The 72,089-nt window shown below is 43.2% G+C and overlaps 1 protein-coding gene across 1 annotated transcript; it reads left to right on the top strand.

Moving 5' to 3' along the window:
• The first annotated feature begins 17,668 nt into the window (after positions 1–17,668).
• LOC149390075 (UPF0481 protein At3g47200-like) lies at positions 17,669–46,293 on the top strand. The gene is made up of 3 exons (XM_089621421.1): positions 17,669–17,846; positions 19,271–19,782; positions 45,260–46,293. Exons 2-3 carry the CDS (start codon positions 19,291–19,293, stop codon positions 46,100–46,102), a joined length of 1,335 nt encoding a protein of 444 aa, XP_089477547.1. The 5' UTR covers positions 17,669–17,846; positions 19,271–19,290; the 3' UTR covers positions 46,103–46,293.
• Positions 46,294–72,089: the final 25,796 nt, after the last annotated feature.

Raw genomic sequence — 72,089 nt, 5'->3', positions numbered from 1 at the left:
GAGCCTCGACTCGGAAACGAGCCGCGGCCGCAGCATCGACGGTAGGTTCCACCCTCGGTACTCGCGTGCGCGACCGATGTCGAACCATGGTATCTGCAAAGGAGAAAAGGTGTCAGTCATTTAGAACATAGAAATAAGCATAAGACAACAAAACATGCGATAACACAGAAGCATATGTATGACTAGTACCCCCCACGTCGGGGGAAGGGGCGGACGAACCCCCCGCCTCTGATTCGGGATCCTCCGCAACCTCCGCGCCGAGACCAGGGCATTGAGGAGCTTCGTCGCCAGGCATGAACCACCTAGTTCTCGCCTTTAGGTCTGGGGACTCGAAGAGCGATCCTTGCCGCGGGTCACTGCTACAAGTTCAGAGTCCTCGGCATCCCCGACGGATGGGAACTCAGCTGCGAGTCCAAACGTTAGGGGCGCTGCCCCGAAGGCCGACTAGGACACCCACACCCAAGGGTACCGATGCTTCGAGGTAACCTTGGTAATGATGGAGATGCGTTTCCAAGGGGTCGCCAGGTAGAAGCCCGGTTTCCTCGGAACCCCGCGAACGACCACGAGATCTTGAATGTCATCTGCATTGACCGCCCTCCTCTTTGCTCGATAGAGCATCATATGGCACGCCGCGACCACCCGGTAGAAGGATGGGGACATCTGTGACGCGTGCACTCCCAATCGGATCAACAGCTCTCGGATCACTGGCTGAAAGGGTAACCGTAGGCCTCCGCGGAGACCTGCCTCGTGAATGGCGGCGTACCCCTTTCGTGGGTGAGTCGGGAGATCGTCGAGCAACGGTCGCAGGATCGATATGGATGACGAGATGTCGAAACGCTTCCTCAAGCTTAGAAAACTGGCGAGCGAAAGCGAGCTGGAGATATCGACGCCCGAGCAGTCCAGGTCGCCTCGGATTGCAGATCCCTCGATCGAGAAGGCGAAGGTTCGCGACTCCTCTTGCACGGTTAGGGTGATGGTGGCAGTCGATGTGGCGCGGCGACCCGATGATTCGCTCGAGCAGTCGGGGGCGATTCTCGGTTCGGCAAGTCCCTCGCGGTGGTCGCCCGAGCCGACCGGCCGGTCCTTTGCGCGCGTGCCCGGCCCGGCGGGCCCTGTCTCCCCTGTGGCCGGCCCAACACTGGGCCCGTCGTCGGGGCTTGGCCCTAAGCCCGGTGGGCAATCCTCACCAGGGGCCATCCTGTCCAGGCCCCCACGCTGGGCGCCCAAGGCCATTGGGCCGGCCTCACTAGCGCCCGGCCCAGGTGGGAAGCCCCTTCGTGCGCCCAGGCCGCGTAGGCCTCTTGGGCTCTCGCCCGGCCCAGTGACGCGTGCGTCTAAGGCTAGGGAAATCAGCGCCTCGGCCGTCGCCCCCCCGCCGGCGTTGCCCGACCGGCGCTCTTCGCCTCCGACCCCAGCGCTCCCACCAGCGGCACCGCCCGCCTCCGGCGACCCCTCACCCGCGCGCGCGCCCTCAGGCACGGCCAGACCCAGGCCTCCAACGCCGCCAGCCACCTGCAAACCAGCCCCACCCGAGGGGGTGGGGTCCTTCTCGGCGCTGGTATCGACCCCGGCGACGCCGCCCCAGGCCGACGCACCGTCTCCGGCGCTCTCCCCGCCAGGCGCGGCGCTCCCTGGCTCGCGCGCCTCTCCAGCGCCCCCCTCGGTCGGCCGGACTTCCCCTGGCAGAGGAGGATCTCCTCCGGGGCTGGGGTCGACCCAGATGGCGCCGACCCGGCCGAGCGCAGCTCCCCCCATGCCGGCGTCGGTCCTCTCGGCCCCTCCGGCGTGCGCCCCGACCGGGCTGGTCGCGCGCGGCCCAGCAGATGCTCCCCCGGGGCCGGGATCGGCCCAGACGGCATCGACCCAGCCAGGCACAGCGCCTCCGATGACGGTGACGGCCTGTGCGATGCCACCCACTGCCGGCTCGTCCCCCCGGCTCCAGACTCACAGAAGATGGCTCCCCCGCTGCTGGATGGCCCGCCAACGGCCTCCTGGGTGGCTGACCCTACCCGCGTGACGGCCCATGCGCTTCCCTCGACCAGGCCGACCCCGCACTAGTCGGCCCAGCTCTCCCCAGCGCCCGGCGCTCCTGGGCCGGCGTCCCCTTGACGGCAGGGGCTGTCCCCGGTGCGCGCGTCCTCCTCCTCGTCGGCCAGCCATGCTTCGATCAAGTGAAAGTCGCTCCTAGTCATTTCTGCCACGTTGTTGCTCGAAGAAACTGAGAGTGGTACGTTGTGAGTGATCGAGGGGGATGAGAATTGAGCCCAAAAATTATCCAGGTCCACGTTTTGATTTCCGACCAAAGGGAAGACGTCATCTTCGATGGACCCACACCCCGATAGGTGGTTGGTAGGGTCCATTGACACGTGCAACGAGATGAAATTTGCGGAAAGTGATGCGACCTGAAGAAAAATAATAATTAAAGGGATTCGAGTCAATCCTTTTCACGACGGGTTGCTCCGGTGGGCCGACGACAGCAAGGATCTTGAGTTTACTGCACGAGTTTCACTCGGCGATAAACTCGGGGGGCTAATTTTATCGGCCCGACCCCGATCGCGGCCGAACGAAGGCGAAACGACGTCAAACGACCCCCGGCGGCTTGCCCTGGCCAGCCTCGACCAATGGCCGGCCCAAATATCCTCGGCCATTGGCCGGCCCAAGGGCCAGCCTCAGCCAATGGCCGGGCCAGATTATACCCGGCCATCGGCCGGCCCAAGGGCCAGTCTCGGCCGATGACCGGGCCAAGTTATTCTCGGCCATTGGCCGAGCAAAATTATCCTCGGCCATTGGTCGGCCCAAGGGCTAGCCTCGGCCAATGGCCGAGCCAAAGCTATACCCGGCCATTGGCCGGCCCAGGGCTTGCCTCGGCCAATGGCCAGGCCAAATGTGTCCACTCGGCCAAGGGGTTGCTCAAAACATCCCTTGGTCGCCTATAAATACAATGGTCTCTCCCCTGGTCAAGGTAATCCGATTTTGAGTACCGAAACGCTGTCGAACTCGTAACTCGCTCAATTCCCTCAAGTCTCGGCCTCTAAACACCTAAACCCTCTATATCCACCTCAATCCTACTAATGTTCAGTGTCAGAGAGGTAAACAGAGGCAACCCCTCTGTTTCCCTTTTGTAGTTCACACCTCTCTTCTTATCTTTTCAGGTGTTCGGACGAGATAGACATCACCAATAGCTAAGGGACGACTTGGAATACCAAGTCCGACACGCTCGAACCGAAGCGAGGCCACTTGGTCCGGCCTTGGGCCTAACCACTTCCGGTTCCTAAATCGTTGTTCGAAAACGAGCGACAACACGTTTGATTGGTCCTTTCATTAGTGTTGGCGATCATGGGTTACAAACAACAATTATAACCCTCCTACTTAATTTTTGGAGTTGGCACATCGTCTCTTATAAGTTCGGAAACAAATTTCCTAGTTATAGAGCGATAGAGTAGACTTCTAGAAAGGAATCCTAGATCTTCGTGTTCAAGGAAGAACAATGTTAGTGCATAAAGGCACAAGGTACATACTCGGACATTTTCCTATTTTCTATTCGGGAAAGTGCATGAGGGAAGTGTGAACTTCAACTCACTCGAACACTTGAAAGTTTGAGATTACACATCTTTTATTTTTCGGCTCGTCTACGAGAAGACCTCCCACTCAAATTTTCAAGAGCATATAGATTTTAAACCTATGTGATATAGATATAGTTTTGAAAACATTTTGAAAACTTATTTGATTTAGATGAAAAAACATTTTAAAGTTTGAAAGTGAAAACGGTTTTTCAAAATTCAAACTAGTTTTGTAAAAATTCAATTTCAATTAAACTTTCAAAAATCAAAACATTTTAATCTTTCACATTATGTTTATATCTTATAAAAAAAACAATTTTGCTCAAGGAAATTTTTGTTGTCAATGGTACCCACAAGAATAGTTGTAATCTTTATTTTGTACATTTGATGTAATAAAGTCTCACGAAGACTCTTGCTTGTAATTGCTTATTCATTAATAAAAAGTTGAAATGTTCATTCATTCTTCCTTGTCTGTTTGAAGCTTTATGATAAAACATTAGTCTTTAGTCCATAAACAAACTAAACAACTTACGAAGAGACAAATGTAGATTTGCATGAACAAACTCTTCATAGTTTGCTTAAAACGATATATTCGCAATCTAAGGGTCAATGGACTATTGACCTCTGTATGATTATTAGGAGAATCTATGATGTCTGGTTATGGGGCATTGAGAGTTAGAGACTCTATAGTTCTTCTAGGTATCTTCCGAAGGTACTGAATTGACCAGTGCACTTCTAGAGACAAGATAAGAGCAAACCAGTTAACCTCTTATGTCTCAAAGTCACTACGTATGAATTGCATCGTGCTTACCTTAATCCTGAAATGAGACATGCCATTTCACAGCTTACGTATTCTGATTTGAGAAAGTCAGAGTTCGGACTCACTATGTGATTCCGAACAAGGCCTATTGGTGAAATACTAAGTTGTGAGAATGTCATGAGTAACTTCGTGAAGTTCTCTTAGATATGGAATTCATGTACAAGATTGCTGAAATGCAATTTATATCAGCTCATCATGCTTATTTCCTTGGAATGTGAATACATGAACTGGCCAGCGTCCAAATTGAGTCCTGACTCTTTTGGATGAAACAATGTGACTTGTTAGCTCCTCGTCAATACATTGTTTCTAACTTATTCACAAGCGACAAAGGAGTTTAGGAAATAACAGCTAGAAGGGTAAAATGGTAATTTTGTAAATCCCGACTAGCTGATAATATTCATGAAGGGTAAACACAGATAATATTCAGTGGATCCGCTCATCAAAATTTGGTTGAATTCTTGGGTAGAAAATAAATTCCGAGAGATTTTCAGTGTCAACTCTCTAGTGGAGTCAGTTGACATTAAGCTAAACTTGGAAAAGGTTTGTGAACTTTTGAGTCCAAGTGTTTAGCTCAAGCTTTGTTCATTTGGATCCATGAGGTCACTGTCACGAATCACATGGAGTAGGAATAGTTAAACTAGAAGCTAAGTCAAAACAAAAACGAGACAAGTGTTACGAAAATTGTCAAAAGGGTATTTTTGTCTTTTGAAACATAGGATGAAATGAATGTCAATAAATTTTTTGACAAGGTCATTTAATGACATGTTTCACTCGGCCAATATTAGTCTTATTGGGCCTTGTGGATTAATTTTATTTCATAAGAATTTTATTGAAAATTCTTAATGGGCCTTTTTCATGTTGTCATGAACAAGTGAAGGAGCTTCTAGAAGCCCCTTTTAGAATTGAAATAGGCACCCAACATACCCAAAGAAAGAGAGAATATTTGGTGCATGAATGTATGAAGATACTTGCCAAAAGAAAAAGAGGAAACAAATTTCCCCTAAGAGAAAATCAATGTGGGCGCGCAAGAGAAGTCAAGGGAGAAGCAAATAAAAGAGGAAACAAATCCAAGGACTTGCATGGCAAGTCTTGGCCGTGTACCTCGTGAAAGAAAAGGGGAAATTGGCTGATGAATATGTGATATTCTATAGAAGAGGAAACTACCTTATTGAAGGTGAGACCTCTCCTATAAATAGGAGCCTCATTCCACACATTTCATTCATCCAAGTTTTAGAGATTTGAGAGACTCTCTCTCTAGAACCTTGGCCGCCCATCTCCTCTCTCTCTCTCTATTCAATTTCGGTTTTTGTTTTGGCACCTAGGTCCTCATTTGACCTAGTGTTTAGCTCTTCGACTTTAAGACTCATTCTTAAGTCGTAGTGTTTAAAAGTGCCCACACACTAATTCCTTTTTATCTTGAGTGATTTAGTGATAGAAACGTTCGTGGTTGCTCGAGTTAACGAGGAAAGGAAGAGAGACGTGCTGCGAGAGAGACGAACGTTGCAACTTTCCAAAAGCTTCTAAACGTTCAAGCTTCAAGAAAGTTTAGTAATCTTTAATGCTCATATTAGTTTTTATTTACATGTGCTTGTTCTTTGTCTAGGTTAGTAAAAACGTTTTACTAGTTAAAAGAAAATTTTTAAATTTCCGCCGCTTACCCGAAGCGTTAAACTTTTTCTTAAACCCTAGATCAATTCCAACAAATGGTATCAGAGCTATGGTCAAAGATATGCATGTACATGCATTTGTGACAAGTTAGAATTGTTTTCTTAGATTTTTTTTAATTTATTGCTCTTGCCTTTAAATTAAATATCATGTAGCTTTTCTATGAGTACGGGATGATATTAAAACACATTAGAATCAGTTCTAAAAGCTTTTAATTTTTTATTTTGAAAAACGTGTTTTTAAGTTAGAGAAATTTTCGACCAAAATTTTGTGACTAGTTTTCTTGTCTACTAGTTTCTTTTATTTACTTGAATCATTTTATGCTTGTTTTTTATTTTATTTTATATCATGTTATTACCTTGCTAATAAAACACAAATAAAAGCTTTCACAACTTCCTAAAACGTTCTGTTACACTCTATTCTTTTTACGCACTAAAAGACCGAACTTTAATTATTTCTATTTTCTTCGAACTGGAGTAAAACCCGCAGTAGAAGTGGCGTAACTCTCTGCTCATAAATCTAAATTTATTAATTCTTGAATCAAATTAAAGGTCTGTCTGTCCTCTTTCCAATGCCACCCGTTTTGGGTCAAAAGGACATTGGAGCCGCTAGTTATGGCGATTTTACTCTGAGGTGCGCGGCTTTTCCGAAAGTCCAGTTTTTTAAAAATCCGGATTTTCAGCCCCACTACCATGAGTTATAGAACTCTAATGAGAAAATTTTCTTGAGCAAAAATGTTTTTTATAAGATTATAAACATGACGTGAAAGATTAAAATGTTTTGATTTTTGAAAGTTTAATTGAAATTGAATTTTTTCAAAACTAGTTTGATTTTTGAAAAACCGTTTTCATTTTCAAACTTGAAAATATTTTGTCATCCAAATCAAATAAGTTTTCAAAATGTTTTCAAAACTATATCTATATCACATATGTTCAAAATCTATATGCTCTTGAAAATTTGAGTGCGAGGTCTCTTCGTAGACAAGCCGAAAATAAAAAGATGTGTAATCTCAAACTTTCAAGTGTTCGAGTGAGTTGAAGTTCACACTTCCCTCATGCGCTTTCCCGAAATAGAAAATAGGAAAAGATCCGAGTATGTCCCTTGTGCCTTTATGCACTAACACTGCTCTGAAAAACTAAGTGGGAGGGTTATACTTGTTGTTTGTAACCCATGATCCCCAACACTAATGAAAAGTGCAATTGTCGCCAGACTAAGAGTCACCTTCGTGGCCCTCTCTTAAATGAGAGTACTCAAGGACGCTTTGCTCTGATCATTGCTCAATGAGCTACGTCCGAGAGTTAGACAATGAAACAAAGCCTCCCCTCGGTGGATTGTTTTTCAAAGTCGATCTCTTGGACTAAGTGGTTGGTTACACACTTAGACTCAATCCCTAGTAATTCTCCCTCGAGGCTCTACGAAAGGATGTGAGTGATCAAACCAATTTAAAAGGTGGCTGGTCAAAAATTGGTGTATTGACATCTTGGCTAAGCATTAATGATGTGTCATTTACTTATAAATGGAGATTTTTTGCAGCCTTCTCTTGAGGGAGTAAATTATCGTTTCGTTTATAACACCTTTGGATTTTATCAAGTCTTAAACAAACTTAAATCCTAAACCAAAGACTAATCATAAACTTGTTTCAACTTATTAGGCAATATGTCTCTCAACCTTCTTTCGATCATCCTTTCTTCGAACAAACTCGAAAACAAAAACTACGTAGATTCGAAACATAACCTCGATATCATCCTTACCGTTAACAAGAACAAATGGGTACTCACCACCCCATGTCTTCCTCAAACGAATGATGATTCGACTCAAGAGGACAAAGACGCCTTGGCGGCCTGGCTCTGCTCCGATGAGATTGTGAGGTGCTATATCTTAGCATCAATGAACAATGTGTTGCAACAACAACATCGTTACATAAAGACTACCGCCGACATGCTCAACAATCTCCATGAGATGTTTGGAGGGCAAAGGCGTCAAGCAAGGCAACAAGTACTCCGACAGTTTATGAACTGTCACATGAAGGCTAGGACTCCTATTGGAGACTTTATGATATTGATCATTAGTTATCTGAATAAAATGGAAATCCTAGGATCTGAGATTGATGGGAAGAATGTCATAGATATGATCTTAGAAACTCTCCCCACATCTCTTGATACATCCAAGATGAACTACTACATAAACAAGCTAGAGTACACTGTTACCAAGCTTATGAAGGAGCTTCACACTGCTGTAGGTCTCACTAAGAGAAAGAGGAATCGAGGAGAGGCATATGCTACTGAGCAAAAAGCCTCCGCCTCTGGAACTGAGAAGAGACCTCACAAGGTCGATAAAAAGAACTGTCCTGCCTATCTCAAAGCAAAGGAACATAGTATTGTACTAGTTACCGAAGCATACTTAGTACCTGATAATGTATCAACGTGAATTCTTGACTCCGCTGCTACTACCCATATTTGTTGTTCCTTGACTGGTTTCAAGAAAACCAAAAGCTTAGAGGAAGGCGAGTTATGTTTCAAATGGGGTGATGGGAGCCTGGTGTCTGCGAAGGCTGTGGGATCCGTGACGTTGTCTTCTGAAGACCGCACTTTAAACTTGAATAATGTTTATTCTGTTCCTACCTTTGGGAAGAACTTAATATCCGTTGCTCCTCTTCTTGAGCAAGATTATTGTTTAAAGTTCATTAAGAATGGAACTCGTATTTCGTTTCCTGATAATTCTTTTGTCACTGATGCATGTATGAAGAATGCTCTTTTTTACATTTATCCCACTCAACCTTCCCTTTTACACACCGAAATAGATAATGATCTTATTAGGGAGCCAAAGAGGATCAAACTTTCTAAATCCTCCGATCTAACAAAATCAACATACCTCTGGCACTTAAGACTTGGTCATATCAGTCTAGATAGGATTAAGAGACTTGTGAGGGACGGTCCACTCCAAGCCTCTGCAATAGGTTCACTACCTACTTGTGAATCCTGCATAGAAGGAAAAATGACTAAGCGACCTTTCTCCGATAAAGGTCGAAGAGCCACTGAGCTGCTAGAAGTAGTACATTCTAATGTATGTGGTCCGTTCAGTCAACAGGCACGTGGTGGATACGAATACTTCGTCACATTCACCGACGATTACTCAAGATACGGTTTTGTCTATTTGCTCAAACACAAATCCGAGACCTTTAACGTATTTAAGGTCTTTAGGGCTTTAGTGGAAAAGCAAACTGGCAAACAGATCAAAACCCTTCGATCCGATTGAGGTGGTGAGTATATGTCTGGAGAGTTCGATGACTTTCTTAAAGAATAAGGTATCGCTTCTCAGCTTACCGCACCTGGCACACCTCAACAAAACGGAGTGTCAGAGAGAAGGAACCGAACTCTTATGGAGATGGTTAGATCAATGATGAGTTACTCATCACTCCCTCTTTCCTTTTGGGGATATGCCCTCGAAACAGCCGCTTACATTCTGAACCAAGTTCCGTCCAAAACGGTTCCTGGTACTCCTTATGAACGATGGACTGGCCGTAAAGTTAATCTTGGCCGCATCAAAATTTGGGGTTGCCCTCCACACGTGCTGAGGCAAAAGACTAGCAAGTTGGCTAGTAGGTCAGAATTGTGTCTGTTCGTTGGATATCCAAAGGAAACCAAAGGTTTTACATTCTATAGTCCCGAGGACGATAAGACTTTCGTTAGCACGAATGCTCGTTTCCTCGAGGAGGATTTTATGAAGGATGCAAAACCTAGAACCAAAATTGTGCTTGAAGAAAAGTTGGGTGAGGAAGCTTCTACCTCATCTGTAAGAACTGCTCTTACCCCAACTGAAACACAACCTAACTCTTCAAAATCTCATCAAGTAGTACTTCGACGTAGTGGGAGGGCTACTCAAAAGCGTGATAGGTACATGTCCTATGGAGACTCTCTCGTAGCCGTCTCCGACATGGATGACCCTGTTTCCTATAGCCAAGCGATGGCTTGTTCTGAATTAAACCTTTGGCTTGACGCCATGAAAGTTGAAATGCACTCGATGTATGTCAACAAAGTCTGTAAACTTGTAGACCTTCCTGAAGGGATTGAACCCGTAGGGTGTAAGTGGATATACAAGAAGAAAAGGGGTCCGGATGAGAACGTCGAGACGTTCAAAGCACGACTTGTGGCTAAGGGTTATACCAAAAAAGAAGGGACTGACTATGAAGAAACCTTCTTGCCAGTCATGATGCTTAAATCCATCCGCATACTCCTATCCATAGCTGCAACTCTCGACTATGAGATCTGGCAAATGGATGTCAAGACAACCTTCCTGAATGGCAATCTTGACGACCGCATTTACATGGCTCAACCAGACGGTTTCGTGGAAAAAGGTCAAGAGACCAAGGTTTGTGAGTTACTTAAGTCCATTTATGGACTAAAGCAAGCATCTAGGTCATGGAATATTAGATTCGATGAAACTGTGAAAATCTTCGGCTTTGAACAGTCAATAGATGAGCCTTGTGTTTACAAGTTAATACACGAAGGCAAAGTTGTGTTTCTGGTACTGTATGTCGGTGATATATTACTCATAAGTAACGATGCGGGTAAATTATCTGAGGTTAAAGTATGGCTAGCAAAGCAATTCGACATGAAGGATCTAGGAGAAGCCTCGTACATTCTGGGGATCCAAATCTTTCGACATCGGAAAAACCGGACCATGTCGCTCTCTCAAGCATCTTATATTGATAACGTGATGGATCGCTTCTCGATGCAAGACTCCAAGAAGGGCCAAACACCCTTTAGTCATGGAGTCTCACTCTCTAAGGACCAGTCTCCCAAGACTGCACAAGAGATTGAAGACATGAGAAAAATTCCTTACGCCTCTGCCGTAGGAAGCCTCATGTATGCTATGCTTTGCACTAGACCTGATATATGTTTCGCCGATGGCGTAGTTAGCCGTTTCCAATCCAACCCTGGACCCGAGCACGGGATTGCTGTTAAGCATGTTCTTAAGTATCTTCGAAGAACTAGGAACTTGATGCTTACATACTCAGGTACTGACCTAACAGTTACAGGATATACCGACTCCGATTTTCAAGCGGATGAGGATTCCAGGAAATTCACTTCGGGATCTGTGTTCATCCTTAATGGTGGAGCTGTTGTGTGGAGGAATATTAAGCAATCTTGCATTGCTGACTCCACAATGGAAGCAAAATATGTGGCTGCTTGTGAAGCATCCAAAGAGGCTGTATTGGTTAGAAAATTCCTTAAGTATTTGGATGTTGTTCAAAATGTCGACGAGCCCATGACCCTTTATTGTGATAATAGTGGGGTTGTCGCTAACTCAAAGGAACCTCGAAGCCATAAGCGCCTAAAACATATTGAGAGGAAATACCATTTGATTCGAGAGATCGTGCAGCGCGGAGATGTGGAAGTGAAAAAGATCTCAACGGTGGACAACCTAGCAGATCCATTCACCAAGGCCCTAGCGAACAAGGTCTTCGACCAACATCGAGAGGGATTAGGCATGAAGGACTACACACATCTTATTTGAGTCAAGTCGGAGTTGTAGTCTTTATTTTGTACATTTGATGTAATAAAGTCTCACGAAGACTCTTGCTTGTAATTGCTTATTCATTAATAAAAAGTTGAAACGTTCATTCATTCTTCCTTGTCTGTTTGAAGCTTTATGATAAAACATTAGTCTTTAGTCCATAAACAAACTTAACAACATACGAAGAGACAAATGTAGATTTGCATGAACAAACTCTTCGTAGTTTGCTTAAAACGATATATTCGCAATCTAAGGGTCAAAAGACTATTGACCTCAGTACGATTGTTAGGAGAATCTATGATGTCTGGTTATGGGGCATTGAGAGTTGGAGACTCTATAGTTCTTCTAGGTATCTTCCGAAGGTACTGAATTGGCCAGTGCACTTCTAGAGACAAAATAAGAACAAACCATTTAACCTCTTATGTCTCGAAGTCACTACGTATGAATTCCATCGTGCTTACCTTAATCCTGAAATGAGACATGCCATTTCACAGCTTACGTATTCTGATTTGAGAAAGTCAGAGTTCGGACTCACTATGTAATTCTGAACAGGGTCTATTGGTGAAGTACTAAGTTGTGAGAATGTCATGAGTAACTTCGTGAAGTTCTCTTAGATATGGAATTCATGTACAAGATTGCTGCAATGCAATTTATATCAGCTCATCATGCTTTGTTCCTTGCAGTGTGAATAAATGAACTGGCCAGTGTCCAAATTGAGTCCTGACTCTTTTGGATGAAACAATGTGACTTGTTAGCTCCTCGTCAATACATTGTTTCTAACTTATTCACAAGCGACAAAGGAGTTGAGGAAATAACAGCTAGAAGGGTAAAATGGTAATTTAGTAAATCCCGACTAGCTGATGACATTCATGAAGGGTAAGCATAGATAATATTCAGTGGATCCGCTCATCATAATTAGGTCGAATTCTTGAGTAGAAAATAAATTCATTTGAACCGAGAGATTTTCAGTGTCAACTCTTTAGTGGAGTCAGTTGGCATTAAGCTAAACTTGGAAAAGGTTTGTGAACTTTTGAGTCCAAGTGTTTAGCTCAAGCTTTGTTCATTTGGGTCCATGAGGTCACTGTCACGAATCACATCGATAGGAATAGTTAAACTGGAAGCTAAGTCAAAACAAGAACGAAAATAGTCAAAAGGGTATTTTTGTCTTTTGAGACAAAGGATGAAATGAATGTCAATAAATTTTTTGACAAGTTCATTTGATGACTTAATGTCACTCGGCCATGACTTGATCATTGGGCCTCGTGAATTAATTTCATTTCATAAGAGTTTTATTGAAAATTCTTAATGGGCTTTTCTTATGTTGTCATGTACAAGTGAAGAAAATTCTAGAGGCCTTTCTAGAAGGTCATAGGCGCCCAAATACCCAAGAGAAAGAGAGTTCCTTTTGTGCATTAATGTATGAAGATACTTGCCAAAAGAAAAAGAGGAAACAAATTTCCTCTAAGAGGCATAAGGGATTTCGGCCAAACAAGCTTAGAGAGAGCAAGGAATAAAAGAGGAAACAAATCCAAGGTGTCATTAAGGCACATGTTGGCCGTGTGACTTGGATGGGAATGGGCAATAAAGATTGCTCATAAAGGCTTGGAAAATAAGAGGAAACTACTTCTTTCCAAGGCCAACCCTTCTCCTATAAATAGGACCCTCATTCCACTCATTCTATTCATTCCACATAAGTTAGAGATTGAGAGCTTCTCTCTCTAGAACTTGTGGTTGCCGCCCCTCTTCTCTCTCTCTCTAAGTTTATTTTCAATTTTTCTTGTGGCACCTAGGTCCTCACTCGACCTAGTGTTTAGCTCTGCGACTTCGAGACTCGTTCTTAAGTCGTAGTGTTTAAAAGTGCCCACTCACTGATTCCTTCTTTTCGAGTGATTTAGTGATAGAAACTTTCGTGGTTGCTCGAGGTGCCGAGGAAAGAAAGAGAGACGTGCTGCGAGGGGAGACGAGCGTTGCAAACTTTCCACAAGCTTCTTCAAAGTTCAAGCTTCAAGAAAGGTTAGTAAACTTCTAGCTCATATTGGTTTTTAATTACATGTACTTGCACTTGTCTAGGTTAGTAAAAACTGTTTTACTTGTAAAAGAAAATTTTTAAAATTCCGCCGCTTACCGAAGCGTTAATTATTTTCTCAAACCCTAGATCGATTCCAACATCGCGTTGTTGTGCGGGTGTAGCACTCGCACCGCCTCTTGGTTGGTAAAGAACATGGACTCATAGGGGTCAGAGATGGAACCTCGTACGTGTGGTTGATGTGATGGGCTATCTTCCCCTTAGAGACTTCCCGCACGTACTTCTTCCTCTGTGTACTTGAGTCTCCGAGCTCGGGTCCTCCAATAATCGAACCCACAACGTGCATTTGTGAGCTTTCTATTCCATTGTTTATTGTTCGATCAGTAACAGTTATCATTTTTTGACCCTTCTTTTCTTGCCGCGGGCATTCTCCGCCTGCCGCGGCGGTCCCGATCGTTCCAAGGATGTATTCCTTCAGTTTCCCGTCTTGGATGAGGGCTTCAATCTGACGCTTGAGCTCGTAGCACTCAGACATCAGGTGCCCATGGTCTTGGTGGTATTCGCAAAACTTGCTTCGATACCGCTTCACAGGATCCTTCATGAGAGGAGCGGGACTTCCTAGCTTGTCCCGATGCAAAGCCAGGATCCGCTCTTGCAGGGTGTTGAGAAGGGTGAATGCTGAGAACTTTTGAAAGCTGTCAACATGCGATGGCCTTGGCCCTGGGAGGGAGTGATCGTTATGGGTCTGGCCTCCCTTATTCGTCCTCTTTCGAGGGTCGGGACGATCCCCGGCGTGGTCGTCACGACGGCGACCACTTTGCCCACCAGCTTTTCGGCCGTCTCGGCCATCGAGGTAGTCCTCGATCCCCATGTAAGTGCGAGCTCTTGACATGAGCTCTGTCATGTCTCTTGGGACTTTTCCGATGATGGACTTGAGGAAATCGCTCATGCGAGCTCCCTTAGTGATTGCTGTGATGGGGTCCTTATCGTCGAATCCCTCCACCTTATGGGATTCCTCGGTGAAGCGAGCTAGATACTGCCTCAAAGTCTCGTCCTTCTCTTGCCGGATGGATAAGAGGTACGTCTTTGACTTCTTTTGCTCCACTAGAGTGGCGAATCGAGCGAGGAACACCTCTCGCAAGGCTCGGAATGACTGGATGCTTCCCGGCTTCAGACTTCGAAACCACTCGAACCCCGATCCGGTGAGAGTCAGGCTGAATGCTTAGCACAAGGTGGCAGCCGACTGCCCTTGCCTGGACATCCACGTCTCATAGTGTTGGATGTGGAAGTTCGGGTCCGTCCGCCCGTCGTAAGGAGGAATGGACGGTAGCTTTAAGTTCCCGACGCATGGCTGCGCCAGGATTTGAGCGACAAAGGGAGAGTAAGATTCCTCGATCCCGCCGTACAGTCTTTGTCCTCCCAGTTCCCTCATCTCTATGATCTAGTTTTGGAGGCTCTGGATCATTGTCACCATGTCAAGCCCATTGGCGGGGCTGACCGCCGGGGCCACGAGAGTCGCCTGTCGGCGCTCGTTGGACACTTGGTCCGCGACGTTGCCTGAGGTCGGCTAAGAGTGGAAATAGGGAGTGTGTCCCTTCGGATGTTAAGCCTTTTGACGGAGGTCCTCTCCTCGAGAGTTCCACTGTACCGTCAAGTGCCCTCTTAGATCCCCGCTTCGCTTGGCGGGGCGTGGTGACCCTTGGTCGGGCCGTCCGGCAAGCGTCCCGGCTATCGGCCCCATCATCGTCGGGGGCGGCTCTCTCCCCGGCGAGGGGCCGTGTTCGGCTGCCTCTTGAAATAGAGGGGGCAAGCCCCCGAGAATGGGAGCGCGAGCACTGGCGCGTTGGCCGGGCTAGCCTGGCCATGGCATCCCTCATCCTTTCGGACCGGGAGCGTACGAGGCTAGGGGTTGCCTCGTCGGTCCTCGACTCGCCCTCCTAGTCGGGATCGGAGTCACTGTGGCTGGGACCACCCTCGACATCGTAGCCGATAAGGTTAGCAATAAGCCTGGACGGTCTAGGAGCTCGGTGAGCCTCCGAGCCGTGTCCTCTCGGAGGACGGCTTAGGGATCGGCCGTCGACTCTTGGGGTTGGCTCTCGTTATCACGAGGCTGCCCTCCTAGACGGTGTGCTAGGTTTCTGAGGCCGTACCTCGAGCCAGTCGCTCGAGTGCCCGCAGAGGTGGTTGGAACTTGACTCATCTTTCGAGAGTCGTAGGGGTTGTAGAAAAGGAGGTTGGAAGGGAGAGCGTTGCCAAGGTTGGGAGGTCCCCTCCTTCTAGCACCAAAATATTGTCACTCATTTTTGGACAACTATTTAGGAGCCCCAAACGGTTCGACCCAAGATCGGACCAAGTGGTCGCGTTTGGGCTTAAGCGTCTTGAACTCGGTATCCCGAGTTCTCCCTAACTGTGAATGATGTTTGCCTCGTTTGTCGTTGGTCCTGCAAGAGAAGGAAATGATGAACTAAAAAGGGGAAACAGAGGGGGTTGCCTTTGTTTACATCTCCGACGCTCAACATTAGGAGGATTGAGGTGAGATATAGAGGGTTTAGTGTTTAGAGGGCCGAAGCTTGAGAGAAACGAGTGAAGTACGAGTTCAACAGCGTTTCAGTACTCAATTTCAGATTACCTAACTCGAGGGGTCGAGCCCGTATTTATAAGCGACCAAGGAGTTTTTGGAGGCTCCTTGCCCGTGTGAAAACCATGGTCGGCCATGGCTTGAGCCGGCCGATGGCTGGGTATAAGTCATGGTCGGCCATCGGCCGGAGGAAGGCCTAGGATTGGCCATGCGTCGAGGGAAGGCCCAGGGTCGGCCATGTACCGAGGGAAGGCCCAGGGCCGGCCATGCGCCGAGGGAAGGCCAAGGGTCGGCCATGCGCCGAGGGGAGGTCCAGGGTCGGCCATGCGCCGAGGGGAGGCCCAGGGTCGGCCAATGTCCAGGTCAGGCCCTTGGGCCGGCCATTGGCCGAGCGTGCCCTAGGGCCGGCCAATGGCCGAGGCAAGCCCTTGGGCCGGCCAACGGCCGAGGCAAGCCCTCGGACTGGTCGTTGCCGCTCTCATCTTCACTTCCCCGAGTCGGGTCGGGCCGGTAACAATGTGAAACCTTTATTACAACACAATTCCGAGGTCATTATCCGCCTCTAATTATTCATGCACTATAGTAGCAGGAGGATGCAAAGGGTTCGTTCTTCAATTCATAACCGCGTCCAATTCTAATATAACACAAAGAAGTTTATGTTTTGACGAGAGAGGACATGTAACCATGGCCGGCCCAATATATAATGGGACCTCGAGCGAAATACAAAAATTAGACTTTTGAAAAGAAAAAAAAATGATGACATATCAATAATCATTTCTAATAAAAATTAAAATATACATTGTAATCATAAGATCAAAGACAATGTCTATCATTATATATATATATATATATATATATATGTATGAATGATTATGAAAAATAGCATATAATAAATAGAACTCCATTAATCAAATTTTAACTCTCAATTTAAGTCTCTAACTCTTTTTAACCTCTCTTAATGCATCTTTTATTTTAAATGACTATTATCTTCTTCATGCTGGTTGGTACCTGAAAAGCTAGTTTTCAAAGCTTCAAAATCATAAAAGACTACTACAGATTTATCCATTTTTCAGACGCAATCCCATACAAAATTAATGAAAAGTCGCTGAACAAATTCATTTAAAAATCTTTGTGGGTGGACATAATCGGAAGTGAAATTAGACCTTATTTGTAAGTTAATGATCACTTAATAATCAAATGGGCCAACAACAACGTTTAGCCAACAAAAAAATACATACACCCGTAACAATTGGGCGATACTTGAGCATAAATGTCCAACAAGCAATCAACAACAGCAAAATTACGTGAGGGAGTAGCTGCAATTCCAGGTCCATTTACCACTCAATAACATCAAAATTTGGGCCTATTTTTTTATTGAAGCAAAAGCAGGTGCTTCAAATTTGCATCTCTTGCTTGATCCAAATTATGGGCCCATTAATTTATTGAAGCGAAAGCAGATTCGTGTCTTTTCTTCCGAAGAAAAGTATAATAATCACTTTTTGACGTTTTCCTTCCTTTTTCCTTCAAGGGAAACTGGGAACATAGAATTTACTTGGCAGCTGCGGAGAGTTGACTTGACTTTGAACTGCTGCTATAAAAGCTCACATTCTATACAGCGAGACCATTTATAACATTTCGCGAAACTCTAAATCTACCACGAGTTTGGGGTTCCCAAGTCAGGTACAACTTAACTTATCATCTTCACTTTAGTTTCATTCACAAAGCTGATTAGTTTTCATTTTCTGCAATCAACTAAACGTATCCGATTCTTTCAGATGTTCTACTTACGTATTTAACTCCTATTTGTTGATAGGGTATAGACTAAATGTTTTGACTTTTTCAAACTCATAAGAAAAACAACAGGGCACAATGATGTACTTGTGAACTAGTTGTATTTCAAGTACAATCAAAACCCAGTTCATAGAAGAATTTTCTACCCCAGCCAGATCTTTTCACAAACTATAAATGATGAACTAATCACAAACTACATATGTGACTTTGCATTATTGTTTTATTTTGTTGATTGTTCCAACTTTATTTTAATATACAACTCATATTCAGATAGCTTGCCAAGTCTGTTCACCTTTTTTTTGTTTTTTTGTTTTTTTTAATGTTATAAATATAGCAGAAGAACAAGCCGATCAACTTCAACTAGCTAAAAAAAGCTTACTTTAATATTTTCAATTGATGCCAATAGTTATAGCAATCAATTGGGCTGAGTTGTACATTGGATCTCCCGGTTCGACCTTTATTTTAAGGATCAAGCGGCTATATAATCAAATAGAACTTAAGCTTTTGCAAAATAGTCATAGTTTGCCAACTACAAGCAAACTAGCCAAAGTAAGAATCATCTAGGCCAGATTAAATTTATTACCAACGAACTATAAAGACATAATGTAAGCTTTATGAAGGCTGGATTAAAATTAATCGATGCGGGATTAAAATTCGTAATACTATCAATTGACTATTTTGCTATACCTAATGAAACTATGACTATTTTGCAAAAGTCATAGTTTGAATCGGCTATTTCATATCATTTTTCCTTATTTTAAAGGTTTCTGGGCTGAATCAGCCTTTGATACAAAATGGTCGAGCCAAATCAGAGCCGGTAAAGAGCTTGTTATAGGCATAGGGTATAGGTTATCGGGTCCTGTCCGGGCCCTCGAAAAGGCACAACAAAGCTTGGCCAACCATTTTATAAAATTAAAAAAATATGTTTTCACAATTAAATTATAGATTATTGGAAGCGAAGTTTTAGTACAAACCTTTTAATGCTATAGAGCGCATGGAATTTGGAAAAAGTCGTAAATTACACATAATGACTTTGGATTAAGGTCTTCTTTTTTATGATTAATTAATTAAAGGCCGATGGGTGTTTGTGTGTGTGTGTGGCTTTTTTTTTTTTTTTTTTGCATTTATTCATTTATTTATTTTTTTTAAAGTTCCTTTATGCTTCTAACCTTGTATATTTTTTCAGTCTTCTTTTGGAACCCCAATTTTATTAATAATAAAATAATGAAAAAGAAAATGAAAATAACGAATAAAATTTAAGTGAAAAATAATTAATTTATTTTTTCATAACGTTTTTTGGGTGTCAAACGCAGCGTAAGAGAAAAAAGAAAACATGGAATATGCAAATGGTCATCGTCGGCACGTGAGCGACAATGACATTGAGAACCAGAAAATTGACCTGGCAGACCTTATGAGAAAGGAGTACGAAGCTCTTTCGCCATTATCGCCAGAGTGTTGCATCTATAGAGTCTCGGACCGGCTGCGACAAGTGAATGAGAAGGCATACACGCCTCAGGTGGTCTCCATTGGCCCGCTCCACCACGGCAAGGAGTGCCTCAAGCCGATGGAAGAGCAAAAGATCCGCTTCTTGAGAGCTTACGTCGAAAGGACGAAAAAACCTTTGGAGGAGTACATAGACATCGTGATGAGAAGAGAGACTGAAATTCGTCGTTGCTACGCAGAGCCACTTCATCACGACACCAATGCATTGGTGAAGATTGTTTTGACCGACGTCGCATTTATCATTGAGGTTTTGCTCAGATACCACGTGCCAACGTTTCAGGACGACCATGATCGCATCTTCAAAAAGCCTTGGAAATTGCAGGTATGAACATAGCCTTTTTCTTAAGTCTACCACTCAAACATTTTTTTTTTCCTTCTTGTTTTAGCAAAAGCTTTAGGTGTTATGAAAAAAAATTATTTTTTTGATCAATTTGATAGCAACTACGAGATTGCTATGAATGCAATAAACTGGCCTATTACAAACAATCATGCAAGAAAATGCAAAATTGGAAGCAAAAACAACAAATTTATATCTTAATTGGCAAACACAAACCACTTGAGTCATCTTTCATTATCGAAAGACAATGCTTAATAATCCACAAATTACAAATCTTCTTCAAGAACCGATCCTCATGGTATCGCTCTCAATCGTGTTTTCTCTCGAGTTCTTTCTCTAAATGTCTCTATTACATGTGTTGTGATTTGTCTAACCAAGAATATTACAACGATCAGGTACTTATAACAATACAAAATGAATAACTTGGCACCAAAGCTACCTCGCGATGATCCAATTGTCATTGACAACTTTTTCTATGTTTTAGCTTCTTTTATTCTGTACCATCAAAATCTGATGCCAGTGATGATGACATCAACTTATAACAATTCTCTACCTTGATGAGTCATCATCTACATTTCATCTAGTGAGAGAGAAACTTTTTTCATCCGCTCTCCTCGAACATAACTTCCAATGTTAACAAGCTAAGAAGCAACGCTGAAACTTCTTGTTTGGAAGTAACTTTGTTATCATGTCTATTGGGTTGTCATCTATAGAAACATTCTCGTATTCACTTTTCTAGTGCTCATCGTAAATCTCACAAAATTCACCTTCATGTGAATAGTCTTTGACCTCTCAAGAAAGATTCGGTGATTGGTAAGATGAAGAACACTTTGATTGTCACTATGAATAACAACCCAAAATCGATTGAAGCTAAGCTTTGTGACATGGCCTTTCGTCAAAGCTTCTTGATTGTTTTGTAATGGCCATGTATTCAGTTTCAATACTGGATAAAGCTACAACAAATTAAAATGTGCCCTTGTAGCTTACAACTCCGCCTCAGACTATGAAAATATAGCATGTCAGAAACTTCCTTGTGTCAATACTACATGCGTAGTCTAAATCTACAAATCCTTGTGCATGCATAGAGTTAGAAACACAATTTACTTCACTATAAAAACTTCAAAACTTCTTCCTTAATACCTCAATATCCATTCATGGTACCCCATTGAACTTTTTCCTAGGTCAGACATAAATCTGCTTACCAAACTTATGGCATAATCTAAGTTGTATCTTGAGCATACCATAGAGCATTGGACTTCCTGCAACATTCGAATAAGGGACTTTGGACATGTAATTGATGTCTTCAGCAGTAGTTGGTCTTTGTTATGCACACAGCTTCTAGTGTTGAGGTATTGGTTTTAAGTAAGCCTTTTCCATTCCCATATCCAACCTGTCAAGAACTTTATCAAGATAGATTCTTTGAAACAAACACAACTTGTTAGGCCTATGTATCTATCTAACTACATTAGGGCTTAAAAAAAATTAGATCGGTTAGGTTCATTTTTTACAATCATTTAAAACATGAATAATAATTTTTTTTTTCAAAAGTTTTGGACCAATGACAAAACCGATTCAGTACAAACCTATAATTTGGTTATCCAAATATTCGGTTATCTAGTCTTCTAAAATCATTATCTAGTTTTTAAGATAAAAAGCCATACTATAATTAGTGGTAGTTATTTGTCTTAAATCCAATATCTACGTAATTCAATAAAAACAATTGAATACAATAAAAAGAAATAAAATTAATCGTGTAATGTTGGATTCAAATCTTGGAAAATGGATGCCAAACGAACTTTCCTTATCGCTAAAGTAGTTGTTATTGTACATAATTTGAGCTAAGTACATAAAAAATTTGTTCGGTTTGGCTTAAACCCCCTTTTTGAAGTAATTAAAACCAATAATAAAAATCAATTTATGAAATTGGATTTGTTAACCAAACAAAATTTTTTGTTTGTTGACATGGTACCGAATTTTTGATTTGGATCAGTTCGGTTACTGGTTAAACCGATTTTTGGTTAGTTTTTGTACACCCTTAAAATTCTCCATCCCAATTATTTTCTTGGCAGGGCGAGGTCTTAATACTAAACATATTCTTAAGCTACTTCTTTCAAAATAATTACTAAGCATAAACTGGTCAAACTTGGGATACCACTGTCTTCGAGATTGTTTAATGTTCTATAGAGATTTATTAAATCAACTCACTGAGTTTGGATCTCCAACTTCAGACCTTCAGGTTGCTGCATATAAATTGTCTCCTCCAAACTTCCATACGAAATGCAATTTTTTACATCCATCGGTGCAAGTTTCGAGTCAGACATAAACTAGAGCTAATATGGTCATGATAGATATGTGCTTAACCATAGAGGAATAAATGTCGTTGTAGTATTGTCTCTCTTGCTGGGAAAACACTTTGTTCTAATCTTGCTTTAGATCAAGGCTTCTCAACACTTGGAATTCCTTATTTAATTTTAAAATCCCACCTAGAACCAATGAGTTTCTTGTTCTTAGCTTTGTCTATAATAGTTCAAGCCTCATATTCCTTGAGAGAAACCAATTCATCCCTATATATTCGTAACTAGACCTACTATTCTTAGTGCTACTAGCTTCTTTGAAGGTTCTAACATATCATGATTGCAAAGAGAGTAAAATCATAGGCAATCTTTGATTTGAATTGGGAATTCTTATCTTTGCCAATCGCCATATTTTAGTCATCATTGTTGACTATCTCCACATGAGAAGTTTCATGTTGATCTTCAGGTTGAGGCTCATGCTCTTATTTTTCTTGGTCCGCAACTTCTTCATGTGAAGATGCTTGAATACGTGAATTCTTGTAATCACATTTGATTTGTAACTTTGGCTCAACGGGAGTAGTTGGATCTTGATTGTTCCCATAAAGAGAGCCAACAAAAGTGTCTTCCTTTCTTCCTCGATAACATTCTTCATGGAATGTTACATCTCTGATGGTAAGGCATCTATTGTGTCTTGGTCTTAAACATCATAGCTTGTAACCTTATATTCCTTATGGAAATGCGATAATGATACAGTTCGGTGTTCTACTTTCCCTGGTTGATGTGGGCATATGATGTGAATTCAAAATTGAAGACTTGAATACTCTGTTTTGATGAGAAGACCACATATACATTGGAGTTTTGAGCTCAATAGACATCTATTTACGCGAGATCAAGATTTCCTAGCAGTTTATGGTCAAAATAAATGAGTCAATTTGGTGTGTAGAACACACATTTGACTCTATCCATGATAATATTATTAATTCTTTAAGCCAATCCATTATATTTAGGTGTGTGAAATGTAGTGTGATGCCTTTATACGCTTGCCTTTATGCAAAACTCATTAAAAAAAAAGTAGCACAAAATAGATGATCTTTAAATGTTTCAAAGACTTCATGTTTGTGCTTTATCATGTACATCCAAACCTCCTAGAATAATCATCTAGGATAGAAGTTTAGTACCTGCTTCCAACATGATATGAGACTCTTTCATGAATATGGCCAAGAATCCCCTCAATTGTTTGAACAACAATGGAGAATTTAGACCTTGAAGCTTTACCATATACACCATTCTAACAAAACATCAATTTTTTGAATTTTAATGTGCCAAAAAATCGTGCTTGCTAAACAACTCATTCACATGTCACTCTGTCGTTCAAACACTACCACGGTTTTATTGATAGGTACTATATTGAATTGAATTACATCAGAACAAGCTTATATATACACATATGAGAAGCATCTAGAATAATAAACTACTTCCTGGAATTCGGGGATCTACCAGATTACTACATAACTGCGGAATATTATCTAATTACTGATTATCTATATTGATACTTATAAAATTACAATAATAAACAATAATATCTATCTAATATTGCTAACACTCTCCCTCAAACTAGGTGCATAGAAGTCAATCATGCCTAACTTGGAAATTAATCCGTTGAACTTCTCGGTGAACAACCCATTTGTGCCGCTTGTTGATTGGTCGGAACATACACGATGCAAATTGATTTGGATTCCACTCTCTCATTGATGAAATTTCTACCCATCTCTACATGTTTGGTTCTATTGTGATGGACCGGATTGTGAGAGATGCTAATTTCTACCCTGTTGTCACTATATAGCATCATTGGACGTGAGAACTGCTGGTGATTATAGCACCTTAATAACCATATTAGTTAAAAATTAATTAATTACACTAACAAGAGCTAATTAATATTATGATTATCTAACAAGATCTAGATTTACTTATTAATTATTCAGGAAAGCAATATCAAGCAACCAAGAAGCATAGTTTAAAGATATAGAGAGACTTATATAATTTGGCTAAGCTACAGAATCTTCAAGCTTTCACTGCTCCGTCTTCAGTCTTATAAAGACTATCTTCTAAATTTAGCTCCTTAACGATCTGAACTCGACAATGATGACACCGTAGTCTTCCGAGACAATATCAAGCAACCAAGAAGCATAGTTTAAAGATTTAGAGAGACTTACATAATTTGGCTAAGCTACAGAATCTTCAAGCTTTCACTGCTCCGTCTTCAGTCTTATGAAGACTATGTTCTAACTTTAGCTCCTCAATGATCTGAACTCGACAATAATGACACCGTAGTCTTCCGAGATGTAATCTCCGAGGCGAACAAGAAAGATGAGTGGGCACAATCTTTCTTAAATGAATCCGAACTCTGACTTTCTTAAATGAGAATACGTAATAGGTCATGTTCATACGTAGTGACTTCGAGACATAAGAGGTTAAATGGTTTGTTCTTATCTTGTCTTTAGAATTGCACTTGTCAATTCAGTATCTTTAGAAGATATCTAGGAAGAACTATAGAGTCTCCAACTCTCAATATCCCCTAACCAGACATCATATATTCTCCTGACAATCGTACTGATCAATAGTCCTTTGATCCTTAGATTGTGAATACATTGTTTTAAGCAAACCATGAAGAGTTTGTTCATGCAAATCCACATTTATCTCTTCATATGTTGTTAGATTTGTTTAACGACTATAGATTACCATAAAGCTTCAAACAGAGAAGGAAGAATGAATGAGCGCTTCAACTTTTATTAATAAATAAGCAGTTACAAGCAAGAGTCTTCGTTAGACTATATTACATCAAATGTACATAAAAAGATAATACTACTCTTCTTGTGGGCACCATTGACAACATGGCCGCCCATCCTATTTTCTTCTAGAGGAAATTTGTTTCCTCTTTTTTTGTGGCAAGTATCTTCTTACATTAATGCACAAAATAACATCACTTCTCTCTCTTCTCTTGGATGGTTTCTATGGCTTCTAGAAGGAGCTTCTAGATGTTTCTTTATTTGTTCATGACAACATAAGAAAAGCCCATTAAGAATTTTCAAATAAAATTCCCATGAAATGAAATTCAATCCTCAAGGCACAATTTTCTTAACTTGGCCGTGTGGTTTAAATTTCTTGTCATCATATGACAATGTCAAAAAACTTATTTATTGACATTCATACCATCTCATGTCCAAAAGGACAAAATTACCCTTTAGACAATTTTCGTAAAACTTGTCTAGTTCTTGTTTTGACATAGCTTCTAGTTTAACTTATCCTACTCTAATGACTTGTGGTAGTGACCTCATGGATCCAAATGAATAAAGCTTGAGCTAGCATACTTGGACTTAATAGTTCACAAACCTATTCCAAGTTCTAGCTTAATTTCAATTGACTCCACTAAAGAGTTGACACTAAAATCTCTCGGTTCAAATGAATATATTTTCTACTCAAGAATTCTACTTAATTGTAATGAGTAGATTCATTGAATATTATCTATGTTTACCCTTCATGAATATCATCAACTAGATGGGATTTACGAAATTACCATTTTACCCTTCTAGCTATTATTTTCTCAACTCATTTGTCGCTTGTGAATAAGTTAGAAACAATGTATTGACAAGGAGCTAACAAGTCACATTGATTCATCCAAAAGAGTCATAAATCAATTTGGACACTGGCCAGTTCATTTATTCACATTCCAAGTAACAAACCATGAGGTGATATACATTGCATTTAAGCAATCTTGTACATGAATTCCATATCTATGAGATCTTCACAAAATTACTCATGACATCTTCATAACTTAGTACTTCACCAGTAGGTCTTGTCTATATCACATAGTGAATCTAGAACTCTGACTTTCTCAAATGAGAATACGTAAGCTATGAAATGGCATGTCTCATTTCAGGATTGAGATAAGAATGATGCAATTCATACATAGCAACTTCGAGACATAAGAGGTTAAATGGTTTATTCTTATTCTGTCTCTAGAAATGCACTGGTCAATTCAGTACATTATGAAGATATCTGGGAAGAACTATAGAGTCTTCAACTCTCAATGTCTCATAACCAGACATCATAGATTCTCCTAACAATCATACTGAGATCAATAGCCCTTTGACCCTTAGATTGCGAATAAATTGTTTTAATCAAACCATGAAGAGTTTGTTCATGCAAATCTATATTTGACTCTTCATTTGTTGTAAGGTTTGTTTAACGACTAAAGACTATAGTTTATCATAAAGCTTCCAATAGGCATGAAAGAATGAATGAACGTTCAACTTTTATTATATATTCATCACTGATAAGCAAGAGTCTTCGTGAGACTTTATTACATCAAAGGTACGTAAATAAAGACTACTACTCTTCTTGTGGGCACCATTGACAAAAAAACTCCCACTTTACTAAAAGAAGATGTGAGTAGTCCTTCATGCCTAATCCATCTCGATGCTAGTCGAAGACCTTGTTGGCTAGGGCCTTGGTGAATGGATCTACTAGGCTGTCCACCGTTGAGATCTTCTTTAGTTCCAAGTCTCCACGCAAAACGATATCTCGAATGAAATGGTATTTTCTCTCAATATGCTTAGAGTGCATATGGCTTCGAGGTTCCTTTTAGTTAGCGACCGCCCCGCTGTTATCACAATAAAGAGTCATGGGCTCGTCGACGTTTGGAACGCCTTTTAAATACTTAAGGAATTTTCTAAGCCATACAGCCTCCTTGGATGCTTCACAAGAAGCCACATATTCTGCTTCTATTATGGAGTCAGCAATACAAGATTGCTTGATACTCCTTCAAACAACAGATCCACCATTAAGGATGAACACAGACCCTGAAGTGGATTTCCTAGAATCCTTATCGGCTTGAAAATCCGAGTCGGTATATCCCGTTATAGTTAGGTTAGTACCTGAATATGTAAGCATATAGTTCCTAGTTCTCTGAAGACACTTACGAACATGCTTAACAGTAATCTGGTCACGGTCTTTCCAGCATCGGGGCAGCCCAGCTTTAATATGGCCTGTGATCGCCATAATACCGAGCTGATCACGGACACGGATACCTCTAACAGGAAGGCGTGGGTTTCGGTCTCAGTCGAGGCCTTCGGAGCGGGGTAGATAGTCTCGAGTTCGTGAAGGTGATCTGAGGCATGTCGAAGGCTCGGAAAGTTGGTGAGCGGTTCCGCTCGCTTGAGTTGATGGCGTCGACTGGGTGGTAACTGTCTTTCCATCCTGGTCATGACGATGTTCAGCAGGCGGAGGAAGTCACTCTTGCTGCATCATCGCCCTTGAGGGCCGTTCTGCCAGGTACTTTCGCCTTTGGTCTTGCAGCTTCACTCTCTTTTAGTCAAAGTCCCGACCTTTGTTGTGTTTGTAACTTCCTCGTCTAAGGCGAGGGCTCGTGTGCGTTTGGCGAGATCCTCCGGAGATGCATGCTGGAAAGACTGAGACCAGATGTTGAAATAGATCTAGGATTAAGAAAATTTTAACGTTTCTTCAAGCGGCAGAATATAAAATTTCTTTAAACAAGTAAAAACAATTTTTACTAACCTAGACAAAAAGCAAGCACATGTTATTTTAAAATAAAACTATTGAAGAGCAATTACTCGTTTACTAACCTTTACGTAGCTTGATCGTTGAGAAGCTTGTGGAGGTTGAATCGCTCGTCTCCCCATGTAGCTCTCCTTTCTTTGTTCTTCGGGAATTCGAGTATCCACGAAAGTTTCTATCACGTGAATCACTCGAGAGAAGAAGGATTTAGTGTGTGGGAACTTTTAAACACGACGACTCAAGAACAAGTCTTAGAGTCGAAGAGCTAAAGCAAAACGCTAGGTCAAATGTTGACCTAGGTGCCAAAACAAAAGAACAAGAAGGGTTAGTGAGAGAGAGAGAGAGAGAGAGGCGGCGAACTTAGAGAGAGAAGCTCTCAATCTCAAATTGTGTGTTGTGAGTTGTAAATGAGGTGGGGTATTTATAGGAGGATTACCTTCAAAAGGTAGTTTCATCTTTTCTATAGAATATCACATATTCATGAGCAAATATTTGCTTCCCCTTCCTCATTTCACACGTCCAAGGCATGCTTCTTGAAGGCCTTGGATTTGTTTCCTCTTTTGCATGTCCCTTGGTTGGCCGCCCATTTCATTCCTTGAAGAGGAAATCTGTTTCCTATTTTTCTTTTGGAAAGTATCTTCATACATCAATGCACAAAATAAGTCTCTTATTCTCTCTATGTTGGACGGTTTCTTAGGGCTTCTAGAACATGTTTCTAGACGTCTGACATGTTCATGACAACATAACAAAAGCCCATTAAGAATTTTCACATAAAATCCATGAAATGAAATTCAAACCTCAAGGCCCAATATTTCTCAATATGGCCGAGTGTTTTAATTCCATTGTCATCATATGAGAATGTCAAAAAACTTATTTATTGACATTCATACCATCCCATGTCCAAAAGGACAAAATTACCCTTTAGACAATTTTCGTAAAACTTGTCTAGTTCTTGTTTTGACATAGCTTCTAGTTTAACTAATCCTACTCTAATGACTTGTGGTAGTGACCTCATGGATCCAAATGAACAAAGGTTGAGCTAGCATACTTGGACTCAAAAGTTCACAAACCTTTTTCAAGTTTAGTTAATGTCAACAGACTCAACTAAAGAGTTGACACTGAGAATCTCTCGGTTCAAATGAATTTATTTTATACTCAATAATTCAACTTAATTGTGATGAGTGGATCCATTGAATATTATCTATGTTTACCCTTCATGAATATCATCTGCTAGATGGGATTTACAAAAGCACCATTTTACTCTTCTAGCTGTTATTTCCTCAACTCCTTTGTCGCTTGTGAATAAGTTAGAAATAATGTATTGACGAGGAGCTAACAATTCACATTGATTCATCCAAAAGAGTGATGACCGAATTTGGACACGGGCCAGTTCCTTTATCCACATTGCAAGGAACAAAGCATGAGGTGACATACATTGAATTTCAGCAATCTTGTACATGAATTCCATATCTATGAGATCTTCACAAAGTTACTCATGACATCTTCATAACTTAGTACTTCACCAATAGGTCCCATCTATATCACATAGTGAATCTAGAACTCTAACTTTCTCAAATGAGAATATGTAAGCTATGAAATGACATGTCTCATTTCAGGATTAAGGTAAGCACGATGCATTTCATACGTAGTGACTTCGAGACATAAGAGGTTAAATGGTTTGTTTTTATTCTGTCGCGAGAAGTGCACTGGTCAATTCAGTACCTTCAGAAGATACCTAGTAGAACTATAGAGTCTCCAACTCTCAATGTCCCATGATCAGACATCATAGATTCTCCTAACAATCATACTTGGATCAATAACCCTTTGACCTCTAGATTGCGAATATACTGTTTTAAGCAAACCATGAAGAGTTTGTTCATGCAAATCTATATTTGAGTCTTCATTTGCTGTTAGGTTTGTTTAACAATCATACGAGGAAGAATGAATGAATGTTTCAACTTTTATTAATATTTCTGCAGTTTTAAGCAAGAGTCTTCGTAAGACTATATTACATCAAATGTATATAAATCTAGACTACAACTCTTTTTTGTGGGTACCATTGACAACAAACTCCCACTTGACTTAAAGAAGATGTGAGTAGTCCTTCATGCCTAATCCCTCCCGATGCTGGTCGAAGACCTTGTTCGCTAGGGCCTTTGTGAATGGATCTGCCAGGTTGTCCGCCGTTGAGATATTCTTCACCTCCACGTCTCTGCGTTGCACGATCTCTCAAATCAAATGATATTTTGTTTTAATACGTTTAGAGCGCTTATGGCTTCGAGGTTCCTTTGAATTAGCGATAGCCCCATTTTATCACAATAAAGGGTCATGGGCTCGTCAACGTTTGGAACGAATTCCAAATACTTAAGAAATTTTTTAAGCCATACAGCCTCCTTGGATGCTTCAAAAGCAGTCACATATTTTGCTTCCATTGTGGAGTCAGCAATGCAAGATTGCTTAATACTCCTCCACACAACAGCTCCACCATTAATGATGAACACAGATCCCGAAGTGGATTTCCTGGAATCCTTATCTGCTTGAAAATTGGAGTCAGTATATCCTGTCATAGTCAGGTCAGTACTTGAATATGTAAGAATCAAGTTCCTAGTTCTTGAAAGATACTTAAGAACATGCTTAACAGCAATCCAGTGCTCGGGTCCAGGGTTGGATTGAAAACGGCTAACTACGCCAACTACAAATCAGATATCTGGCCTAGTGCAAAGCTTAGTATACATGAGACTTTCTATGGCTGAGGCGTAAGGTATATTTCTCATGTCCTTAATCTCTTGTGCAGTCTTGGGGGACTGGTCCTTAGAGAGTGAGACTCCATGTCTAAAGGGTGTGTGGCCCTTCTTGGAGTCTTGCATCGAGAAGCGATCCATCACCTTATCAATATAAGATTATTGAGATAGCGACAAAGTCCGGTTCTTCTTATCTCGAAAGATTTGGATCACCAGAATGAACGCGGCTTCTCCTAGATCCTTCATATCGAATTGCTTTGCTAGCCAGATCTTAACCTCAAATAATTTACCCACATCATTGCCTATGAGTAAAATATCATCGACATATACTTCTAAACATATGGCTCAAGATAGCCATTTAGGAAGGCAGTCTTGACATCCATTTGCCAGATCTCATAGACGAGAGCTGCAACTATGGATAGAAGTATGCTAATGTATTTAAGCATCGCGACTGGCGAGAAGGTATCCTCATAGTCAATACCTTCATTTTGTGTTTAAGCCTTAGCCACTAGTCTTACTTTGAACGTCTCGAAGTTCCCATCCAGACCCATTTTCTTCTTGTATATCCACTTACACCCTACGGGTTTAATCCCTTCGAGAAGGTCTACAAGTTTCTAGATTTTATTGACATACATCGAGTGCATTTCAATTTTTATGGCGTCAAGCCAAAAGTTTGATTCAGAACCAGCCATTGCATGCCTATAGGAAACAGAGTCATCCATGTTAGAGATGGCTATAAGAGTATCCCCGTAAGACATGTACCTGTCACGTTTTTTAGAAACCCTCCCACTACGTCGATCTCCCACTTGACGAGGTTCTGATGAGTTAGGTTGTGTTTCAGTGGGGGTAAGAATGGTTTAGCATCATCACCAAACTTTTCTTCAAGCACAATTTTGCTTCTTAGGTTTTATATCTTTCATAAAGTCCTCCTGAAGGAAACGAGCGTTCGTGCTAATGAAATTCTTGTCGTCATTAGGACTATAGAATGTGAAACCTTTGGTTTCCTTCAGATATCCAACAAATAGACATAATCCTTACCTACTAGGCAACTTTCTAGTCTTTTGCCTTAGCACATGTGCAGGGCAACCCCAAATTCGGATGTGGCCTAGATTTACTTTACGGCCAGTCCATCGTTCATAAAAAGTACCAGGAACTGTTTTAGATGGAACTTGTTTCAGAATGTAAGCTGCTGTTTCGAGGACATACCCCCAAAAGGAAGGAGGGAATGTCGAGTAAATTATCATTGATCTAACCACCTCCAGAGTTCAGTTCCTTCTCTCTGACACTCCATTTTGTTGAGGTGTGCCAGGTGCTGTAAGATGAGAAGCGATACCTTCATCTTTAAGAAAGTCATTGAACTCTCCAGACATATACTCACCACCTCGATCGGATTGAAGGATTTTGATCTGTTTGCAAGTCTGCTTTTCGACTAAAGCCCGAAAGACCTTAAATACGTCAAAGGTCTTGGATTTGTGTTTGAGCAGATAGACAAAACCGTATGTTGAGTAATCATCGTGAAGGTAATGAAGTATTCGTATCCTCTCATGCCTGTGTACTGAGCGGACCACATACATCAGAATGTACATGTTCCAGCAACTCAGTGGCTCTTCGATCCTTATCAGAGAAAGGTTGCTTAGTCATTTTTCCTTCTATGCAAGATTCACAAGTAGGTATTGAACCTATTGCAGAGGCTTGGAGTGGACTGTCCCTCACAAGTCTCTTAATCTTGTCTAGATTGTTATGACCAAGTCTCAAGTGCCAGAGATATGTTGATTTTATTAGATTGGAGGAATCAGAAAGTTTGATACTATTTGGTTCTCTAACTAGATCGTTATCTATTTCAGTGTCTAGAAGTGAAGGTTGCGTAGGATAAATGTAAAGAGAGCATTCTTCATACATGCATCAGTGACGAAAGAATTATTGGAAAGAGAAATTCTAATTCCATTTGTAATAAACTTTAAACAATAATATTGCTCATAAAGACAAGCAACGGATATCAAGTTCTTCCCGAAGGAAGGAACAAAATAAACATTATTCAAATTTAAAGTTCGATCTTCAAAAGATCGCATCGAGCTCCCATCACCCCATCAGAAGGAGAAGTCACCTTCCTCTAAGCTTTTGGTTTTCTTGAAACCAGTGAAGGAACAACAAATATGGTTAGTTGCAGTGGAGTCAAGAATCCACGTTGATACATTATCAGTAACTAAGCATGTTTCGGCAATAAGTACATTACTATTTTCCTTTGCTTTGAGGTAGGCAGGACAATTCGTCTTCTCGCCTTGTGAGGTCTCTTCTTATATCCAGATGTGGAGGCTTTGTGCTCAGTAGCATGTGCCTCTCCTTGATTCCTCTTTCTCTTAGTGAGACCTTCAGCAGTGTGAAGCTCCTTCATAAGCTCGGTAACAGTGTACTTTAGCTTGTTCATGGAGTAGTTCAGCTTGAAGGTATCGAAAGATTCGAGGAGATTTTTCCAAGATCATATCTATTTTGGTCTCCCCATCAATCTCGGATCTTACGATTTCTATCTCGTTCAGGTAACTAATGATCAACATCATATAGTCCCTCACAGGAGTCCCAGCCTTCATGCGACAATTCATAAACTGTCTGACTGCTTATTGTCTGGCCTGATGCCCTTGCCCTTCAAACATCTCATGGAGATTATTGAGCATGTCGGCGGCCATCTCTATGTCACGATGTTGCTGTTGCAGCACATTGTTCATCGATGCCAAGATATAGCATATCGCAATCTCATTGGAGCGGAGCCAGGCTGCCAAGGCGTCTTTGTCCTCTTAAGTCGAATCACCATTTGTTTGAGGATGAGGGTGGTGAGTACGCATTTGTGCTTGTTAGCGGTAAGGACGATATCGAGCTTACGCTTCCAATCAACATATTTTTGATTTTGAGTTTATTTGATGAAATGATGGTTAAGAGAGGGTTGAGAGACATCTTGCTGAAGTTAAGTTGAAACAAGGTTATGATTAATCTTTTGGTTTAGGATTTAAGTTTGTTTAAGTTTTTAAGATGAACAAGACAGGAAAAATCTAAAGGTGTTATGAACGAAATGACACTTAACTCCTTCGAGGGAAGGCCGCAAAGAGTCTCCTTTCATAAGTAAATGACTCATCATTAATGCATAGCCAAGATGTCAATACATCATATTTGACTAGCCACCTAGTAAAAAAAGTTTGATCACTCACATCCTTACGCAGGGCATCGAGGGAAGATTATTAGGGATTGAGTCTAAGTGTGTAACCAACCACTTAGTCCAAGAGATCGACTTTGAAAAATAATCCACATAGTGGAGGCCTTGTCTCATTGTCTCACTCTCGGACGTAGCTCTTCGAGCAATGATCAGAGCGGGCAATGATCAGAGCAAAGCGTCGTTGAGTACTCTCATTTTAGAGAGGGCCATGAGGGTGACTCTTAGTCTGGCGACAATTGCACTTTTCATTAGTGCTGGGGATCGTGGGTTGCAAACAACAAGTATAACCCTCCTACTTAGTTTTTTAGAGTTGACACATCGTCTCTTATAAGTTCGAAAACACATTTCCTAGTTATAGAGCGATATAGTGGAATTCTAGAAATTGAACCTTAGATCGTCATGTTTCTAGGAAGGGCAATGTTAGTGCATAAAGGCACAAAGTACATACTCACACACTTTCCTATATTTTATACTTGGGAAAGTGTATGAGGAAGTGTGAACTTCTAATTCATTCGAACACCTGAAGTTAGAGATAACACATCTTCTTGCAGTTTTTGGACTAGTCTACGAGTAGACCTCCCACTTAAATTTTCAAGAGCAAATAGATTCTGGACATAAGTTATATAGATATAGTTTTGAAAACATTTTGAAAACTTATTTTATTAGGATTACAAAACATTTTCAAGTTTGAAAGTGAAAACGTTTATTCAAATTTCAAACTAGTTTTTGTAAAAATTCAATTTCAATTATATATTAAAAAATCAAAAAATTTCAATCTTACTGTTTATAACATTTAGAAAAACATTTTTGCTCAAGGAAATTTTTCCATTTGAGTTCTAGAACTCTTGGAATGGGAGTCGGGATTCGGAATTAAAAAAATTAAATTTTCTAGAAATCTTGGAATCACGGGCAGCGAATACCTCGGAGTAAAAATGCCGTAAACGGCGATTTCAATGTCCAATTGAGCTAATTCCAACTGTTTTGGAAAGTAGACTCAAAGACCTTTAATTTGATTCAAGAACCTTTCAAATCCAAGTTTCGAGCGAAAAGATACGTCCCTTTTACAGTAAGTATTTTTTAAGCTCAAGGAAAATTGTACATAAATTCAGTCGGGACTTAAGTGCAAAAGATTTAAGTGTAACGAAACGTTTTATTGAGTTGTTAACTCTTTTGGATATGTATTATTAACATATTAATATATAGTAACAGAGATAATAAAAAAAAATATAAAACGCGCGAGTAAATAGGCAAAGCAAGCAAGACAATATTACTTGTAACAAAATTACCCGAAATTTTTCAAACTTGTCAAAAAGTGATTTTGATCATGAAAAATTAAAAAGTTTTCGAACTGATTCTAGTGTGTTTTAATATCATCCTAAGGTTGTAGAAAATCAACATTCTTTTTTAATTTAAAGACATGAGTAATAAATTTTAAAAAAAATCTAAATAAACAATTCTAGAAAAATCAATACTCGAGTAAATTCGAAGAAAATGATTTTCAAACTCACATTTCAAATTATATGCACATGCTAAAACTATTACCATAGCTTTTATGCCATTTTTTTGGAATAGATCTAGGATTAAGAAAAGATTTATCGCTTATTGTAGCCGGTGGAATATAAAAAATTTCTTTAAAAACTCGTAAAACGTTTTTATAACCTATACAAAGTGCATGAACTATGACTCAAGAACAAGTCTTTAAGCCAAGGAGCTAAAACAAAATAGTAGGTCTAATGAGGACCTAGGTGCCAAAACAAAAGGGACAAGAAAAGATAGAGAGAGAGAGGGTGGGCGTCTACAACTTAGAGAGAGAAGCTCTCAATCTCAAAACAGTGTGTTGTGAATTGTGAATGAGGTGGGGTATTTATAAGATGAGGATTACCTTCAAAAGGTAGTTTCCTCTTTTCCATTGAATATCACATATTCATGAGCAAATCTCATTTCCTCTTCCTTACCCCTCTTGCACGTCCAACATGCCTTGATGGCACTTGGATTTGTTTCCTCATTTGATTTCTCCTAGCCTTGGCCGCCCATCCTATTTCCTTCTAGAGGAAATTTGTTTCCTCTTTTTCTTTTGACAAGTATCTTCATACATTAATACACAAAATAACATGTCTTCTCTATCTTCTCTCTGACGGTTTCTATGGCTTCTAGAAGGAGCTTCTAGATGTTTCTTTATTTGTTCATGACAACATAAGAAAAGCCCATTAAGAATTTTCAAATAAAATTCCATGAAATGAAACTCAGTCAGCAAGGCCCAGTTCCCTTAACTTGGCCGTGTGGTTTAAATTTCTTGTCATCATATGACAATGTCAAAAAACTTATTTATTGACATTCATACCATCCCATGTCCAAAAGGACCAAATTACCCTTTAGTCAATTTTCGTAAACCTTGTCTAGTTCTTGTTTTGACTTAGCTTATAGTTTAACTAATCATATTCTAATGACTTTTGGTAGTGACCTCTAGCAAACTTGGACTCAAAAGTTCACATACATTTTCCAAGTTCTAGCTTAATGTCAACTGACTCCACTAAAGAGTTGACATTGAAATCTCTCGGTTCAAATGAATATATTTTCTAATCAAGAATTCTACTTAATTGTAATGAGTGGATCCATTGAATATTATCTATGTTTACCCTTCATGAAAATCGTCAACTAGATGTGATTTACAAAATTACCAATTTACCCTTCTAGTTGTTATTTCCTCAACTCCTTTGTCGCTTGTGAATAAGTTAGAAACAAAGTATTGACAATGAGCTAACAAGTCACATTAATTCATCCAAAAGAGTCATGACTATATTTGGACACTGGCCAGTTCATATATACACATTCCAAGGAACAAATCATGAGGTGATATACATTGCATTTCAGCAATCTTGTACATGAATTCCATATCTATGAGATCTTCACAAAGTTACTCATGACATCTTCATAACTTAGTACTTCACCAATAGGTCTTGTCTATATCACATAGTGAATCTAGAACTCTGACTTTCTCAAATGAGAATACGTAAGCTATGAATTGACATGTCTCATTTCAGGATTGAGGTAAGAATGATGGAATTCATACATAGTGACTTTGAGACATAAGAGGTTAAATGGTTTGTTCTTATTCTGTTTCTAGAAGTGCACTGGTCAATTCGGTACCTTTAGAAGATATCTGGGAAGAACTATATAGTCTCCAACTCTCAATGTCCCATAACCAAACATCGTAGATTCTCCTAACAATCATACTGAGGTCAATAGTCCTTTGACCCTTAGATTGTGAATATACTGCTTTAAGCAAGCCATGAAGAGTTTGTTCATGCAAACCTTTATTTGACTCTTCATTTGTTGTTAGGTTAGTTTAAGGACTAAAGACTATAGTTTATCATAAAGCTTCAAACAGATAAGGAAGAATGAATGAACGTTTCAACTTTTATTAATTATTCAGCAGTTACAAGCAAGAGTCTTCGTGAGACTTTATTACATCAAATGTACATAAATACAGACTACTACTCTTCTTGTGGGCACCATTGACAACAAGTTTTTGATCTCAAACTCATGTGCAAGTTCATCTTTCATCTTCTTGATCTCGGATTCATTGCTCCCTGTTATAATCATATCATCCACATAGACAATGAGTATAATAACTTCGACCTTTTTCCATGTTTGAAGAAGATGTGTGATCTTCTTGCCCTTGATTGAAGCCTAGTTTCTTCATCATTCTCATGAACCTTTCGAACCATGCTCGGGGTGATTGCTTTATGTCTTAAAGTGCCTTGTGTAGTTTCCATACCTTGCCTTCATTCTCGGAGCTCTAAAATCTTGATGAAATGTTCATGTACACTACTTCGTCGAGATCATTGTTCAAGAAAGTATTCTTAATGTCCAGTTGATGAAATGGCCTATCGAGATTTGCAACTAGTAACATTAGGATTCAGACCGTGTTGATGTTTTCCACCGGTGCAAATGTCTATGTGTAATCCATTCTGTAGGTTTGAGTGAAGCCTCGGGCCACTAGTCGGGCTTTGTATAACTCTATGCTCCCATCGGCGAGGAACTTGGGAGTGAACAACCATTTGTAGCTCATTGTTCTATGATCTATCGGCAATTTCACGAGGGACCAGGTGTTATTCTTCTCCAACGCATTGTACTCTTCAAACACTGCCTTCCTGCATTCTGTGGATCTGAGAGCTTCATGGATGTTATTTGGTGTCGATATGGCTTCAACCTTGGTGATGAATTCTTTATACTCTGACTTCAATCTACCAAAGGTCATGAAGTTTTGAATTGGATATCTTGTACAACTTCGAGTGCCTTTTTCTTAGGGCAATCGACAACTCTCCTATATCTTTCACATTAGTTGGCTCAACCGACTCATAAATATCAATACTCTGTGTCGTACCTGGCTTATCATCTTCTTGATCGAAATCTTGTTCCCTCAGAGTTGATGCTGGCGAGACTAATGATGGGGGCACAATAAGTTCTAGTTCATGAGTTTTGGCACGTCTAACATACACTTTCAACGATTGCGGTTGCTGATCTGCCGAGGTAGATTGAGGTGGAACATCCAGTCCTGCAAGGATAGGTTGACTCGAAATGTGTGGATCTTATGGTGTTTCAACTGGGTTGGGAAGTGTTGGGACCGGGGTATATATCACTTGATCCAAAAAATGATCTTCATGATGAATCTCCCCCTAAAGTGAGTTGGCGTGATAGAATTGCTGAGACTCTACAAATGTCATGTCCATGGAGACAAACAACTTTTTTATGATTGGATTGTAGCACTTATATCCTTTTATGTGTGGTGGAATATCCTAGAAAGATGCACTTGGTTGCCCGGTGATCAAACTTTGACCGATTGTGGTTATGGACGTGAACATCGACCTCACAGCCAAATACACGGGTTTGGAAGTTTGTGGAGAAGAGATGAGTGTGTGGGTTTGATTCCTTGATGACTTGGAATGGCGTACAAATCTTAAGACTTTGGACAACATTCGGTTTATGAGATATGATGTTGTAAGGATTAATTTCCCCACTAATATTTATGAACATTTGTGGTAAGCATCAATATACGAGCAACTTCTAGGATATGATTGTTTTTTCGTTCTTCCAACCTATTTTTTTTTCGTGATTAAGTGCAAGAAATTTGGAGGATTATCCCGTGTTTACTATGGTAATATCCTAAAATAGAGTTGACATATTCAGTTCTATTATCCGTTCGTAGAACTTTAATGATGGCTTGGAATTGTGTTTTAATCATGGAATGGAAATTTGTAAACGATATATCGGTTTCAGTTTAATCTTTGAGTACGTCAATCTAGGTCATACGTGTGTGGTTGCTGACTCGGGAGCGGCCCTACAGATTACTATGGATAAGAGAGATAGGTGAAGATAGTGTATATATGGTCGAGATTTGAATGGAACACAGGTATGCTTTGCAAGCTGGAAGACATCACATTAAAGGGAATTGACATTTTTATTGATAAATAATGTTGGGTACAACTTCTTTAATTAAGGAAAGATAGGGTGACCTAGTCTTTTATGCCACAACAAAATATCCCTACAATCGCTGTAAACAAACTTGCATTCGGCATGTTGTAGTGAATCATGCTTCGTCGCACTCCTAATCACTGTCTCCAAAGGTTCTTGAAATTCACTCCTAAATGGCTGTGTTTTTTTAATTGACTCATAAATAGAAAGTTATATGGTAAGTTTGAAACATGAAGCATAAACTAAAGGGTGATATTATGGGTGATAATAATCGAGCCCTTTCCAGCCATGGAAGATAGGGAACAGTCTACTATTCTCATTTTTCCAACTTCCCGAGCTAGCTGTATAGCTAGAAAAAATTTGCGAGAATCAAGTCATGTGATCTAACACCCCATAATCGATAATCCATTCATCCCATTGTGAGTGAGTGGTGAGTGCTGGTGAATTGACTAAGGCTTGTGAAAAGGGTACTGTTATGAGCGGCATTTTCTTGAGTTGGGATGAGGCTTATTCAAAAACCAGCTTCAGCTGAGCAATCTGTTTTGCTATGAATAGGGCTGTGGGCGATGTGGATTGCGCTAAGTACCCATTTCCTTCAGATTACTTCCTGTACTTTGACTATTTATGGCGTCTGTGAATCTTCCAACAAGTTTCCTTGGTATTACCAACTATGTGACAATGATCACGCTAAGGTTGCTCATAGACTTTGCTGAATCATTTGTCAGAGGAAGAGTTCCTATTTCAATAATTTCCTCCTTCAACAGACTATTGGCTAGTCAATGCGGAATAGTTGTCGTTGTCGAGGTTGTCGAGTAGACATGGCATCATATTTATTCTCGTCAAACTTTTGCAAAGGCTTCTCGAAGTGATGGGAAAGGGTCTTGGCTGATGACCGACCACGTACTTTCTTTCTCCAATCCTGAATGAATAGACTAGCATCCTCTAGACACTTCCACTTGCACTTGTTCTAGAGGTCGAGTTCCTACCACATAGTACGTAATATAGTGTAATATTTGGCTGTGGATAACTTCCCTTGTTTCTAATCCCGAAGATGGGTCTATATTTCAAAGACTATCGAGTTATTCTCTAGATCTGAATAGGTTTCGGTGACTGCCTTCTAGAGAGCTGCAAATGTTGGAAAGAACATGTATATTTTATCGATATTGACATCCATGGAGTTGATCAACCATGTGCGCATCACAGAGTTCTCGACTTCCCACCATTTGAAGGCCATATCTATGGGTTTTGGTTTTGGGATCAACCTCGTGAGATAGCCAAGTTACCATTTCCAGCGGAGGAAAAGAGAGACTGATTGCGACCATTGGAGAAAATTTCTCTCGTTCAGTTTGTGAGCCGTCATCTGCAGGGATAACGATTTGTGCATCCGAGGAGCCTGCATCATGGTCGTGGTTAAGCGTTTTGTTAATTGCTGGGAGGCTACCGGTATGGCTGGTTTTACCATATTGGATTAGAGATTGAATAGGATTTTTTAATGGTTTTAAAGGCTCTGATACCATGTGGTTGAAACAGTACTTCAATTTTATTGATAGATACTTAATTGAATTTCTTATCTCTCATTTTCGGACAATGATTTAGAAGACTCAAGCGGCTAGACCCACAACTGGACTGAGTGGTCTCGCTTGGGCTTAAGCGTGTCGGACTCAATGCCTCGAGTCTTCCCTTAGCTGTCAATGGTCCTTGAGTTCATCGGTGTACATGAAACAGATAAGAGGCCCAGACGACCATATCTGATCCTGGCCAAGAAGGCTGCGGCAGCCTAGGCGGGCCCCGATCTAGGATTTCTTGGTGACCATACTTATATATTCCAAAATGTATTGAGGCTTTAGTCCGCCCACGTAAGTCTCAATTGAGATGCATCAGATACAGAAATAAAGGCTCCTGCCTCATTTAAACGGATCCAGAGAACTATAAATAAGGACCTTCAGCACACAACTAAATGTAATTAATTCCCGAGTCCTGAAATGCTGTCAATAGATCTATTGAACCTCGTTTCACTCAGAATGCATTCTAAATACACTAAAAATCTCACAAATAATTAATCTAAACCCTACTAATGTTAAGCATCAGAGAGGTCGTTGGAGACTGCAACTACTCATCTCTTTAAGCTCGACTTCTTTTCTTCTTATTGTTTCTCTCTAATGAACACGCAGCTCCAGTCACCACAAGAAGTAACCTGAGACTTCAGCTTCAAGGCTTTTTGGCTCGAACACGTCACTTGGTCCAACCTTGGACCAAACCGTTTGTGTCCTCATATCATTGTCCAAAAAATGAGCAACAACAATATGAAAGCACCATATTTCTTGATGAATTATATATATCAACATCGAGATTACTACGAATGCAATAAATTCAACGACCGCAAACAACTAAGCAAGAAGATAAAAAAAATAGAAACCATGCACTAAATTTATTTTCGTTTAGTATTAAATGACCTATTGCACTTCTTGAGTCCTCTTTCACTATTGATAAGGTAATTCTCAATAACAAACACGTCATAAATCTTCTTGAAGAAATAATCGTCATGATTTCACTCTCGTACGTGTTTTCACTCGAGTTCTCTCAATATCCATTTTACAAGTGTTATGACCTATCAAACTAATTACTATGATCACTATTTATATCAATACACCATAAGTTACTTGATACCTAAGCTATCTTGTGATTATACAATGGTCATTGACAATTTTTTTTCTGGTTTTCATTTCTTTTAATTTAGACTGTATGTTATCACTCATTTTCGGACAATATTCTCAAACACAAATGGTACGATACAAATTGAGCATATAACCTAACTTGAGTCAAGATGCTTTTAAACCCTTGGTCCTTATCTCTTTGAGTGTGTGAGGTTGATTGAATGTGGTGAGAACATGTAAGAAGAAGACATAAAAGTAGCTTAGGGGGAACGAGGCTTATCTCATGACACTTTCTCCAATGCTCAACATTACCATGCTTGTTAAGGGGGAGGCAAGGGGGAAGGGGGTGGCAGAGGATTCTCTTCTCATTTTTAAGTGTAGAAATAGGAATAAGTGAGTGAAGTGATAGACAAAGAGATAATTCCACCAAGACCATGGAGGTTTTGGAAGAGTTTCTCTAAGGTTAAAAGAGCTTACATCGAATGGAGCTTACATCGCGAAGGTTTTGAGGCATTCTGGGGGGTCGGATAAGGCCGCACCATTGATACTTCATGGCCTAGGCCTCACGGTGGAAGCCTCATGGAAAAGGTGTTGGTGGCCGAGACCTCATAAGCCAAGGGCTCTTAGGTCGAGGCGTCTAGTAGAGTACGTAAGTTGCATGGGACCAAAAGTGTCGTCGCGTTTAATAGATGTAGCCTCGACTATGCATGGTAGTTGGTGACGACCGGGAAACCATGTCTAGATCACTTAGGTCGTGAGGGGTTGTGCAAGAGAAGAAGTTTCATTGTAAAGTATAATGAACCTCAACCACAATGGACATGCGTCATACAAAGGACTGGCATACTACATAGAGACTGTGGATAAAATGTGTTATCGCATGTTGTAGATGTTGCCTCGACCATGTGGGCTACTTCACGACATCCAAGCAGCCTTTTCGAGATTGCTTAAGTCATGAGGGGCACAAAGCACAATTTCTTAGATCGCGTAGGACCATAAGCACCATTGTAAAGTAGACGAAGCATCAGACTGATGGACTTGCATCATACAAAGCTACCAGCAGAGCACTTAGGTCGTGTGGGACCAAAGGTTTTGTCGTGTGTAGTAGATGTAGCCTCAACCATGGGGGTAGTTAGTGAAGTCAATGCAATATTTCCATGATTGCTTAGGCCACGAGGGATCGCAAGTGCAAATCCTTAGGAGCGAGCGTCCATAGAACGATTCGTTGGAATATAATAAAAAAAATTATTTATTCCACTTTTTGTGGCGGCTGATAAAGGTTTCATGCTGAGATTTACAACGATCGTTTCCCACGATGTGGGGTATTCTAAGGGTAAAAACATACTGATAGGGGAGCTTCTAGGGCTTAATCGATGATGCGGAGAGGATGCCTACTTGTATGTCGATCCTTAGTATTTTTTGGGTAGTTGGAGCCGCGTTGCTGGCTTTTGGAATTTCCAATCTTGTCGACCAACAACATGAAAAAATCCTTGATCTCTCCCACTTGGACGACATCCTTAATTTGACTCCACAACTGTTTGCATTCGGAGGTCAGATTACCGTGATCTTTATGGAATGTGCAATACTTTTGGGCGGGCTCACAAAATTTGTCATGGATCGATACAAGAATTGCCTTTGGCTACATGCTCAGTAGAGTGATGTTTACATAGTTGCAGAATTTATCCAGAAATTAAGGTAGTCCATTAAGGGGCGAGAATTAGCATCGACCCTCACTTTCTTCTTCCTTAAGTCATTGACATTAGACTCGTCCTCCTCTATGCATTGAATGTCACGAGACTTCAGATTTTGGACAAAGTCCTATAGTAACATCTATTTTATGCACGATTTAAGATTGTAGCCATCATTTTATTTGACAAGGGGGTTGAGGAAGTTACCCGTTAAGAGCCCTTTGAGGATCAGCTCAATAGCATTGGTGCCTTCGAAATGTTCAACCTTATTAGATTCTTCAATGAGTATGAACAGGTACTCACATAATGATTCGCCCACTGGATGGGGTGAGGAAAAGTTTCTCAATCAACTCCTTTGAAGAGTTGCAGCAAAAGAGTTGACTGTGCTGGGCTTCAGGTTGCTGAGTCACTTGAACATTTGGTACATGATGCTCGGAGGCTCCCTTTTTATCGCTATCCACTAGCAATATTGTTTGACATGGTAGAAGGCATCTTACATGGTGCACGATGGCCGAAAACTTTGTCTTTACCGCCATCCATTAGCTATATTGTTTGATGTGGTAGAAAGGATTCATCTTTCCATTGTAAAGGATGAGGAATGCCATTGCAAAAGCAATGCAACTTCCACAATAAAGTTTTGTGCCACAAATGGAGATGTGGTATGCTCCAACATATTTCAGACGTCTTGGTTCATGGTTTGATCCACTACAAGGTTACAGTCCTCGTACCTAAATTCTTGAAACATGCTAGCCATATCAACATGCATTGAAGGGAAATCCACCATGGTCGGCTGAAATCCTTGTCTACTCTCATTGGAAGCTTGATCAACAAGGGCAGCGCGAGGTGCGAGGAAGTCGGTCGGGAAGAATTTGGATGATGTCCAATGAGCCTAATTTTTTGGTGCAAGTAGATTCCTTAACTTTTCTAAGTGTGCGTTGGGGTAGTGCCTAAATTCCTTATTGTGGCAAGAGGATCGACCTAAATCTCCTATTCACTATCGTAAATAATCCATCTGCGCCTTGCACCCTATGTGGTATAGTGCTAGTGCTCAGGCTTGTTCCACATTTTCTCTCGGAGTGTGAATTGAAAGATTGTGGCCATGGAGTAGGGTCTTGAGGCCCATATGATTATTTGTCTGCCTATTAACATTCACTCTAATGCGACAAGCGTCAAGGCTTAAGTCTTGCAATCGTTTCCAAGTGAAGAAATATGAATATGTTAAAGAGATGTGTGTGTGTGTATGAGAGAGAGAGAGACAGAGAGAATTTCACCAAACCCAAATACATTTTAACAGAGTTTCTCCAACATTAGAAGAGCTTACCACCTTGGAGTGAAGGATGATAGAAGTATTTATAGGTGACCATGGAAGCTTTGAGGTGTTCTGGGGGTTTGCTAAGGCCTCATGAGTGAGAGTTTCATCGTTTGATCAATCTTTTCAATTTTATCTTCTAATAGTTTTCTGTCGGGCTTTTCTTTTTCATTTTCTTAGTAGTTCTCCATCGGCGATGAGCTCTCATCACTTGTTAACATTTTGTAAAATACAATATCGGTAGAAAAGATTCTATGCGTTGTTGAGAAACTTGTTCCTATTCATTACCCATGTTCAATATTTAACTAAGTATATTTCATTTTTCACTCAATTTTTCTTTTCCATTAGCAAAAAAGAAAAAAAGTGTAAAGTTATAAGGTCCCATTAAGACATGATTACAACATTAAGTTGTCGTTTTTACATAAAAATAAATCTGAAATTCAATTCAATATATATATATATATATATATATATATATATATATATATATATATATATATATATATTAAAGCTCTTTTGGTGTTGCAGGACATGTCGCCAGATCTGCGAATGCTAGAGAACCAGCTTCCTTTCTTTATCTTCGAGGAGCTTTACTTCCCGCAGGACATCGAATTCCATTCTGAAGTCATATCCAAAGACGACTCCATCGTGAAACTCTTGCACAATTTCTTCAAAGAGCCGTTGCATTTGGAAGGAACAAACGCGATAGTGAATCAGATTTCATTATCTTCTTCAGATTCAAAACCGAAACACTTTGTAGATTTCCTGAGAATGTTGTACATACGAAATAATGTTAAAGATGGCGGAGAGCTGAAGACTCTCTCCACACCCTCTGTGACAGAGCTTCACCGCGCTGGAGTTAAATTCAGGCAAGGTCAGAGCCAGAACATCTTCGACATTGAGTTCTCCAACGGAGTGTTAAAGATCCCAAAGCTGACGATAAGCGACGAGACAGATCTGACTATCCGAAACCTCCTCGCCTTCGAGCAGTGCCATTGTGAGGGAAACAACTATCTAAATGACTACGCGGTGATGATGGATCGACTGGTCAACACTGCCAAGGACGTTGACCTTTTGGTGAAGTTCGGTGTGGTGGAGAATCGGCTCGGAGATTCCGGCGAGGCAGCGAAGCTGGTGAACAGGCTCGGTGACGGAGCGACGCACGAGACAAAGAATTTCTATTTTGCCTCAATCTCGAAGAAGCTTGACGCTCATTGCAAAACATCGTGGCATGAATGGAAAGCCAATCTCAGGCAGAACTACTTCAACACTCCGTGGTCGATTGCTTCAGTAACTGCCGCCGTTCTTCTCATCGCCCTGACGATTATTCAAGCAGTCTGTTCCGTTATCTCTGTTATAAAAAAAGATTGACAAGGTACGTATTTTTATATAATTTTTTAATTTAATGTTTTTTTGCTACAATGAATTGTTATGTCATAATTTTTATTTTTCATATCCTATTTTCATTATATATTTGACAAACGAATGTCGATTGTTTACGACTTACTCAACACTTTTAAGAAGAAAAAAAAAATTGGTGAGGAAATAGCTCAATTCATACATATATCTTTCATACATGTATTTTATTTTAGTTTGAGGTATTTTTTCCTAATTATAAAATTTTAACCTGGAATTTAACATAGAAGGGCTAAAGTAAATATATGTCTACCTTTCCCCTTGAATAAATATAAAATAGTTTTATGAAAAAACTTATTTGTAAATTTAATGTTTATTTTTTGAAAATATTATGACAAGTTCGTTGAAGATCCCAGATTTCCGGAAAGCCAATGTTATCTAAGAAAGGATGTAAAAGTATTTGATTCAAAATACCATTTGCAACGAACATCGAACCAAACCCAATATACAAAACAAAGAGAGCAAATTATAGAAAAAAATAAAGAAACTTATTATAGTAGACTACATAGTTCAAGAAATATCAATAATTGGTCTCTTATTTAAGATATATATGCAGATAGACTTATGACTCGGTTTTGGATAAAAAATACTCCTCAGAGCATTTAAATATGATTTCTCGGACATCTCTCTAACAAATCTTCATTTTGTCACTTCTCTCCCTCTCTAACTCTAAAATTCACTCTAAAAAAGTTGGATTTCGTGGATTTTCGTTAAAGAGAGTTGGTAAGTGCACTTGTTTAGTAGAGATTGCAATTTCGTGTTCGTGTCGTGTTAATCGTCTTTTAAAAAAAAATTGTTAGAACCAAAGACGATCATTTTTTAATCATGTTTTAAATCTAAATTTGTTAATACAGTTTTTGTATCACATTTACGATGCATGCACCGTAGTGGAGTGCGAGTATCAGTTCAAGATTTGATAAAGGCAACAAATCCAATAATTCATCTGCATTAGTAAACCGTGGTGTTGTGGACGTCGATTCATCGGTCACAAAGAAACCACGACTATGGGGACAAATCCGATAATGGGTCGTGATTTCCAAGGAGCTTTGGAAAAGATTGTTCTCTTGGCGACGAACCTCCGAACGGTCTTCTTTGTTGGTGGTTTGGCTCCTTCTTTCCTAAGTCAAAGAGTTAGACAAGAAAATAATGGGATGTACCTCTCAAATAAGTGAACAGCCAGATAAATGATTCCTACAAACTCTTAGTCACCATTAGAGGACATAAAAACAAGGATCGAAATACCGTTATAGTTTCCTTAGACTCAAATTTTGTTGGGTTACTGTTGTTGCATAAAGCCTCAGGCAGTTCGAACCAAGGCCGGACCAAGTGGCCGCACCCGAGCCAAGGGTGTGAACTCGAAAGTCTCGAGTTAAGGTTTCTCTAGTCGAAGGTATTCTCTTAAGGATATAGGAGGTGAATAGGGGTGTGATTGTACTTCTTGTGAGCATCCTATGCACTCGCATTACGAGATGGTGTTAGAACGTAGTTCAAGGCGTATGTATACGCTGTTGTGAGGCGCAGAGCCTGGAGGGTGTGCTCGACAGAGGAGACAGAGGGCGGAGGAGTCCTCGGTGACGTCTCAGGACTCTAGGATCGAGTAACCCGAGAGAACATGTGTGTTTTCTCTCTTTGGAAACGGAGGAGATTCTCAGTCGAGAATTTTGGGCGCAACTTTGTGCATCGGACGCATAGGGGATTTCATTAGAAAATTGCGGACGCAGCTTGTGTGTGGGATGGATAGGGGATTTTCAGTGGAAAACCGTAGGCACATCTTGTGCGCTAGATTAAGCGCTCGATCAGAGGAAATTGTGCGCAAAAAGACTCCGGCAGCGTTTCAGAACTTTGAGAGCGAGTAATCTTGGAGAGAAATGAATGTCTCTTTCCCCCTCACCGAGAGGGGCTATTTATAGTGAATGAGGAGGCCTAGGAGGGCCTCTAGATATAGCTCAGTGAGCGGGGCATGGGTTTGGGGCGCACGAGGCTGTTTCGGGGCGCGTGCGCATACTTTGGGAGAGTTACGCGAGCGTGCGGCGCGCTAGGTGCTTTGCACGCCTAGCGTACGCTCCTTTCAAGGAACGCGCGATGGACTTGGAATTTTTGGGCCATTCGAATGTGCCTTAGCCATTGTGGACCTCGGTGGGTATTTAAGCGACCCGGCCCATTGCGCTTTAGGAGTTCGGGATTTTCTGCAAGTCAACACGAGAAATTGTCAATCGACTCGTCAAGAAAAACTCGACTCGAGGAGTAAACTTGACTTGAGGAGTTGTATAGATTAGACACGAGGACTTGTCAGTCGATTCGTGGAAGAAGGTCCTCGCTCCTAAAGACCTCTGGCCTAACCATCGGCCAATTGAGCAGCGTGTTTTCTTTACGTTTCAGGTTTTTCGAGTACGACCGACAACATTAGCCCTGAAGATCGTTGTGGTAAGGGTGATGAACTTTAGTTGTTTTATGCCGGGTGTTTGAGGAAAACTGATTTTCGTGAGCTTCGTCGCTGTGAAGCCTTTTTTTATAGTGCGTTGCACGTCGGTCTGCGCGGCACGCGTGGCATGGTCGGCCCATCGAGGATTTTTTTCATCTTTATTGCTTTCTTTTCCCTCCCTTGTTGGAGTTGGATTAGGATTCCTATTTTTGGAATCCAAGTTTTCTACCCCCTTATGTGCCTATAAATAAGAGCACAACTCTACATATTTTTCACAACTGCACATGCTTTTTCTCACTTTTCCGTCCGTCTCTACACTAGTGCATAATGGAAATTCCTGTTACCGGTCGTTTTCGGGACATCAAAAATTCAAAAAACGATTCAAGGACGGCCGGGCTCCGCCGGCCAGAAGCCCAGCGGCTCCTGGCCCAATGGGCCCCAGCGCGCCCTAACTTGCGCGCTCCAGCACACCCTAGCTCGCGCGCACCCCGCGCCCTGGCCGCCCCGGCCTGCGCGCGCTCTCGCGCCCCGGCCTCCCGGCCCGCATGCATTCCCGCGCCCCGGCCTCCCGGCCCGCGCGCATTCCCGTACCCCGGCCTCCCGGCCCGCGCGCACTCCCATGCGCCCCGGCATCTAGGCCCGCGCGCACTTCGACCGAGCATCCTGGCCACCTCGGCCGAACACCTTTGCCACCTCGGCCGTATCGGCCGAGCCTCTTCGCCACCGCAGCCGCCTCGGCCGAGCATCCTTGCCACCTCGGCAGGGCACGCCTACTGCCGGGCACGCCGCGCCCGACCATGTCCCACGCCCGGCGCGCCCCACGCCCGTCCGGGCGACATGTCCCGCGCGCCCCGCTCCCGGCCACCCGGTGGGCCTCAAGGGGTCGGCCCAAGGCCTCTCTCCACAACTATAAATACCCCCCCCTAGGGGAGGGGAAGAGGACGATCAATCGATTCCAGAAAATCCTGATTCATACATTTCGAGATCGACAATCCGAATTTTACACAATTCCTTCTTGGAACATTTCTCTTCTTTTGAGAATTCTTTCGTGCTCTTGTGACATTCCAAGAGCGCGCAATCCTCCTCCCTCGGCTCAAAAAGTCAAGGACCCCCTTCCACGAGAGAGGGAGCGCGCTCCTCTTCTGCGACCCGATCCTCTGCAGTACATACTGCTCTCCTGCTTCTTGGCCCTTGAGCTAGAACTCCGAGCTACGAGGCAAGCGACCCCTCTAAAGTCTTCACTAGAAGCTACGAGCCTGGTCCCCCTCTAAAGCCTTGGATTCACAAAGCCTCCGAGCCCAAGATAGCCTCCCAATACACAAATTGAACTACGGTCTGACCTGATCCCGACTAAAGGGTACGTAGGCAGCCAACCTTTGGCACGGTCATAGCCCCCCAAAACACACCTCAGGGTTTGGAGGGTGCAGCTCGATCTACGAGCTCCCATTTTTGGCCCGGGCGCGATCACTTGGTCCGGCCTTAGATCGAACGGCCCGAGGTATTTAATCGTTGTTCATTTTCGTGCGACAACATTTTAGCGCTAGAAGGAGGGGACTTCCTGACTTACACAGCCCGAAATCCCTTCTACGGCTCGACCCCTTTCTTCTCGACTCGAGAAAGACATGAGTGGTCAACCACCCGTTCGTTCTGAGGGCGTGAATAACCCCGAAAACGCAACCGCGGTGAAGAAATACTTCCTGCGCTCCCGAGCGCAAGGCGACGAGGAGTCTCTCAACGACGAGAGCCACACTCCCTCGCCTCCTCCTCTTCAGGACAGTCGGGACGACCGCATCCTTGAAATGGAGGAGAAAATCCGCCAACTGAAGATAGCCAATGCAAGGTACCACCGCCAACTGGCGGGCAAGGCGCCTGCACACGGCGCCCCCCACGGGGAATCTGAGGACCTCATGGACGAGGGACATGATTCTGACCCCGACTATGTAGGCTTGGAAATTTCGGCGGACGTCGAGACTTCTCTCACCAAAGACGGGGAACTCCCTGTTGAGATCGAAGCCGGTCCGTCGAAAACAAAAGCAATACCGGTCTCCTCTCAAGAAGAGACCTCCCGACGTTCAGCCCATGACCGACTCGGTCAAAGAGGCAATGTCAGGGAAGGTACAACGACTCGGCGAGTAAGGCGTATGGCTCGAAGCTCACGCCCCCATACCGCCGGGCCGGATCTTAGAGCTTACCGCCCAACGGAACAACCGTGGCGAAGACCTCCGAGAGAGGCTGAGCGCTCGTAAGGGTCACAACCCTACGGCCGCAATCAATAGGGGCCCTCGCACGGCTCAAGGGTCGAACGAAAGGCGACAGGTGACTCCTCCTGAACAAGGAGTGACCCCCAACACTGGCCTCGATGTCGTCACCATGATTCACAACCTTCGTAATGAGGTGCGTGACCTCCGTGAAGGCGGCTTGGCCGGCGATGCATACGGGGTCGTGGAAGAACATTCCCCTCCCTTCGCCACCCAAATCCTTGCTGAGGTGTGCACGGGAAACTTCAAACTCCCGAATCTCCCTCCATACAATGGGAAATCTGATCCCACGTATCACATCCAACATTACGAAACTTGGATGACGATGCAGGGCGTCTCACTTGGGGCTCTATGCCAAGCTTTTAGTCTTACCCTCACCGGCCCCGGTTTCGAGTGGTTTAAGAATTTAAGACCAGGAAGCATACAATCATTCAAAGACCTGAAGGACATGTTCCTAGCACGATTTGCTACATCCATGGTCCAAAAGAAGACCAAGATGTACTTATGGTCGATCAGGCAAGAAAATAACGAGTGCTTGAGACAGTATCTCACCCGATTCACTGCAGAATCAAATAAGGTTGACCGCTTTGACGACGGTGACGCAATTACAGCCATCATCGAGGGCTTGCGCACCGGAGACTTCTTAAAGTCCGTCGTCGGCAGAGTCCCTTCTACGATGGCCGAGTTAATGAACCGAGCCAAAACCTTTATGGGGGTAGAAGATTACCTCGACGGCCGCAGGAGCAGCAGCCAAAGCTCCCGTCGTCGGGATGAGTCCGGCAACGCGCCTGGAAACCCCCGCAAGAGGATAAACAAGGGAGGTAAAGCTATCGATAGCCGACCCCCTATGTCTCAGAAACCGCGTCTTGCGAGCAATTTTAGAGACTACTCGGGTTACACTCCCTTGAACGCCCCGGTAGAGCAAATCTACGCTGTGGCGCGTGACAAGTTCGTCGCTCCGGCTCCAATAAGGGGCAGCCCCGCATCTCGCAACCGGTCCCGTTATTATGAGTTCCACCGGGATTACGGTCACACGACCGCTCAATGCTTCCATCTTAGGAAACAAATTGAGACATTAATCCAGAAGGGAGAGCTCAAAGAGTTCGTCCTTCGCTTGGTAGGAGCGGCAGCCCCCGCCGGCAACAGGCCGCAGCCTGAGAAAGGTGGAGGGACCAATGCAAACACCGACCGCACAGCGGTCACAGCTACGGCTGATGCGCAACTCCACGTCGTCACCACCATACTAGGTGGCTTGCAAGACGGGGACTCAGCCCGGCAAAGGAAAAAGCTCCTCAGAGCTGCCTCTCAAGAAGGCCTTGCCGGGCAGGTTAACCTCACCTACGAGGAACCTCCGTCCGTACCTTACGAGACGATACAATTCACTAATGAAGAGGCCAAGCGAGTTGTGCACCCGCACAATGACGCTATAGTCCTTAAGGCCCAGGTGGCCAACAACTTGGTAAAAAGAGTTCTTATTGATATTGGCAGCGCGGCCGATATAATCTTTAAGACCACCCTCGAGCGCATGAAGCTCGGGGGGCTCCGCCCTGTCCCAACTCAGCCACCCCTGTTTAGGTTCACAGGAGAAAAGGTCATGACTGAAGGAATCATTGATTTACCAGTCACCTTCGGAACTACCGGAGGCATCGAAGTCGTTCACATGGTCCCCTTTCTTGTGGTCGACCAGGATTCGCCCTAGAATGTTATCATTGGGCGACCCACGTTGAACAGACTAAGGGCTATCACGTCCACTTATCACCTACTAGTGAAATTCCCCACCGAAGAGGGAATCGGCGTCATGGCCGATGATCAAACCCAGGCGAGGATATGCTATGTCCAAGGCGTGGACGGCAAGCCCGCTGAAAAAAGGGTTAACACGATCTACCAACTGGAAGACGACTACCCATGTGATCAAAAAGACGCACGGCAACTCGGGGAATTAGACCCCCACGACGATATCGAGAGGTTGAAAGTTGACACCCCCGATGATCTCACTTCGATCGTTCTCGACGAAGCTAAACCTGACCAGGTAGTAAAGATCGGTGCACAACTCCCTCTCGCCATCAAAACTCAACTCGCGTCCTTCCTTCGGGAGTTTAAGGATGTCTTTGCATGGACACATGCAGACATGCCCGGCATAGACCCCGATGTGATTGTGCACCGATTGAATGACGATAAAACCATCGCGGAAAAGGTACAAGCTAGACGTGCGTTCAACCCCGAACGGTACCTAGCAATAAACAAGGAAGTCGAAAAACTTCTCTCCGCTGGTTTCATCCGAGAAGCCAAGTACCCAAAGTGGGTGGCCAATGTGGTCATGGTCAAAAAGCCCAACGGGAAGTGGCGCATTTGCATAGATTACAAAGATCTTAACAAAGCCTGCCCGAAAGATTGCTTTCCACTCCCACGCATCGAACAACTGGTCGACGCCACGGCAGGACATGAACTCCTAAGTTTCATGGACGCCTACTCGGGCTATAACCAGATACGAATGCACGAGCCCGATCAGATCAAGACAACCTTTGTCACTGTTCGCGGCCTCTACTGCTACAAGGTCATGCCTTTCGGCCTTAAGAATGCATGAGCTACTTACCAACGATTGGTAAACCGGATCTTGCCGACCTAATCGGCAAGACCATGGAAGTGTACGTGGACGACATGCTCGTTAAAAGCCTATTGGCTACCAACCACGTAAACAACCTGAGGGAGATGTTCTTAATCCTCCGCCGGTACAAAATAAAGCTCAACCCCAACAAATGTGTGTTCGGGGTCGAGTCCGGGAAGTTCCTAGGCTACATAGTTAGCTGTTGAGGTATCGAAGCGAACCACGAGAAAATCAAGGCACTCCTTGACATGAAGTCCCCGCGACGTGTCAAGGAAGTCCAAAGTCTGACCGGTCGGATTGCCGCCCTATCGCGTTTTGTGGCCAAAGCAACCGACAAGTGTCAAGCGTTCTTCAAAGCAATTAAGAAGACGGACGGCTTTGAATGGACGGACGAGTGCGAAAAGGCCTTCCAATAAATGAAGGCCTACTTCGGGACACCTCCGTTCCTCTCCAAGCCAAAAGAAGGCGAGACGCTTTACATCTACCTCGCCGTCTCCGAACGAGATGTGAGCGCCGTGCTGATCCGTGAAGAAGATAGGGCTCAATGGCCCATCTTCTACATAAGCAAAGCCCTACTTGACGCCGAAACGCGTTATACAGAGATAGAGAAGCTCTCTCTCGCTCTCCTCGTAGCCGCCAAAAAACTACGCCCCTACTTCCAGGCTCACCCAATCGTTGTCCGAACCGGACACCCAATCGGTAAGGCTCTTCAAAAGGGAACATCGACTCGCATGGCGGTCTGGTCCCAAGAATTGAGCGAGTACGGGATTGAGTTTCATCCGAGGCCGGCAATAAAGGCTCAAGCCTTAGCTGATTTCATGGCAGAATTCTCCTACACTCCCGACATGGGAAGAGCAGAAGACAGCTTGACCGACGACTTGTCGGCTCGAAAGAGAAAGGTCGACCCTACGGGTCCCATCTGGGAACTACACGTAGACGGAGCATCTAATGCCCAAGGAGCAGGCGCCGGCGTGATTTTGACAAATCCCGACCGGGAAAAGTTACGCTACGCCCTCCACTACGGATTCCAGGCCTCAAACAATGAGGCCGAGTACGAAACCCTCATCGTAGGGCTAGAGCTCGCTCAAAAGCTCAACGTACAGAATTTACGAATACACTGTGACTCGCAGTTAATCGTAAATCAGGTTAAAGGCGACTACGTTGCCAAAGAACCTAACATGATCGCCTACTTGGCAAAGACAAATGCCAAGCTAGATGCCTTCTCCTGGTTCGAGATCATCCAGATCCCATGAGAAGAGAACTCCGAGGCTGATGCCTTAGCTCGCCTCGGATCCGGTATCACCGAAGACGGGTTGGGAACCATCCCAATCGAGTCTCTCTCGTGACCATCTGTCTCACGTGACGAGTTGGGAACGATTGAGAGCGCCGCTCATCCAACTTGGATGACCCCGCTTACGGACTTCTTGCGAAGAGGGGTACTTCCCGAAGACCGCAAAGAAGCCGAAAGGCTAAAAGCCCTCGCATCCAAATACGTGTTGAGAGGCGAAGCCTTATACAAGCGCGGGTATTCAACCCCGCTGCTCCGATGTCTCAACAGCGTCGAGTCGACCAAGGTCCTCCGCGAGATCCACGAAGGCCTCTGTGGAAACCACGCCGCTGGAAGGTCCCTCGCGCTCAAAGCGCTTCGACAAGGCTATTTCTGGCCAACGATGAAAAAGGACGCCTACGACTGGGCGAGAAAGTGCGACAAGTGTCAACATTTCTCCAACGTTCCACGACAGCCGCCATCTCCCGTAAGTAGCATCGTTGTTCCACGCCCCTTCGCAAAATGGGGCGTAGACATTATCGGCAAGCTTCCCAAAGCCCCGACGCAATACGAATACGCCATCGTCGCTATCGACTACTTCACCAAGTGGGTCGAAGCCGAACCTCTGGCCAGGATCACCGAGGCCAACACTATGAACTTCATCTGGAAGTCCATAATATGCCGCCACGGCATCCCCGCGTCAATCGTGACCGATAACGGCGCGCAGTTCGACAACGCGAGGGTTAGAGAGATCTGCGCCCAACTAGGGATAAGCAAAACATTCTCATCCCCGCGACATCCACAGGCTAATGGCCAAGTGGAAGCCATCAACAAGACGATTAAGAGCAACCTCAAGAAAAAGCTCGAAGCCAAAAAAGGCGCCTGGGCTGAAGAACTGCCTTTCATCCTATGGGCCTATCAAACGACCGTTCGAAACGCCACCGGAGAGACCCCCTTCTCCCTAGCTTTTGGGGTTGAGGCGGTGGTCCCCGTGGAAACGAAAGTCCCCACCTATCGGGTTGACACTTTCGACGAAAAAGAAAATGAGGAAGCCATGCGCCTCGAACTGGATCTAATCGACGAGAAAAGATCCGAGGCTCTCACCAGACTCGTTGCGCAAAAGCGAAAGGTCGAGAGATACTACAACGCCAAAGTCAAAAGGCGGACCTTCGTCGTCGACAGCCTTGTACTTGGACGCGTGTTCCAGAACACCCAAGTGCAAGGCGCCGGAGTCCTAGGCCCAAATTGGGAAGGACCGTATAGAGTCCGACAAGTGATACACGACGGGACCTACTACATCGAACACACGGACGGAACTCCAATCCGGCACCCGTGGAACGCCGAACACTTGAGGCAGTACCACCAGTGATCAAGTCCCCTCATTATTGCTCTGATTTCCCTTATTCAATAAAGGCTTATGTGCCACTGTTCAAGGATGTTCCCCATTAGCAAAAATCAATAAAAAAAAAATAAAGTCTGCGGTCTTTTTTACCCACTTTATTAAAAAAAAAAGTTTTTAGTCATCACGGCACGGCCTGTAAACTAAAAAATTGGGGGGCTAATGGGTCCTGCGACATACACTCAAGAATTCACGGCCAAAATATATATAAAAAAAGGGTAAAAACCTTAAGCTCCCCACTTCTGGGATGAGGCTTAGGTCGACCTAACTCGGCGAGCTCGGTTGCTCACCAGAGCAAGCTCAACGAGGACGGCATCGAGTCGAGCTCGCTCCTCGAGCCCAGTTTGCTCATCGAGTCGAGCTCGCTCCTCAAGTCGAGCTCGCTCCTTGAGTCGAGCTCAAGTTCGCTCCTCGAGTCGAGCGCGCTCCTCAAGTCGAGCTCGCTCCTCGAGCCCAGTTCGCTCCTCAAGTCGAGCTCGCTCCTTGAGTCGAGCTCAAGTTCGCTCCTCGAGTCGAGCTCGCTCCTTGAGTCCAGTTCGCTCCTCGAGCCCAGTTCGCTCTTCGAGTCGAGCTCGCTCCTCAAGTCGAGCTCGCTCCTTGAGTCGAGCTCGCTCCTCGAGTCGAGCTCGCTCCTCGAGCCCAGTTCGCTCATCGAGTCGAGCTCGCCCCTCAAGTCGAGCTCGCTCCTTGAGTCGAGCTCAAGTTCGCTCCTCGAGTCGAGCTCACTCCTCAAGTCGAGCTCGCTCCTCGAGCCCAGTTCACTCTTCGAGTCGAGCTCGCTCCTCAAGTCGAGCTCGCTCCTTGAGTCCAGTTCGCTCCTCGAGCCCAGTTCGCTCTTCGAGTCGAGCTCGCTCCTCAAGTCGAGCTCGCTCCTTGAGTCCAGTTTGCTCCTCGAGCCCAGTTCGCTCTTCGAGTCGAGCTCGCTCCTCAAGTCGAGCTCGCTCCTTGAGTCCAGTTCGCTCCTCGAGTCAAGCTCGCTCCTCGAGACGAGCTCCGAGCCCGCAAGTCGACTGGTACTCCCCGCACCGAATCTACGCGTCTCCCCTAGTCGAGCTCGCTCTTCGAGTCGAGCTCCGAGTCTACGAGTCGACTGATACTCCTCGTGCTGACTCTTCAAAAAAAAGAGGGAAGAAAAACCTTGAAGCCCCTCACTCATGGGATACAGAGGCTTGAGAAGCTCGAACCCCTACGGCTTATCAAGCATACGGGTCCGAGAAAAGACGCCGGCCTAACCCGGCGCAACACTTAAGCTCGGTCACTCAACAGCACGAGCTCAAAGACGCCGGCCTAACCCGGCGCAACACATAAGCTCGGTCGCTCAACAGCACGAGCTCGAAGATGCCAGCCCAGCCTGGCGCAACACATGAGGTTCGGTCGCTCAACAGCACGAACACTTCTACCCCAGGCCTAAAGTCCCCTACGGGGAAAGAGACTTAGGAAGCTCGGACCCCGACGGCCTTTCGTGCATACGAGTTCGGGTAAAACGTCGGCCTTCCCGGCGTGCCGTAAGACGCATAAAGGCGCAGGTGAAAGACGTCTCCCGGGACGCATATAAGACGCGTAAAGGCACTGCCTCAAACCCTAAAAAGGCCAAATTTGAGCCAAATAAATGTTCGCTGACCTCAGGGCACGAACAACAAAGACGCCGGCCTAGCCCGGCGCAACAGGGTTTGAGTAAAAGACGTCGGCATAACCCGACGCACCCGCGTTTGCTTGCTCCAGAGCAAGCGAGCCCACAAGACGACGGCATAACCCGGCGCAACCCGCGTCCACTTGCTCCAGGGCAAGCGGGCCCAAAAAGACGTCGGCCTAACCCGACGCACCCGCGTTCGCTTGCTCCAGAGCAAGCGAGCCCACAAGACGCCGGCATAACCCGGCGCAACCCGCGTCCGCTTGCTCCAGGGCAGGCGGGCCCAAAAAGACGTCGGCCTAACCCGACGCACCCGCACCCGCATTCGCTTGCTCCAGAGCAAGCGAGCCCACAAGACGCCGGCATAACCCGGCGCAACCCGCGTCCGCTTGCTCCAGGGCAAGCGGGCCCAAAAAGACGTCGGCCTAACCCGACGCACCCGCGTTTGCTTGCTCCAGAGCAAGCGACCCCACAAGACGCCGGCATAACCCGGCGCAACCCTCGTCCGCTTGCTTCAAGGCAAGCGGGCCCAAAAAGACGTCGGCCTAACCCGACGCACCCGCGTTCACTTGCTCCAGGGCAAGCGAGCTCAAAGACGCCGGCCCAGCCCGGCGCAACACATTCGAGCTCGGTCGCTCAACAGCACGAGTTCGAAGACGCCGGCCCAGCCCGGCGCAACACGTTCAAGCTCGGTCGCTCAACAGCACGAGCTCTAAGACGCCGGCCCAGCCCGGCGCAACACATTCGAGCTCGGTCGCTCAATAGCACGAGTTCGAAAACGTCGGCCTAATCTGGCAAGCTCGGTCGCTCAACAGCACGGGCTCAAAGATGCCGGCCTAACCCGGCATAACACATAAGCTCGGTCGCTTGACAACACGAGCTCAAAGACGCCGGCCCAGCCCGGCGCAACACATGAGAGTTCGCTTGCTCCAGAGCGCGAACTCAAGAGACGCCGGCCCAGCCCGGCGCGACTTACACGTCCAGTCGCCAATGGCACGGATGCGAAGCCCCCGGGGACTACCCGGTACGACCTCTTCGATCGCCGAAAGGCACGAAGCGAAGTCACTGGGCCACGATAGCCCACAAAGAAGGCGCATGCGAGTAAAAATTGCTCGGAAAATGAGATAGCATTCAACATGAAAGCAACATAAAATATCTCATAAATAAGGAGAGCCACGGCTCCGAATCCAATGAACACGTGCTGAATGAAAAGTGCGTGAAAAAAAAAAATCCTAGGAAAGGAAAAGAAAGCAAAGCGCTAAACATGCGCGTTAAAAAAGAAGCCACACGGCTCAAGGAGCACCCTCATCCAGGAGGGGAAACAAGGTGTCGAAGAAGTCGAAAGTGATCCCCCGGGCCTCGTTCTCGGTCGCGGTCGCATTCCGACATTCCACCGCTCCGGCACGACGGGCGTCCTCGACCCCTATGTCGTAGTCATCCTGCAAGTCGGACGCTTTTCGCTCTGCTTCAGCAAGCCGGGATGAGAGACTAGCGTTTTCCGCCGTCAGAGAGTCGCGCTCGCGCTCCGCCCGAACACGCGCCACTTCGCTCGAAGTGAGCTGGCAGTGCGACGTCTCCAAGGTATCGGATCGAGCATCCAGTTGCCTCCGAAGGTTGGTGACCTCAGTGCGAAAAATCTCCGCTGATCGGGTCGCCACATCGCTAGCTCGCCTTTCCTCGGTCGCCCCCCCAAAATTTGGGAGAGGGCCGCAAGAGTCGGCCTCGGGATCATCAACGTGGGCAATAAGCTCGCTCCCCATAAAAAAAACAATGAAAAAGTCAGCGGCCCAATGGGAAATTTCAAATACAAAGGAATTTTCCAATTTCCCAAGAAGCTGCCAGATGTGAACAGAAAGGGCGGGAGCTCTCCTATTTACATGAGAGGAAGGAGCAAACCCTGCTCCTTCCACCCCCCCCCCCCCCTGCTGCGCGCGCGACACAAGGCCCGGCCCGCGGGCCGGCCTCGCACGCACGCAAGTCCCAAGCGCCAGGCCGCGCGCGGCCCCTGCTGCCCGGCTGGCCCGGTCCGACCCCCAGGGGCCCGGCCAACAAAAGAAAAAAGGGGGAGAGAGAGATATGCGCGCGTACGGTCACACATGATCGAAGGTGAAATTACCTCAACACCCTTCTCCTCTTCTAAAGTTCACGACATACGTCCCGTAAGCCGTAAACTTGGGGGGCTAATGTTACCGGTCGTTTTCGGGACATCGGAAATTCAAAAAACGATTCAAGGACGGCCGGGCTCCGCCAGCCAGAAGCCCAGAGGCTCTCGGCCCAATGGGCCCCAGCGCGCCCTAAATTGCGCGCTCCAGCACACCCTAGCTCGCGCGCACCCCGCGCCCTGGCCGCCCCGGCCTCCCGGCCCGTGCGCATTCCCACGCCCTGGCCTCCCGGCCCGCGCGCGCTCCCGCGCCCCGGCCTCTTGGCCCGCGCGCATTCCCGTACCCCGGCCTCCCGGCCCGCACGCGCACTCCCATGCGCCCCGGCATCCAGGCCCGCGCGCACTTCGACCGAGCATCCTGGCCACCTCGGCCGCCTCGGCCGTATCGGCCGAGCCTCTTCGCCACCGCGGCCACCTCGGCCGAGCATCCTTGCCACCTCGGCAGGGCACGCCTAAAGTCGGGCACGCCGTGCCCGACCATGTCCCACGCCCAGCGCGCCCCACGCCCGTCCGGGTGACATGTCCCGCGCGCCCCGCACCCTCCTGGGTATGAAGCCTCGCGCGCCACGCTCCCGGCCACCCGCTGGGCATCAAGGGGTCGGCCCAAGGCCTCTCTCCACAACTATAAATACCCTTCCCCTAGGGGAGGGGAAGAGGACGATCAATCGATTCCAGAAAATCCTGATTCATACATTTCGAGATCGACAATCCGAATTTTACACAATTCCTACTTGGAACATTTCTCTTCTCTTGAGAATTCTTTCGTGCTCTTGTGACATTCCAAGAGCGCGCAATCCTCCTCCCTCGGCTCAGAAAGTCAAGGACCCCCCTCCACGAGAGGGAGCGCGCTCCTCTTCTGCGACCCGAGTCTCTGCAGTACATACTGCTCTCCTGCTTCTTGGCCCTTGAGCTAGAACTCCGAGCTACGAGGCAAGCGACCCCTCTAAAGTCTTCACTAGAAGCTACGAGCCCGGTCCCCCTCTAAAGCCTTGGATTCTCAAAGCCTCCGAGCCCAAGATAGCCTCCCAATACACAAATTGAACTACGTTCTGACCTGATCCCGACTAAAGGGTACGTAGGCAGCCAACCTTTGGCACGGTCACACCCCCCCCCAAAACACACCTCAGGGTTTGGAGGGTGCTGCTCGGTCTACGAGCTCCCATTTTTGGCCCGGGCGCGATCACTTGGTCCGGCCTTGGATAGAACCGCTCGAGGTATTTAATCGTTGTTAATTTTCGTGCGACAACAATTCCATTCCACTTCTCAATCGAAGATCTTGAGGTGGATTTTTCTCACATGCATCAGGACTCTGAGCATGCAGAGAGCGTTCTATTTTCGATATTGAATAAGATTCGCATGCACGTAAAGGAGGATCCAAGTGGAGTTGAGCAGTGGCTCGGAGTGGACGAGGTGGTTGCAAATGTATCCGTCACTCAGCCTGTGGAGCGGGATGAGGTGCGCACGCCGACTTGGCAAGGCGCAGACGAGGTAGCCGATCAGCTTGGTGCGCCGAGAGAAGTTTCGCCCCACCTCGTTATCTACTTGGTTGACGAGGGGGCGTGCGATGCGTCAAAGTCTGGTCTGCTGGGCCGATAGTCCGGCTTTGATGCTCCGGCGGTATCGGAGGAAGGTGTTGATGCCGCTTTATTGGCATTTCCAGAGTCGGTTATCGACGAGATCGATTGTGTGGACGTCTTTGGGCCGGAATCGGATGATCTCGGCGGTGGCTTAGAGACTTGTCTGCGGGGCAAGAGTTCTAGCGCGGAGCGTTCGTGGAAAGTGATGGTGACTTCCTCAACCGTTTTGAGGGCCTACAGCTCTTGTACGGTACCAAGGCATGCTAGGTCCGAGGTCTCAGACGTGGATTCGAATGTTTCAGCGAAGTCTTTGTAGAGGATGGAGTGGTATCATGTGGAAGGCTTTACTTCTCCTGAAGGCCTCGATTGCTCGGGGGTCGATGCTCCGAGCTCGATTACCTAAAGAGCGTACGTCAGTCTCAGGGAGGCATATGCCATTCCCACGTCCGTGGTGCTTCTCCGTCCTTTGGCGGATGATTGATTGTTCTTCCCGCGGGTGGGTTTACCGCGGTGACCATGGTGAGTCTCTAGTGCGGGTTGCGACAGCCTTTTAAGAACATTGTAGCAGCTGCTCGTGCGATTGGGGGTGCATGCCTGTCCGATGTGCCCGGCGTTCTACCCTTTGGTGGCGATGTGCCACATGGAATGGCATTTCCAAACTGAGCGGGTCATGACCGTGGAAGACTTTCAACAATCTGGTCACGGTCTTTCCAGCATCGGGGCAGCCCGGCTTTAATATGGCCCGTGATCGCCATAATACCGAGCTGATCACAGACACTGATACCTCTAGCAGGAAGGCGTGGGTGTCGGTCTCAGTCGAAGCCTTCAGAGCGGGGTAGATAGTCTCGAGTTTGTGAAGGCGATCGAGGCATGTTGAAGGCTCGAAAAGTTGGCTAGCGGTTCCACTCGCTTGAGTTGATGGAGTCGACTGGGTGGTTACTTTCTTTCCATCCCGATCATGACGACGTTCAGCAGGCGGAGGAAGTCACTCTTGCTGCGTCATCGCCCTTGAGGGCCGGTCTGCCAAGTACTTTCGCCTTTGATCTTGCAGCTTCACTCTCTTTTAGTCAAAGTCCCGATCTTCGTTGTGTTTGTAACTTCCTCGTCTAAGGCGAGGGCTCGTGTGCGCTTGGCGAGATCCTCTCAAGATGCATGCTGGAAAGACTGAGACCAGATGTCGAAATAGATCTAGGATTAAGAAAATTTTAACGCTTCTTCAAGCGGCAGAATATAAAAATTTCTTTAAACAAGTAAAAACGATTTTTACTAACCTAGACAAAAGCAAGCACATGTTATTTTAAATTAAAACTATTGAAGATCAATTACTCATTTACTAACTTTTACGTAGCTTGATCGTTGAGAAGCTTGTGGAGGTTGAATCGCTTGTCTCCCCACGTAGCTCACCTTTCTTCGTTCTTCGGGAATTCGAGTAACCACGAAAGTTTCTATCACGTGAATCACTCGAGAGAAGAAGGATTTAGTGTGTGGGCACTTTTAAACACGACCACTCAAGAACAACTCTTAGAATCGAAGAACTAAAACAAAACGCTAGGTCAAATGTGGACCTAGGTGCCAAAACAAAAGAACAAGAAGGGTTGGAGAGAGAGAGAGAGAGGGGCGGCCAACTTAGAGAGAGAAGCTCTCAATCTCAAATTGTGTGTTGTGAGTTGTAAATGAGGTGGGGTATTTATAGGATTACCTTCAAAAGGTAGTTTCCTCTTTACTATTAAATATCACATATTCATGAGCAAATATTTGCTTCCCCTTCCTCATTTCACACGTCCAAGGCATGCTTCTAGAAGGCCTTGGATTTGTTTCCTCTTTTGCTTGTCCCTTGGTTGGCCGCCCATTTCATTCCTTGTAGAGGAAATATGTTTCCTCTTTTTCTTTTGGAAAGTATCTTCATACATCAATGCACAAAATAAGTCTCTTATTCTCTCTATGTTGGACGGTTTCTTAGGGCTTCTAGAACATGTTTCTAGACGTCTTACATGTTCATGACAACATAAGAAAAGCCCATTAAGAATTTTCACATAAAATCCATGAAATGAAATTCAAACCTCAAGGCCCAATATTTTTCAATATGGCCGAGTGTTTTAATTCCATTGTCATCATATGAGAAGGTCAAAAAACTTATTTATTGACATTCATATCATCCCATGTCCAAAAGGACAAAATTACCCTTTAGACAATTTTCGTAAAACTTATATAGTTCTTGTTTTGACATAGCTTCTAGTTTAACTAATCCTACTCTAATGACTTGTGGTAGTGACCTCATGGATCCAAATGAACAAAGCTTGAGCTAGCATACTTGGACTAAAAAGTTCACAAACCTTTTTCAAGTTTAGCTTAATGTCAACTTACTCCACTAAAGAGTTGACACTGAGAACCTCTTGGTTCAAATGAATTTATTTTCTACTCAAGAATTCAACTTAATTGTGATGAGTGGATCCATTGAATATTATCTATGTTTACCCTTTATGAATATAATCTGCTAGATGGGATTTACAAAAGCACCATTTTACCCTTCTAGCTGTTATTTCCTCAACTCCTTTGTCGCTTGTGAATAAGTTAGAAATAATGTATTGACGAGGAGGTAACAATTCACATTGATTCATCCTAAAGAGTGATGACCCAATTTGGACACGGGCCAATTCCTTTATCAACATTGCAACAAACAAAGCATGAGGTGACATACATTGAATTTCAGCAATCTTGTACATGAATTCCATATCTATGAGATCTTCACAAAGTTACTCACGACATCTTCATAACTTAGTACTTCACCAATAGGTCCTGTCTATATCACATAGTGAATCTAGAACTCTGACTTTCTCAAATGAGAATACGTAAGTTATGACATGTCTCATTTCAGGATTAAGGTAAGCACGATGCATTTCATACGTAGTGACTTCGAGACATAAGAGGTTAAATAGTTTGTTCTTATTTTGTTGCTAGAAGTGCACTGGTCAATTCAGTACCTTCAGAAGATACCTAGTAGAACTATAGAGTCTCCAACTCCTAATGTCCCATAACCAGACATTATAGATTCTCCAAACAATCATACTTGGATCAATAACCCTTTGACCTCTAGATCATTATGGGGTTGCGATGTAGCCGGGATTGATAATGGTTGTAGGGCTCGTTAGGGTAAGATAATTGTTGTTTGCTTCATTATTATGGACTGCTTGATACGAATTGTTCCTTTTGCTTTCTAATGCTTGATCACCATTAGAGTTGTTATCTATGATTGTTTAGCTGCTCGAGAGAGAGTAAATAATCGTGCTTTTGTTCATGTCTTCATAGTTGATCCTAGGTTAGAAAATCTAGGCAATTTATGTAATCATTTGAACTCTTGTTTCATTGCGTGTGATTGTTTTAATAGGATTAGATGCCGAGAGGATAATAATTTGTCAATTACATAGGTTTGCTAGAACACTCGAGAGAGGTTAGTGAATAATTTTGATAGAGTGAGATTAGCATCCATAGGAGTAGATTTTTTTGTCCAAACCCGAAACCCCCAGACCTAGTTAACTACGGTGAAATCGCGACCCCTACTTTCTCTTCTTGCAAAACTCGTATTTAATTCTCTGCTTTAGTTTTATTATTACTCTTGCTGCAAACATCTTCTTAATTTTATTTGGAGTTAATTAGCGTCAAGTTTTAGGAAATCGCTGTTTCACTAGTCTCTGTACGATACTAGAATTTACATTCTATATTACTTGAGCGATACACGTACGCTTGCGTGCGCGAGTTATTTTCGCAACAACATTCATTTCATCCTATGTCCAAAAAGACAAAATTACCCTTTTGACATTTTTCATAAAACTTGTCTCGTTCTTGTTTTGACTTAGCTTCTAGTTTAACTAATCCTACACGATATGATTTGTGACAGTGACCTCATGGATCCAAATGAACAAAGCTTGAACTAAAATACTTGGACTCAAAAGTTCACAAACCTTTTCCAAGTTTAGCTTAATCTCAACTGACTCCACTAAAGAGTTGACACTGAGAATCTCTCGGTTCAAATGAATTTATTTTCTACTCAAGAATTCAACTAAATTGTGATGAGTGGATCCACTGAATATTATCTATGTTTACCCTTTATGAATATCATTAGCTAGTCGGGATTTACAAAATTACCATTTTACCCTTCTAGCTGTTATTTCCTCAACTCCTTTGTCGCTTGTGAATAAGTTAGAAACAATGTATTGACGAGGAGCTAACAAGTCACATTGTTTCATCCAAAAGGGTCATGACGCAATTTGGACATTGGCCAGTTCATTTATTCACATTCCAAGGAACAAAGCATGATGTGATATACATTGCAATTCAGCAATCTTGTACATGAATTCTATATCTATGAGATCTTCACAAAGTTACTCATGACATCTTTATAACTTAGTACTTCACCAATAGGTCTTGTTAAGAATCTCATAGTGAATCCGAACTCTGACTTTCTCAAATGAGAATACGTAAGTTATGAAATGGCATGTCTTATTTCAGGATTGAGGTAAGCATGATGCAATTCATACGTAGTGACCTCGAGAGATAAGAGGTTAAATGGTTTGTTCTTATCTTGTCTCTAGAAGTGCACTGGTCAAATCAGTACCTTCGGAAGATACCTAGAAGAACTATAGAGTCTCCAACTCTCAATGTTTCATAACAAGACATCATAGATTCTCCTAACAATCGTACTGAGATCAATAGTCCTTTGATCCTTAGATTGTGAATATATTGTTTTAAGCAAACCATGAAGAGTTTGTTCATGCAAATATACATTTGTCTCTTCGTATGTTGTTAGGTTTGTTTATGGACTAAAGACTAAGGTTTTATCATAAAGCTTCAGACAAGGAAGAATGAATGAGCGTTTCAATTTTTATTAATAAATAAGCAATTACAAGCAAGAGTCTTCGTGAGACTTTATTACATCAAATGTACAAAATTAAATAGTACAACTCTTCTTGTGGGCACCATTGACAACATGAGGGACGGTCCACTCCAAGCCTCTGCAATAGGTTCACTACCTACTTGTGAATCTTGCATAAAAGGAAAAATGACTAAGCGACCTTTCTCCAATAAGTGTCGAAGAGCCACTGAGTTGCTGGAACTAGTACATTCTGATGTATGCGGTCCGCTCAGTCAACAGGCACGTGGAGGATACGAATATTTCGTTACCTTCACTGATGATTACTGAAGATACGGTTTTGTCTACTTGCTCAAACACAAATCCGAGACCTTTAACGTATTTAAGGTCTTTAGGGCTTTAGTGGAAAAGCAAACTGGCAAAGTGATCAAAACCCTTCGATCTGATCGAGGAGGTGTGTATATGTCTGGAGAGTTCGATGACTTTTTTAAAGAATAAGGTATCACTTCTCAGCTTACCGCAACTGGCACATCTCAACAAAACGGAGTGTCAGAGAGAAGAAACCGAATTCTTATGAAGATGATTAAATCAATGATGAGTTACTTGTCACTCCCTCTTTACTTTTAGGGATATGCCCTCGAAACAACCGCTTACATTCTGAATCAAGTTCCGTCTAAAACGGTTCCTGGTACTCCTTATGAACGATGGAGTAACTGTAAAGTAAATCTTGGCCGCAGCAAAATTTGGGGTTGCCCTGCACACGTGCTGAGGTAAAAGACTAGCAAGTTGGCTAGTAGGTCAAAATTGTGTCTGTTCGTTGGATATCCAAAGGAAACCAAAGGTTTCACATTCTATAGTCCCGAGGGTGATAAGACTTTCGTTAGCACGAATGCTCGTTTTCTTGAGGAGGATTTTATGAAAGATGTAAAACCTAGAAGCAAAATTGTGCTTGAAGAAAAGTTGGGTGAGGAAGCTTCTACCTCATCTGTAATAACTATTCTTACCCCAACTGAAACACAACCTAACTCATTAGAATCTTGTTAAGTAGTACTTCGACGTAGTGGGAGGGATACTCAAAAGCCTGACAGATACATGTATTATGGAGACACTCTCGTAGCCATCTCCGACATGAATGACCCCGTTTCCTATAGCCAAGCGACGGCTTGTTCTGTATCAAACCTTTGGCTTGACGCCATGAAAGTTGAAATGCACTCGATGTATGTTACCAAAGTCTGGAAACTTGTAGACCTTCCTATTGGTGAAGTACTAAGTTATGAAGATGTCATGAGTAACTTTGTGAAGATCTCATAGATATGGAATTCATGTACAAGATTGCTGAAATGCAATGTATATCACCTCATGCTTTGTTCCTTGGAATGTGAATAAATGAACTGGCCAGTGTCCAAATCGAGTCACGACTCTTTTGCATGAATCAATGTGACTTGTTAGCTCCTCGTCAATACATTGTTTCTAATTTATTCACAAACGACAAAGGAGTTGAGGAAATAACAGCTAGAAGGGTAAAATGGTAATTTTGTAAATCCCGTCTAGCTGATGATATTCATGAAGGGTAAACATAGATAATATCCAGTGGATCCTCTCATCACAATTTAGTTGAATTCTTGAGTAGAAAATAAATTCATTTGAACTGAGAGATTCTCAGTGTCAACTGTTTATTGGTGTAAGTTGACATTAAGCTAAACTTGGAAAAGGTTTGTGAATTTTGAGTCAAAGTATTTTCGCTCAAGCTTTGTTCATTTGGATCCATGAGGTCTCTATCACAAATCATATCGAGTAGGATTAGTTAAACTAGAAGCTAAATCAAAATAAGAACGAGACAAGTTTTACGAAAATTGTCTAAAGGGTATTTTTGTCTTTTTGGACAAAGGATGAAATGAATGTCAATAAATTTTTTGGCATTGTCATATGATGTCAAATAAATCACTCGGCCATAACAAGTTAATTGGGCCTTGAGGATTAATTTCATTTCATAGAAATTTACTAGAAAATTCTTAATGGGTCTGTCTTATGTTGTCAAAATAAAGAAACATCTAGAAGCTCATTCTAGATGCATTTGGCCGTCCAACTCAAAGGAGAAAAAGAGAGATTATTTTGTGCATTAATGTATGAAGATACTTGTCAAAAGAAAAAAAGAAAACAAGTTTCCGCTACAAGGCAAGAGGGAATTCGGCCAATTTTTCCGGTTAACACGTAGAATATTCTAGATAATTTGCTTAAGCATTTTAACCTATAACAAATGCCAGTTGGTATCTACCTAAATGGCAGATATCATAAATGTAAAGAAAACAAGAAAAATACCAGTTTTGATTTATGATTGTCCAATTCATTCCACAGTTACATTTGCCTTTATATAGACAATTATGTAGAATATTCTAGATAATTTGCTAATGCATTTTAACCTATAACATAAAAGTTCAAACTTCGATTTGAAAAATCTTGTCAAAATCTCAACAACGTATATAATCTATATCCGTATGAAGACTTGCAAAGCAAGAACGATTTTCCAGGAGTTTTAGCCCGTGCTTGAACTTGTCTTTACCTTGATCAAATTAGAGATTTCAACAAAAACAGGGTTTAAAGATTTTTATTGGTTCACTCCTGCGCAAGTACATAACTTGATTTCTTTCTTCATTTGTTTTTCGGTTTTCAACTATTTATTTGCCAAATACATTCATACAACTATAAAAAATGGAAGGGAAAAAAATCTTTAAAGGTCTCGGAAGAAAAGCCCGAGATTTCATTAAATTCCCCGTTAAAGACTACCAATCACAGAGGCACTTGCATTAACTCAAAAGCGAGAGATGTATGAGCATAGCAGCCTCAAAGTACACACGAGAGAGAGAGAGAGAGAGAGAGAGAGAGAGAGAGAGAGAATGTTTTTGTGCAAAGGAATCACATCGATAGCAACTTTCACTATCCAGGAACAGGCAGAGATCAGAGCATAAACGTTATGATGGTATACACAAAAAAAAAATAGTAATAAATATTGACATATTTTTGAAACTTTTGGAGGTTATATACTTGAAAACTAAAAAAAGTACGAATAAAAAAAAAGAGCTCCTTTATTTTTTTAAACAGCAAAAAAAGAGCTAATTAATTACCACCATGCGCAGCAAAAACAAGAACATATGTAGAACAAATTTTATGGTTCCTTTTTTCTCAAGCTGAATAAAATTAAAAAAGCCAGGAATGTAGAAACCGGAATTGACAAACTTCATCAAAGCTGAGATCGGAAGAAATTGTAAAATCATTGGTCATATTTGACGTTTAGTATTCAAAAGAGATGAGCAAAACTCACAAATTTTCAAATCTGCCATTGCTTACTGAGCAGGATGAATGCAGAGAGAAACATGGCTGCTAAATAAGCTTTACACTAAATCTATATAAGCCTTTCGACTAAAGGAGCAAAACCCATCTGAATTGATTACTTGGCAATGCACTACAGATAATTAAGAGAGGCATATTTGGAACATGGCAAGACAAAAATGTGTTATGTATAACAAATAAGGCCATTCTATTCCTAATGGATCTGCAAATAAGAAAACAACCATATGGTTGGTTGAGAATACTCAACTTGATTGTTTATCACACTTCACTTCATCTCGTTTCAACAAACCAAATGTATGTAATTTCTGGGAACAGCTCATATCAAATTTCAGTCATGAATATCAATGTATATAAGAAAAAAAAAAACCAGGTATCACAGACAATCACCGCCTCAATTTTTAGACTAATATAACCTAGAAAAAGTAAGAAAAACAAATGCAATAACGTCCGAACCTAAAAATAAAAATTCTTCCTTACTCATAAGAGGAAATAAAGAAAAAGCATGGTCATGATAATAATACTATAATTATAAAATTTTGCCTGGCTCCATCCTGTCTGCCTTTTTCCAACATCGGAGGTTTTTCTTTTTTCCTTTTTTCTTCTATTTTCTCTTTTTTTTTTTCATTTACAGACAGAAGGGTACATTGTCGAGGTCATAGTTCTTCAATATGCGCATCCCTGAAAACGACATTTGATTCACAGACTCACCTTCTTCTTCTTCTTCTTCTTCTTCTTCTTTAGCTCTCATTCTTCTTCCTTTGCTATTGCATAAAAAGCCAGCCAATAACCTGTGTTTTATACCCATTTCTTTTTTTTTTTTGGTCTTGCAGAGCAGAGGGAAAAGAAAGCCAAATGTTCATGGTAAATAAAACATTAAGGATATAAATAAATAAAAGAAAAATCAGAAAAAATGTTATTCTTCTCGCTCCAGTATCAGTCTGGGTGTGATCTGAGAATGAGTCATATTTTGGGGGGGAGAGAGAGAGAGAGGTATGTGTATTGTTTTTTTTTTAGAGAAGTGTTCTTCTTTTATTACTATTGTTGTTTCTCCTTTTATTTGCCTATAATGGAAAAGTGATTGGTTGGGGAAACAGTTTTCGCAGAGGCATAAAAAGGGCTTTTTGGATTTGGGTTTGGCTGAAATGCCATTTTTAAATCTCTCTGATCTAAAACACTCAGAGTCACAGACACCGTCTCTCTCTCGCGCTCTCTCTCTCCACGCTTTTTAATTTTAAACCCTCCTTTCCTCTTTAAATAAATAAATAAATTTTTTATATTTGTTTTTATTACCAACTATGCAGGAAAAGAAGGGATTTTCGTGTGGCACATCACACCGTCTCTCCGTGGAGGTTGACTTTTGTAACACCGACTAACTTGGGATCCCTTATTTCTCTTAAATAAGAATAATAACATAAAACAGTTGTTTTGTTCGATCAAAACATCAATCCGAAATATCTTCAACCGTACACACTTCCTCTTAATCATAGGGTTTGAGGCGGCGTGTCGTTGTTATTACATCCCGACCCCTATGGGATGCGACGAGAGCAAATTCCAGAAAGGACAGATTTCCATGGCGCGCGTGAGCCTCACCGAAGTTCTGTGTACCGCGTGACTTGGCAATGGAAGACTTCCTTCCGACTCGTGGCGGAATATGGCAGGAGCTTGCGGAAGGCATGTCATCGTTTATTACCATTGCAATTCGTGTATATCATCATCTCATTTATGTCCAACGTCAATATCATTGTTCAGCATTTTTTTTTAATAAATCTCAACCGTTAGATCATCAACGGTTATGATCTGGACGGCAGAAAAAATTTGTCCGTTATTTGACCGTTTGTCCTCCGATTTTACCAAGGTCGGACCAAGTGGCCGCACCCGAGCCAAAGTGTGCACTCGAAAGTCTCGAGTTGAGGTATCCTCCAGTCGAAGGTGTTCTCTGAGGAGAGAAGGGGGTGAATGGTGGGTGTGACTGTGCTTCTTGTGAGCTGCCTACGTATCCGAGTAGCGGGATCAAGTCAGAACGTAGTTCAAGGCGTATGTAACGCTGTATGAGGCGCAGAGCCTTGTGGGTGTGCTCGACAGAGGAGACGGAGCGCGGAGGAATCCTCGGCGACGTCTCAGAACTCTAGGATCGAGTTACCCGAGAGAGAATGTGTGTTTTCTCTCTTTTGGAGACGTAGGAGATTCTCAGTGGAGAATTCCGGGCGCGTTGGACGCGTAGGGGATTTTCAGTAGAAAATCGTGGACGTGGCTGGTGCGTTGGACGCGTAGGCGATTTCAAGTGGAAAATCGTGGACGCGTCATGTTGTTTTCAATGGTGCCTACAAGAATAGTAGTAGTCTTTACTTATGTACATTTGATATAATAAAGTCTCAGGAAGACTCTTGCTTGTAACTGCTGAATAATTA

This window comes from Urtica dioica, chromosome 7, assembly GCF_054948205.1.
Source record: "Urtica dioica subsp. dioica isolate 48M chromosome 7, U.dioica_male_clone48M_v1_H2, whole genome shotgun sequence".
NCBI classification, from domain to species: domain Eukaryota; kingdom Viridiplantae; phylum Streptophyta; class Magnoliopsida; order Rosales; family Urticaceae; genus Urtica; species Urtica dioica.
Note: the sequence above shows the minus strand (reverse complement) of the source record. Positions and strands in the feature narration are given on the sequence as shown.

What these genes read in the sequence shown, in the direction of transcription:
- LOC149390075 (XM_089621421.1), top strand. Translation starts at nt 19,291, where the DNA reads ATGGAATATGCAAATGGTCATCGTCGGCACGTGAGCGACAATGACATT. An exon ending in AAAAGCCTTGGAAATTGCAG is followed by an intron (nt 19,783 to 45,259) that starts GTATGAACATAG and finishes TTGGTGTTGCAG; the next exon opens with GACATGTCGCCAGATCTGCG.